Raw genomic sequence first — 72,089 nt, 5'->3', positions numbered from 1 at the left:
CTAACAATCGCTTCGTGAGATCGTCTTATGCTAGATCAACGCTTCTCAATGGCGAATCCGCCATTTTGTCTCTTAGGCTCGCCAACCTCGACGCAGTAAGCTAACGAACCGATTGTGCAACCTTCTCAAAACATACAAAGCGGCCGCCTTTGCATATGTTGAAAAACTTATTTCTTAAGGGACTTGGACGGAAGCGTCAGCCCCGTAGTACGGAGAAACGTGAATACTCAGCAAGAAGGCTAAGTACGGATTCTACGCCTCAAGAACCTTTTTGGGGATTTTTGACAACCTTCGACTAAATGGGTTTAGTGGCTCATGGTTGTGGTAGAAAAGGAAATAAATAAAATAAAAATAAAGATTTTATTGAAAAGAAATATGAAAAGAACAAAAGCCTAGACTTTTGGGGAGAGAGTGTTTACAGAAAAAGAAAAAGATGAGATCCCTTTTGAGTCACTTCATCCCTATTTATAGTGCTAGGGAGATATTCTAATTCTCTTGAAATTCCTAAAAGATAAATACATTTAATTGAAGATAAATAAAGATAAAATAAAATCCTAAAATAATCCTTAATAATTATCTCAATATTAATTATCCTAATATAATTAAAATAGAGTTTAATAAAATAAAATCTCTTCTTTTGCATTTCAACCCTTGTGTCCTCCATGCTTGCACTTTTGGCACCAACTTTTCCTTGTGTCGCACATTGGCCCATTTATCTCTAAATTCACGCTTTTGGCCCTTAATTTCACTTTTGCCTCAAATTTAGTCCCTATGAGATAAAAGATCATAAATAGCTCAAATTAGCAGGATCATACTCGAATAAATACATAATTAATACATAAAATACGTTATTCTAGAGTGTTATCAAGTCCCCTACTTAGCCCATGCTTGCCCTCAAGTATGGTTCCTATCTCTTGTGAAAGTTAGATTACGCCATAAAAGAAATACAACTCCAAAGTTTTATAAAAATCAGTCAAAAATGCATATGAAAAATAAAGAGAACCCTAAGCTTGCTTTAAGTAAAACAGAAAAAGATTTCCAACTAATACACGCAAAAATTAGAATCAACTTGAATTATTTAATGAAAATTAGGTAAATTACCAAACCTACCAAGACACCCTATTTGTTTCCGCCTTTAGTCCCCAAATTATTATTTTTTTCTTTTTTTTCTTTTTTTTTTACTTTAGGAATATACTGAACCTTTTGACGCAAAGAGAGATGACAACCAAGCACCTCACCCCGGTTACTCAACCCAGCAGACTCCTAATTTATTATAATTTTTTTCTTAAGAACACATCGAACCTTTTGACACGAAGAGAGATGACAGCTAAGCACCCCACCCCGGTTACGCAGCCCAACATGTTCTTAAAGATTAATTCTGGTTAGCGGAGTTTTATCTAACACGTCACACAACCTTTTAACGCGAAATAGGATGACAACCCAAGCACCCTACCCCGGTTACTCAGTCAGTCACGTTTTTAAGCTGCACTCATAACCACAGAAACATTAAATGACATTAATAATAACTTTTTTTTTGAGGACTTTAGAGAAAAAATAATAATAATCAAGTGTCAAAATTAAGTTTTAGTAATTACATTAATAGTCATCAACATATTTTAGCATGCAAACATATTAAGTGTCCACTATGTATTTAAACTTGATCAATTTTACGAAAAGCAAGATAAAGTTAACTTTATGAATCACAATTATTTTTACTCTAATAAAAATAAAAGCAGTGGAGATGGCATCAATTATGAAAAATTAAGTAATTTTCTCGGAAAACAAGAATCATGCTTGTAGATCAAGCAAGAGGCAATTCTTGGTAAAAATCTTGGGCATGAAAAGAGGAGGAGATTCCAAAAAATAAATATGGACAAAATAAAGCCTCAAGCAACAACACCACCAAAAATAATCACAAAGAACAAACAACAATAACCAAAATCACAATGAGAAAATGATAGTAATAACGAAGAGTACCTCCCCCTCGAAAGCACATTGTCCTCAATGTGGACGAAAAGAAATAAATAGGTAGAAAAGTTTAGAAAAACTCCCCATTTGATCACAAATGATGGCAATGAGCTTGGTCAGTTGCTGGCCAAAGGTTTCAAGTCAGGCCTTAATGCGCTTTAAGTGTTGCTTAACAGTTTGCTTCATTTTTTTTCTAAGCAAAAGAAGAAAAATTGATTAATATCCAAATAAGTAATAAATAATAAAATAAAGTAATAAATAAAGTAAAGAAAAATAATAATAATAAAATAATAATAAATAAAATAAAAATTGGGTTGCCTCCCAACAAGCGCTTGTTTAACGTCGTTAGCTCGACGTCATTATTGGTTCTATGGTGGTTCCAAATAGATTTTCTTAACCGTGTGGGCTTGAAAATTCTCATAAAATGGCTTCAACCACTGGCCATTGACTACGAACCGCTTTCTAGATTCTTCACTCTCTATTTCAATCGCTCCATGTGTGAACACTTTAGTAACAATAAAATGTCCTTGCCATCGTGATCGAAGCTTACCCGAGAATAACTTTAACACGAAGTTATAAAGTAAAACTTTTTGTCCTACCGAAAAATGCTTCTGAGTTATTCTCTTATCGTGAAACAACTTTGTCTTGTCTTTATAAATGCGAGCATTCTCGTAGGCATCCTTGCGAATTTCTTTTAACTCTTGAATGTCTAATTTCCTTGCCTTTCCTGTGGGTTCTAACTCCAACTCTGGTTCCTGTATAACAGAAGGTAACAGTTTAGTATTTGGAGATAATAACTCATTAACAAATTCAATTTCATCAAGTTCAGAATTATCTCCATAAATTGACTGAAAATTTTCTTCCACCAAAGAGTCAATTATATCGATACAATTTACGCTCAAGATTTCGCTTGGATGGCTAATGGCGTCGTAGACATTAAACTTTACGATCTCCCCATCAAACTCCATCGTGAGAGTTCCACTTCGAACATCAATTTTAGTACTAGCTGTACTAAGGCAGTCGACCAATGAGGAGATCGAAGATCCGAGTACTATCCTCCTCCATTTTGATCACATAAAATCTGCGGGAAAATAAGCTCGTTAACTTTTACCGAACATCCTCAAGGACTCATACGGATGCACAATGCAGACTGTCCGCCAATTGAATGATAACACCTGTTTTTGTCAAAAAACCGCGTTAAGTGATTCATAAATAGAATATGGCATTACATTTATAGAAGCCCCTAGATCACACATAGCTTTCTTAATTCCTAGATGGCCTATTTTGCATGGTATTGCAAACATGCCCCTATCCTTGCATTTTGCCGGCATTTTTTGTTGTAACACTACGGATACATTCTCACCAACATTCACCCTTTCATTACCTATTAATTTTCGCTTGTTGGTGCAAAGCTCTTTAAGAAATTTAGCATACCGTGGTATTTGCTTGATGGCGTCCAACAGCGGAATATTGATCTCGACATTCCTAAATGTTTCAAGGATTTCCTTGTCCTCTTTACCTCTTCGACACTGGTTGAATCGTTCGGGAAATAGAGGTTGAATTTTAGGCAATGGAGGCTTCGGTCGGACCTGTTCGTCTTTCTTGGGTTTTTCCTGGGCAATTTCTTGGGCAAGATTCTTGTCGAATCGATCCCGATACCTTTTAAACCGTAACGTCCTTTGCATTTGCATTTTGTCTAGGGTTTGGTTACATTTTGTGGCGGCTTCCCTTGAGAGTTTAATTTCTTGATCGATGTGGTCAACTCTCTGATAGACGCCTCAGTTTTCTGTTGGAAATCCTTCATCTCCTTTTGGAAATTAAGATTTTGCTTCTGAAAATCAAGAACATTAGCTGCTAACTTATTGACCATGGTTTCTAGAAAATTACCTGAACCTTGCGGCTGTTGCGGAAACTGATTTTGGTATGGCTGGTTATTTCGTAGATTAGCCCCATAACTTAAGTTAGGATGGTCCCTCCACCCTGGGTTGTAGGTATTAGCGTAGGGGTCGTATTGCCTTTGTGGCGGCCTAGGGAAATTTCCCACAGCATCCAGATGGACCGTGGTATCATCATACAAACTGGGACAAGCATCAGTTGCATGATCAGGTGTAGCACATATTCCGCATAACCGAGCTGTCTTTGCTTTTTCTGCAATAAGAGAGTTCATCATATTAGTAAGTCTATCAACTTTCTCCTCTAAGGTTGAATTACTTAGCTGGTGAACCCTTCTAGGAGGTTCAGTATTGGCTCGGAACTGCTGAGAATTTGCAGCAATCGTGGAGATCAAGTCTCTCGCTTGTTGGGGAGTCATGTTGACCAATGCTCCTCCACTAGCAGCCTCTACCATATTCATCTCCATGGGCTTCAAACCTTCGTAAAAGTATTGGAGGAGAGATTGCTCCGTTATACCATGTTGTGGACAGCTTGCACACAACTTCTTAAACCGCTCCCAATAATCATAAAGGGACTCAGCTTCTTTTTGCCTTATTCCAACGATCTCTCTTCTTAGCTCAGCTGCTCGAGATGCTGGAAAAAACTTGTTCAGAAACAAACGAGATAGATCAACCCAAGTTGTAATAGATCCAGGGGGTAAATAAAATAACCATTCCTTAGCAGAATCTGCTAGGGAGAAAGGGAAAGCACGTAATTTAATCTGATCCTTAGTTACCCCCTGAGGTTTCATGCTAAGACAAACCATATGAAATTCTTTCAGATGCTTGTGGGGATTTTCATTTTGTAACCCACGAAAAGTTGGCAATAATTGGATTAAACCTGACTTCAACTCAAAATCAGTATCCATAGTAGGATACGCGATGCACAATGGTGGTTGTTCTGTCGGAGCTTCGGCCAGTTGCCGAATTGTTTGAGCCATTGGTTCGTGTGCTAAATTTGGGTTTTCGTTAACCCTAGCGTTAAGCACTTCTTCTGGTGAGTCGACTTCTACTTTTTCGCTTTCAAGTGTTCGAGTAGGATTTTCGTTAACCCTAGACTCGGCTTCGTAAATCGACTTCAATTTACGGCGATGGATTACTTTGAGTTCCAACCACCCGATCGCTTTTTCGTAACTTTGTCTCCTTGCGATTGGCTCTAGCAGTCTTCTCAATTTCGAATCGGACCCAAGAGTACGGAGCAGATCTGGTCATAAGAAACAAAAACAAGATTAGTCGTTGCGGTCCCAACAGCGGCGCCAAAATTTGATCTGATCGTTGAAAGCACCAAAATATCCTATCCTAATAAATAATGAAAAGAATAGTAAAAGGAAGTAGGGTCAAATCCTCGGGATTGGACTTGCAAAATATCTTGTTAGTGATATCCGAGCGAGTCTTGCCCAAGACAACTGCGTTCTGAAAAAAATAAAAACAATAGCGTAATTAAATTGTTGGATCTAGAAACGAAAAATAAAATAAAAGCAATTAAGAATATTGAATTGAAAATTCGAGAAATTAAAAATAAAGTTAAGAGAAAGAACATTCTTATGGGAGATTCCACCTCCGGTTGTCTCGTTCGCCTTGGGTTCAATCCTCGACTTTTAGATGATCCTTCCCAAACCAAATAAGCCGATTATAGTGGAAGAGGGCGCCTCGACCACCAGCTCAATGATTTAGACTTACGATTTGATGGAACTGACTCTAGCTAACAATCGCTTCGTGAGATCGTCTTATGCTAGATCAACGCTTCTCAATGGCGAATCCCACGCCATTTTGTCTCTTGGGCTCGCCAACCTCTGACGCAGTAAGCTAATGAACCGACTGTGCAACCTTCTCAAAACATACAAAGCGGCCGCCTTTGCATATGTTGAAAAACTTACTTCTTAAGGGACTTGGACGGAAGCGTCAGCCCCGTAGTGCGGAGAAACGATGAATACTCAGCAAGAAGGCTAAGTACGGATTCTAAGCCTCAAGAACCTTTTTGCGGATTTTTGACAACCTTCGGCTAGATGGGTTTAGTGGCTCATGGTTGTGGTAGAAAAGGAAATAAATAAAATAAAAATAAAGATTTTATTGAAAAGAAATATGAAAAGAACAAAAGCCTAGACTTTTGGGGAGAGAGTGTTTACAGAAAAAGAAAAAGATGAGATCCCCTTTTGAGTCACTTCACCCCCTATTTATAGTGCTAGGGGAGATATTCTAATTCTACTTAAATTCCTAAAAGATAAATACATTTAATTGAAGATAAATAAAGATAAAATAAAATCCTAAAATAATCCTTAATAATTATCTCAATATTAATTATCCTAATATAATTAAAATAGAGTTTAATAAAATAAAATCTCTTCTTTTTGCATTTCAACCCTTGTGTCCTCCATGCTTGCACTTTTGGCACCAACTTTTCCTTGTGTCGCACATTGGCCCATTTCATCTCTAAATTCACGCTTTTGGCCCTTAATTTCACTTTTGCCTCAAATTTAGTCCTTATGAGATAAAAGATCATAAATAGCTCAAATTAGCAGGATCATATTCAGAATAAATACATAATTAATACATAAAAATACGGTATTCTAGAGTGTTATCATCGAGTTAAGGTACGAACTCGAGTAAGGGGTTTTAAATATATTCCTTTTTGTACTTTTCCAATTGTAGTGCCATGAAGAGTGGACACTACCTTAGACACTGAATCCTTCCATCTCAAATCATACAACATCTTAAAGCAACATGGTCTTATATGACCAGGGGCACCACATTAGTGGCAAATCACCTTATAGTAACATCAGTTAGAACTTTCACAAACTTCTATTGATCTTGAAGGTTTAAAAAATTGTGGGATTTTCCATTACAACTATGCTTATCAATATAACCTATTCATCTTCTGGCTGGATATCTCTTTCTTGCTGTCAGAATCTCATGAAGTTTATTGTTGCTAGTAGTGAACTTCTTGAGCATAAGCTTGGCTTCTACAAGTTTCTTTTTTTTCTTCACAATATTATTCAATTTCTCTGTAAGTAGATCCTCTTTAGCAACTACCTATTTAATCAAATCATCATTTTCATCTTTCAATTTATTATTTTTTTAAGACAATTGAGTACGGATTTAATAGACTTGTCCCCATTTTCCCTACGTCTCTCTATAAGTCTTCAAGAATTCTTCATCTGAACCAAGATATGAATCATTATCATAATCACCATTATAAATAGTATTGGCAAAAAAAGAAACAAAATTGTGAGGATTCTCATTTTAGTCAAATCCACTAGATGAATCCTAATTACCCTAAGATACATACACTGAATTCTTCTTCTTCTTCTTCTTCTTCAAAGTGTTTGTACACCCAGATTGTATGTAACCATATCCTTCGCACTCAAAACACTGCACCCCTTCTTTTTTGTCCTTTCTAGGTTCCTCTTTGATGATTATTCCTTTTTACTTATTTCTAGGAATTTTAATACTTGCTTTGAACCTCTTCTAGCTTGTTTCTTGAAAGGCTTACTAAAATTCTGAGTAAGCAATGCTATTTGCTCTTGAAAATCTTCAATGGTAATTTTTTGGAGAGTTAGCACTTCCTCATTTACCTAAATAACAATATTTCTATCTTCTTTTGTTCTGCTACGTTTAGCCTCATCGAAATTCATCTTAAAGGTTTTTAAGGAACCTATGAGTTCATCAATGGCCAATAACTCAAGATCCTTGGCCTCCTCAGTGATTGTGATCTTAATGGAAAATATTTCTAAAAGATACCTCATTTCCTTCCTAACCAACTTGGCATTAGAATATTTTTCACCTAAGGCAAAATGTTTGGTTTGATAAATCACACAACTTAGCATAAAATTCTTCAATTGTTTTTTTATTCATGCATCCTTAGACTCTCAAATCTAGAAGTCATCATCCATATATTTGATTGCTTGACATTAGATGTTCCTTCATGTATAGTCTCCAAATGGACCTAATGTACACCTTCATACGTGCTTTCGAGTAAAGCATAATTGCTAAGTGACCTGCCATCAAATGTAGTAGTTATTTTGGTATATTTTCGCACTTAAGGATCTTGTTTTCTAGGCATTTTAATATTAATTAATCTAGTTCCAGTATTTAGTAGCTAAGTACTAAAAGTTAATAAAATAAGTGTTTTTAACACATTTTGTTAGTGCTGATGACCTATTAGGTTGACACGGGCCTTAAGTAGGTTATTTTGTGTATTTGAACGTGCGTTTGTTTGCCAGAAATCATTTTTTAGAAATTATTTTCCCAGCTTCCAGTGTTTGTTTGTCGAAAAACATTTTTCATTTGGAAAATGAATTCCAAAACACGGGTAAAATGGCTTACATTTTGGGAAATTGTCTATCCGTTTCAATTTCTGTAAGACATTTTCCTAAAGCTCTCAAGCAGATCCCCTTTTTCTTTCCTTCATTCTTTCTAAGCCAAATTTCTTTCTCTCTTTCTTAGAAAATTTCCGGTTCCTCTTCGGCTGAAAGCGTCAGAGATTCTACCGCAAATGCAAATGCAATACTGGTAATCTTCCCTTCTCTTCCCCCTTCCTCTCTGTCCATCATCCCTTCTCTTTGTTGGCCTCACTGTCATCAGCAGCCAAAGTCCAAAAGACCCAGAAGGTTCCCTTCTCTTCGTTGAAGATTCTTGAAGTGCTTGTACTGAAATTGTTCGTATTGAACTGTGATTGTAAGTGGGGTTTTTTCAACTTTGTCTTAACCGATCAATTTGAGCTACAATTTTGTGTTATGATGTGGATATTGAGTGTTGGGTTTAAATGATTGCTTGATCTTAGCTTGGACAGATTCAACTGTTAGGATTTTAAGATGATTTTTTTCCTTAATTTTTCTTTCATTTGTTTTCTTGATCGTGGTTAACCTTTGAAGAAATTATTGCTGAATAAACAAGGTTGGCTTAATTCTAAAGCAAAAAAAAAATAAAAGCAATCCTTTTCTTCGCCTTTATTTACTTTTGTTAGGATTTAGCTCTGATTAGAGATTTTGTTTTGGGTTTATTATTGATTCATCTTTTTTCTATTATTTCTTCTTCACCTTTTTTTTTTACTTTGTTAGGATTGAGCTCTGATTAGAGATTTTGTTTTAGGTTAAATTGAGAAGAGAGGCTAGAAAATAAGAGAAGAAAAGAAGGGAATATGAGTTTGTTCATTTACAGTATCTGATAATAATTCCTTAGCTAACAACTGAAAGTAACGGCCAATAAGAAATTTATATGATCCGTGTGGTTACAAAAAAGAATTTATTCATCTTAGCAGGTTGCTATGTCTAATTCTCTCTCCCTTTAGCTCCTTTTGTCAATTTCCTTCTTGTTTATCCCGCTCCTAACGGTTCTAATTTCTTTCTATGCTTGATCTCCAGCTATACAATTCTTGCTGTAGCTTCTTTCCTAGCCTCTACCTCAGCATTCTTACTCTTGATAGTGGCCTTGGTTGATATTTTCATAAGAGGTTGGTGTTGAACGTCTTTGGAATGTCTTCTTTCTTGATTCTGGTCTGCCAATAGCATGGCATTTGTGGTTGTTATATGTTTGTGGTGTGCTTGATATATGATTTGGTATAATATGCATTTGTGGTTGTTATATGTCTTATAAATGAATGTTTTGATGTAAGTTGAGTACATGAAAATGAAACATTTTTATTGATTATTTTAAGAGTTCAAATGCCATGTTATTTAGTTTTATCAACTTTCTCCTGAGTTCATCCATCTCTATCAATTCTCCTTTCTTGCAATGCTTGACCTCCAACTGTACATTTCTTGCTGTAGTTCCTTTATCGTCTAATTCAATTGTTATTTTTTAGCATATATTCCCCAGTAACCAGCCTTTCTTTCTTACTTATTCACTTTTTTTATAATATAATTTTCTTGTCCATAGTTTTGTTTTTATACCCATATATATAGAAATACTAACTGTGTAGATCGATCGTTTTAAGCATTTTGTTACATATGAGTTCGAAGTGTATTTAGATTAGTATTTTTGTTGGTGGCTTATATGAGATTGTATGTATTGTATAGTTTATATTTACTTATTTGCTTCTATATGTAATCATGTATGCATAGCTACATAGTTTATCATGACTAGCGACTTGAATGGTGATTATGATATGCTAACTTTGGGAGGTGTATTGTTTTTTAAGTCATTTTGTATTTGTTTGCTTATTTGGCGACTTTAGTCTAATAGTAGTGTTCTTTATCATAGAATAAACAATTCCTTGAATTCTTTTTCTTGGTACTATGCTTGTCTAGTGAAAATTTATTTTATTTTTATTTTGGTTAAGGGCACTGTAGAAGGAATTTAGGATTTCCTTTTCTTCATTTATGTTAGATTTAAATGTCTCAATTATGATTCGAATACAAAAAAAATTAGTTTATAAATATCAAATTTTTAAAATTTTAATCAAACATTCATTACAACTTAATCGATTCAAATACTGAAATAACTCGAATTAGAATAAGTAGAATTCAAAATTACTCAAATCTAAAACAACTTAAACATATAAAGAAAAACAACCTAATTAAAAAATCCAACCAATAAACAATGATTTGAAATCCAAAATAATATGATTTTAAAGTAGGTAGGGCCTAGGCCCCAAATGGATAATTTGTATTTTAGCTCTTCTAAAATTTAAAAATTATGAATTAATATATATGATAAAATTACATTTTGACTTTATAAAATAATAAACTTATGATTTAATTTTTCTAAAATTATAAAATTTTAAGCTTACAATGAAAAATTATATTTGGGCTCTCATAAAAATTTAATTTAACTTTGATCCTCAAAAAATTTCTTAGTTCAACCGTTCTAAATTAATCTTGTTCCTGATTGAAATCAATTAGAGCCATTAAAATATAAGTATTGTATTAACCAAATCATTTTGTTAGGCTAACTGCCAGATTGGGTGTTAAATGTTAGACATGAAGCATATTTAAAACATATGGACGTATCCAGTTTTAGTCATGATCAATTCAAGGAAGATTTCGTTGTCATAAAGGGGGGATGACACAAAATGTATTGGTTGCCATTACATTTGATTTAAAATTTTCCTATCTTCTAGCTGGTTGGGAAGGTAGTGCACATGATTCACGTATTTTAAGTGATGCACTTTCACACTCAGGAGGTAAGAACAAATGTATCTTCATCTGGAACATCCAAACGTAAAAGAGAAAATGTTCAAGAAAGTGTCGTTGATGAACAAATTAAATTTGTGGGTGAACAACTTGGCAAAATTGCTAATGCTTTGGAACAATTTACTGCGGATAAGACACCACAACTTTATGAACAAGTGATGTCGATGGAGGAAGAAGGATTTGATGATGACTTATTGTGCTCTGTGTTTGATTATCTAGTGAGTTATGAATCCGAGGCCAAAGCTATTTTAGTTAGAAGTAAGAAGCATAAAAAAATTTGGCTTCAAAAATTTTCTCAAGGTTGAAGATATTGATACTTTTATGTGGTGTAATATTAGTTATGCACTTGGACAATGTTGTTACTATGTGGTGTACTACTAATTATGCATTTGGATAATATTATTAATTTTTAGTATTAGTTTATTCAATCCTTGTTTTTTATTCTTTTAACACAATTACAAATAATTTATTTGACTTTGGTTGTTTTCAATTTATGACGGTTAATATTGTAGCTTAATAATTGAGTATTATTATAACAACACTCAATTATTAAGCTACAATATTAAATCATAAATTGAAAACAACCAAAGTCAAATAAATTATTTGTAATTGTGTTAATATGTATATTAATATATGTAAAAAACTTTTCCGGAAAATATTTTCAGAAAATCTGCCAAACAACAGAAAATATTTTACACAGATTCATCCAAACACCAGAAATTGTTTTCAATAAATAATTTTCCAGAAAAGTAAATCATTTTATAGAAATTATTTTCTGGAAAACATTTTACTGGCAAACAAACAGACCCTAAGTGTACAAGAGGCTAAATTTTAGGCCCAATTGACGTAGGATCTTGGGAGAAGTGTTGCACAAGCTTTTTGAACCACGAAATCATGGTAGGAATGTCCAAGCCCACAAAATTAATGTTATGGCCCAACATAGCAAGTCTATGGCACGATACGCACCCTGTGTTGAGCCATAACAGCTCCTGTGTTGAGCCATAGCCTAAAAGTTGGTTACAAGCAATGAAGATGTTACCAACTGTATTTTAGCATATTCTTGTAGATTGTGTTTTGGCATATTATTGTAGATTTTATTTCTTACTTGCACCCAAAGTATCGATGGCATATCGGGCGTAAAGTGCACACATTTTAGCTTACAAATAAGAGGCTTCTGTACATAAGTTAACATAGTTTTAGACGGAGACAAATTTATTTAGTTTTTAGTTTTCTTTTATTTTATGTTCACTTAATCGGAGTTCTTCCTATTCCAATGTGAAGACAATTACGAGCAGAGATTGCTCCGACACCACAATACAATATATATGCATGAGCTTTCTTCTATATCTTATTCTTTTATTTATATATTTGTTAATCTTACCAATTAACGTTTCTATGAATAATCGACTAAATTATTGTGCTTATTTCATATCTCGCATGATTCGAATAATAAACTAGTTTATTTGTTAAGTGATTATTTATCCGAAATTTGTTGCTTATTTAAGAGTACCTAGTATATTAAGGACTAACGCCCCCGATAGAATATCTAGATAGGTGAGACCGAAAGGGTATTTGTATGCCTAGGAAGAGACCAGAAGGATTACTTAGGTAGTAATCCGTAGTGTAGATGAGACCGAAAGGTTATCCTTAACTAAGGATGATAAATAACTCAATCTAGGATAATTAATTATTTTTATTAGATAAATAGGTATTTAATCGATCATAGGCTAAAGGTTTGCATTGTCAACACTAGGAATAGGAATTTCCCTTAAGGTAATTTAGGTTAAGTAATTTAATTAGTTTAATTAATATTTCAATTTGGAATAACACTACTCATTCGTAACTTGATTAGATAAGTAATTATTTTCTGTAATTAATTTAATAATAGTTTCTCTAATCTGAAATCCCTTGTGTACGATCCTCAGAATATTTACCGGTGTTTTGTTGTAACACTTCTATATTACAATTTGACCTGTATACTTGCAGACACCACCGATTTAATTTTATATATTTTTGGTATGATATTTATACTATAAACAATAACACATTTATAGGTGCTCACCAACCTCTAGCATAAGGGGGCCTTGAAGTAGATAAACCTTCCATAGTTTGAGTTTAGCCACACTAAGGATCTCTACTAGTTACTTTTAAGTTGTAGGTTCTAATATCGATTGAGGCTTTAAAATCAATTTTGAGATAAATGCTATAAATAGTGAATGAGTGACAAAAGAGTGAGCACTTGTTCACTGCTATGATAGAAACAATTAACAAACAGAAGAATGACAAACAATAAACACAAGAGTTTTTTACGCAATTTAGTTTTCTTAAGCCTGTGGAGCAAAGCTCAATGAGAAATATTCACTATCTTCAATACTTACAAAAATTGATCCTAATCTATCATACATTCGTGATAATTTCCTCAACCTTGCACCTTGAAGAATGACACTCTCAGCACTAAATTCACTTATTATGAATTCAACAAGTAAAATCATAACACAAAAGGTTTTACTATCAATATGCATTCATAAAATAAAATTCCTCACAAGCATATATTAAGTGTTGAATTCTCTCGGCACAATAACCTATACAATCTCTCAATTATATAAAATATTTTGAGATGTGCTAACAAACCTGACGTCACTTGTAGTAGTTACTTTAGGTCATTTCCGTACTTAACGAGCTTATTTTCTAGGCATTTTATTATTTTATATTACATTTCCTGTATTTAGGTTTTAGGATTAAAAGTTAATAAAAATAGTGTTTTTACACATTTTTTACTATTTCGATGATCCGTAATGATGACTCGAGCTTCGTGAGTGACAAATGAGCTAATTAAGTGTGTAGGATGCCAATTTAGGTCCAAGAATACAGTGAAGGAGGATTGGGCTGTGAGATAAAGAGCCCAATAAGCTAACAATGCTACCAAAGGCCTAGAATGCAATTGAAGTCGTAACGAGGAACTACCTCTCGTCATAACGATGTGATGGAATTTGGAAGATTTGTCACGGTGTTAATGTTGGGACAACAAGCATTCCCACGTCCAAACAATCTGACTTGATGGGAAGGAAAGATTTGATTTCCTTTGATGGCTTATTTGGGAAATTTCCATGATTGGACCCTAACTTTTACTAGAATATTTTATTTACTGGTATCTAAGTGTATCTCAGGATTGAGTGGTCACCAAGTAGGTTGTTGCCTATATAAGAAACCTTAGGGTCACCAGACTTGTAAGTAGACCTAGACAGACAATTTTACTATTCAGTTTTATTTTCCTTTCATGTTCATGTAGTCCGAACTTTTTTATTCCGATGTAAAGACAATCGCGAGCGGAGATTGCTTTAACACCGTACTTCAAAAATATTCATGAGCTTTCTCCTATCTCTTATTCTTCTATTCTTTTATTTATCTTTCGATTAATCGTTGTATAAATATTCAAATAGATTATTGTGCTTATTTTAAATTTTGTATGTTTCAATTATTAAACTAATTTATTTGTTAAGTGATTATTTATCCGGAATTGGTTGTTTATTCAAGAGTAATTAGTATATTAGGGAGTGATACCCCTAATAGAATATCGAGACAGGTGAGACCGAAAAGGTATTCGTATACCTAGGAAAAGACCAAAAGGGTGATTTAGGTGGGAATCCTTATTGAAGATGAACTAGCAGGGTAGTCTTATTTATGGGTGATAAATAACTCGATCTAGGGTAATTAATTATTTAATTAGATAATTAGGGATTTAATTGATCATAGGCAAGAGGCTCACATTGTCAACATTAGGAATAGGAAACTCCATTAGGGTAATTTTAGGTTAATTAATTAAACTAGTTTAATTAATATTTTTCTTTGGATTAACACTACTAATTCGTGACTCGATTAGATTAGTAATTATTTTCTGTAATTGATTTAATATTAATTTCTCCAATCTACAATCCCTTGGGTATGATCCTCGAAATACTTCTAAGTGTTTTGTTGTAACTAAACTATGTCACAATTTGACCCGTACGCTTGCAGACACCGTCGATTTAATTATATGTATTTTTTGTGATATTTAACTATAAACAATAACACGTTTATAGGCGGTCAAGTTGTTGGCGTCATTAATGGGGATTGTAACGGTGAAATTAATATCATTTTGAAGACGAGTATTCTTTGTCGACGGGTTAAATTGCTAAAAAAACTGTGTTGTTAGTGCATCCAAAGAAGTAATTGATCTGACAAGTAGCCCAAAAAACCAAGTACAGGCTCTTCCTTATAAGGAATAAGGAAATAATTGCATCTTCAAGGCATCATCAGGAGCGCCATGTTGACTAAAGGAAGCACAAATCAATAAAAAGGATTTAAGATGTTCTCTTGCATCTTCATGTGGCAGTCCAGCATATTGTCCATTAGAATTCATCATTTGAAACAGTACTGGCTTGAGTTCAAAATTCCCAGCTTGGATTGCTAGCCTACCAACTCCTGGTTGTAAATCATCAAAAATAGGTACTACAAAATTTTGTATAGTCTTATTTTGTATGCGAGCATATTGTGACAACAATAAGTTATTAACATTTTGCTGTTTCATCGAGGGTATGGCTATATTGTTCCCTGGTAGAGCCATATTTATTTGTTCTCGAAGTCTACTCCGAACAACCCTTTCAATTTCTAGATCAAAATCGGTAAAAATATCTGACTTGCCGGGTCATAAAACACCTAAATTGAAGTTAAAGAATTACCAACAAAGAAAAACCAGTTAGTGAATACTAAATATTTTATAAGGAAAATAAAGTGCAAAAACACACAAAACAATAATAAACATCAAACAAACGCCATCCCTAGCAATGGCGCCAAAAACTTGATCGGCTGTTTAACGTCATTGCAATAATGTGCAAGCGTACACTGCTGATGCAAGTATAGTAGACAGATGTGAGTTTGTTGGATATCGATCCCACAGGGATGGTAGCCTTTTGTCTATTAATGTCGGTGCAACAACTAGATAGAAATGAGAGAAATTATGAGAATAGTTGTCGATACAATAACTTGAAAACAATAAAATAAAATATGATAATGATAAAATGGGATCCCCAACATGAATCTTCAGTAGAATACTAAGTGCTCACAAGGTATAAAAAGATAGGTGATTGTCGAGGTAATAAAATTCAATGTATATCTTACCCAGCGTCACTCCTCTATTTAATCTGAGACTTAAACATACATACTAACCCCAACTTCCGATGATGGCAATACGACACTATTAAGAACAAGTGGACTAAATTACTCTAATCCTCACTTAACTTCCATTGTAATGCTTGTTGGCTCAAACTATCACTGCACTTTCCAGTGTCAGTGACTACAATAACACTTCCATGTTAAAAAACATTCAAACCCTAGGATTAAACAATAAAAGAAAGATCGAATAAGATAACATTTCATTAAGAATTCATGTGTACAGGTTGCAACTTCTACGTCTAAAGTGCTGCAAATATTCTTTCGAATACTTGCTTCTATCAATTGATTATAATCCAATCGATTATAACTAAATAGGAACAATTTAACTAATAAGTAAAGGGGAAAACCTATGTTCTTTCTAGTGCTATGCAGTGACAGTTTGAGCCAAAAAGCATTACAACGGAAGTTGAATGAGGATTACAAGAATTTAGTCCACTTGTTCTTAATAGTGTCATATTTCCATCACCGAAAGGTGGGGTTAGTATACATTTTTAAGTCTCAGATTAAATAGAGGAGTGATATTGGGTAAGATATACATTGAATTTTATTTTGTTGACAATCAAATATCTTTTTATACCTTGTGAGCACTCAGTATTCTGCTGAAGATTCATATTGGGGATCCAAGTTTATCATTATCATATTTTATTTTATTGTTTTCAAGTTATTGCATCGAAAACTATTCACGCAATTTATCTCGTTTCTATCTAGTAGTTGCACGGACATTAATGGACAAAAGACTACCATCCCTGTGGGATCAATATCTGATAGACTCACATCTGCCTACTATACTTGCATCAACAGTGTACGCTTGCACATTATTGCTGTGACGTTAAATGCTAAGGCAAAGCATGAGTATAAATGAAATGGCAATTACGAGAATATTTACGTGATTAAAATGCGAGTGAATAAATAAATAACTAATACTACTATGGCAAAGATGTTGTGGCAACAGTTTGAAGGTCTATGATGTTGAGTTGGAAGGTTGGGATTACAAAGAATCTTTCTTTACTTTCAGTAATGCCTCAGCATAATCGTACTCAATCTACTGCTCAGAACAGACTTAAAGTGATCTACTTCTTTCGAAAGCTAGATATTAAGTTACCTGACCTGTGTCTATAGGCCTTAGCATGGTACCCTGCAATGTTTTATCTTCATTCTATACAAACGCTGCTCTATTTTCTATAGTCTACTGCAAGTATTCGATCGAATACCCATTTGCATCATTCAAATTTGATCAAACTAATCCAACCTTTTTAGAATTATATTCAGTTTAGGGGCATAGTGCACACTAATCTATGTCTAGGTAATGTACGCATACAATTCAAAAAGAAAAACAATTGAATGAAATAGTGAATTAAGTCAAATATATGCTTCAACTATTAAAGAAAATAAAATCTTTCATCATGTAATCCCAACCCTATGAGATTTAGCTCATGGGTCGGTGATCAATTCAATTTACGGAGAACAAAATAAGAAATAATGGAAGAACTTAGGAAGATGGCTGTTGCCAAATCAATCCTCAAACCAGCAACATAGTGTTCTGTGATGGTTGAGAGGGACTGCCTTCGGTCTCCTCTTTTTTTCTTTCCTCAGTCGCTACCCTCTATTGTTGTCTCCGGATCTTTACACCTAGGGATTCCTCTTTTGCGTTTTATAAGCATTTCGTCCTAGGGTAACTCCAACAGCCCACGATAACTTTTCTTTTTTAGGCAGATTTTTCTAGTACAAGTAGAGTGAGGCTGATACTGATATGCGCTAAAATGTTGACTCAGTCATCTTCCAAAATTGCCAGGGCATATAAGGTGGCAAACTGTCCAACCTTTCGCCTTTACAAACCTTCACTCCTTTATTTCTTTCTCCATATCCTGCACTTTCCAAACCACCAAACACAACCTTTCCACATGAAAATAAAAGTATAAAAAATGTAAACACCATCTAAGCTCCTAATACAAATGATAAATACTAATAAAATGTCCTAAAATGTCACTAAATGTACCCAAGTACAAGCAATTAGCTAGGTCTAAAGGCATGAAGTATAACTCTTTTCGAGAGTTATCATGCATTTAGACAATGAAGATAAGAAAGATTAGCCTAGAGACAAGCCACAGAAATGAACCTTGAGAATCAAAACGATGTTCAAGGGAATGGAGTAGCTACTGTTCATAATCCAATCCTTATTTTTGATGATAGGGATCAAGCTATAAGACAGTACGCTGTGTCACAATTTAATGAGTAAAACATCAGAATTAAGAGATCGAAGATCGAGGCACCATAGTTTGAATTGAAGCCTATGATGTTTCAGATGCTTCAAACAATAGGTCAATTCAGTGGAATGCCCATAGAAGATCCACATCTTCACCTTCAATTATTTATGAAGGTGAGTGATTCCTTCAAAATAGCCGGCATAACTAAAGACACATTGAGGTTGAAGTTGTTTACATACTCGTTGTGAGATCGAGCATGAGCATGGCTTAATTCGTTGCCATCCAACTCAATTTCTACTTGGCAAGAATTAGTTGAACGATTTCTGGTAAAAAAATTTCCACCTAGAAAAAATGTTAAGTTGCGGAATGAGATCAACACTTTTTAGCAGATGGATGATGAGTCCCTATACAAGGCATGGGAAAGATTCAAAGAGCTACTACATAAATACCCTCGCCACTGGATTCCACATTGCATCCAATTGGAAACATTTTATAATAGTCTCAATGCACACACAAGTTTAGTGGTAGATGCTTCTACAAATGGCGCTATCTTGTCGAAGACTTATAATAAGGCTTACAAGATCATCGAGAGAATAGCAAGTAACAATTATCAGTGGCCGACAAATCAAGCAGCTTTAGGAAAATCAGTAGCCAGAGTACATGAAGTAGATACCCTTATAGCAGTCTTAGCTCAAGTATCTTCTATCTCTTCAATGTTGAAACAGTTTACTACTAATGGTTTAAATTATATTGCTGCTCAACCACCAATCTACTACCAAGAAGCTGGACCGAACAACACTTACATGCAATTGTCGCTTGTGAATGTGTAATGCAGATGTGCAAGTGTACATGTCGAATCAAGTAATACAATGATGAGTGAGTATCATCTCCTTAAGAATCGGAACTGACTAAAATAATTGGTTATGCTAATAATACGAAATTGACTAATTAAACTTGCAAAAGAAACATGTGATTAATTGATAAAGAAATGTAATGAATGGATTAATAAAATCAATTATTAATAAAAATATGCTAGGGCAATTAAAATGTTGTGGCAATTCTAGAAGAATAAGTGGGAAAGAGTTTGTACTGTTGAATGATAAAGGTTGGAATTACTCGAGCTTATTTCTATAACATAATAATGCCATGGAAAAATCTTGACCATTCTACTGCTCAGGGAATCACTAATGCAGTCTGCTTCTTTTAAAAGCCAGACTTTGATCTATCATTCTGAGCTTTTGTATGTCTACAAAACTCGAGAATGATATCCGAATTTGTCTCCTTTTCCCTGTACAGATTGCAACTTCTACGTCTAAAGTGCTGCAAATATTCTTTCGAATACTTGCTTGTATCAATTAATTATAATGCAATCGATATAACTAAACGGGAACAATTTAACCAATAAGTAAGGGGAAAAACCTATGCTCTTTCTAGTGCTATGCAGTGACAGTTTGAGCCAACAATCATTACAACAGAAGTTGCGTGAGGATTAGAGGAATTTATTCCACTTGTTCTTAATAGTGTCGTATTGCCATCACCGAAAGATGGGGTTAGTATGCATGTTTAAGTCTCAAATTAAATAGAGGAGTGACGCTGGATAAGATATACATTGAATTTTATTACCTCGACAATCACCTATCTTTTTATACCTTGTGAGCACTTAGTATTTTGCTGAAGATTCATGTTGGGGATCCCAGTTTATCATTATCATATTTTATTTTCTTGCTATCAAGTTATTGCATCGACAACTATTCTCAAAATTTATCTCATTTCTATCTAGTTGTTGCACCAACATTAATAGACAAAAGACTACCATCCCTGTGGGAGTAATATCCAACAGGCTCATATCTGTCTACTGTACTTGCATCGACAGTGTACGCTTGCACATTATTGCTGTGACATTAAACAGCTGATCATGCATACATATAATTATACACTTTATCGTCATTTTGATATCATTTCAAACGAATTTTAAACCCATACACCTCACTTATTCAATTTCATTAATTAAGATTTCAATAATCATACCAACATATCATTTCCAAGCAATTCATGAAATAAATTTATATATTTTCATTTAAGAATTGGCGTGATGAAATATAGTAACATAATTCGAATACTCAGGTACCCATAACAAACAAGAGAGCATCGAAATAATAACAAAGGCACCGAAGTGCAATTAGGGGCATTGAAGTGGAATCAGAGGCATAGAACTGCAATCAGAGGCACCGAAGTGCAAACAGAGGCACCGAAGTGCAAATCCATACAAGCGTGCATTCTAAACCTATTGGCATGCCATCATATCCTAATCGTTTACTACGTTCAAACGAGCACTTAACAGAATTCTTAACAATATAAATCAAAGGTACTTCCACAATATCCTCAATTCAACCGTAAATCTCACTCACCTTACATTCAACCGTAAACAATTAATATCCTCAATTCAATATTAATAATTCAACCACAAATGAATTAACTAACTCGTAACAACATATAACATGAACATATAAACATATATATATTCTATGAACTTACCTAATACAACCAGCAAGCAAATTTGTTCGTAAGGACTATTCTGTAATTTTCCCCTTTTCCTAGTTTTCCTCCGTACAATTCAATCCTTGATTTATATAATAATTAAATTCAATTTATTAAAATAAAATACATTATCATATTTATTTTTATGTATATGACTTATAATTTATACTTTATCAATTTTCCTAAACTTTTACACTTTGTTCAATTTAATCCCTAAAGCTGAAATTATTAAAAATTTCACATTTAAACCAAAATACAAATAAACGATTCTAATTCCATACATAATAAACCTTCAATGACTAAAAAATCAAAATATTTTCATGCTAAGTTTAACATTTTACATATTAGTCCTTAAATGCAAAACTAACAAAATTCACTTCAAAAATAGTCTTAAAACATTTCCAAGCTTCAAAATATTCCTTTATCATCAAGAAAATCCAAAAATCATCAATGGTAATTTTAAGAAACTTTAATAGTTTTGAAAACAGAGATACGAATTAGCTGGTCCTAATTACAACGATCTAAAAAACATGAAAATTACTAAAGCAGATCAAAGTTACATACAATGCAAGAGTAAAGAAGTTGACCGAAGCTTTATGAATGTTTATCCATGGAGTTTTGATTTCTAAGTTGAAGAAGAAAGATGGGCTTTTCTTTAATTATCATTCTTTTATTTTTACTTTTTTATAATTATAATTTGTAATAACATATAATTAACATATAGAATTAATCAAAATACATCACTAACCGTCCACTATATATACATTAAGGTTTCATTTTCTTATAAGTCCTTCCACTTATATTAATTAAGCCATTTCCTCATTAAAGTTCAATAGCCACTAAATTTTCATCTCTTACGATTTAGTCCTTTTTAAATTAACTAGCTAAACATTAAAATTTCCGAACCAAACTTTAATTCACCTATGTAATAGCTCCATAAATATTTAATAATAATATTTACGAGCTCAATTTATAGAAATGAGGTCCCGAAACCTCGTTTTTCAAAACCACTTAACTTTAAGGACAACCCACTTGAACTTAACTATTCATTCAAAAAAAAATTATCAAATCAAAATTCAATATAATCCATATTTGACTCATCTAAATTAAGTAATAATAATTATGGACTCAATAGTCAGATTTGTGGTCTCAAAACCACTGTTTCCAACACCACTGAAAACAGACTACTACATGAGTAGCCAAGAAATTCTAAGTTGGGAAAATGTTCCACCAGAACCTAATGAGTGCAGAGAAGGAACAATGTTACAGAAGGGTATCCAATGTGAGACAGAGTCAACAGTGGAATTTATGATTGAATGTAAGTCAAGTACTGAATTTTCACTTATTTCAACATCAAGGCCATCATAACGGGAATATTAGCAATAACAAGACATAACTGACGAGGTAAGTGGTGTTAACCGATCTCAAATACCTTGTAAATCTCCAACTCCTATGAAATTAATAAGGAAAGTATTTAAAGAGTATAATAATTTTAAAAATGAGACTCCAATCGACATTAATAATTTTTGCCAAATAATAATCCTTAATTCGACACCTCAAGTTTTTAAAAATCTCCAGACTTTTAGGATATTCACTAGTTTAGGGATCGTACATATTAATGAAGTTTCAAGTGAAGCAAAAGACATACTTAATCAAATAACAACACCAAAGAGGGAGTCAGAGTTAAGGAAACTAGAGGTACCTATCTATTTCTTAAACCCTACAATAAAAGCATTAGACAATTAAAATAAACGTCAAGAGAAAGATTAACCCATTGACTTAGGTATAAGGTGTCTATAACACCCAAAACCCAGCCTAAAAGTTTTGCCCAGATCTCAGAGGTTACATTGATCACCAAAGTGATCAGAAAGCAATTTACAAAAAGAATTATCAAAACTCTTTCGAGCGTAATTTGCTAAAAACAAACTAAATCATTTAGCATTTTATGTTTCGATACACTAATTTATAGGTATTAAAACCATTAGAACCAAATCAAATCGACGTTACTTGAAATTTCAGATTACAACTTTGTGAGGAAAAATACGTTGTTTTCTCAAATAAGTACAATCTTTAATTCAATAACAAAAAACCTAATTAAAAATCGAGCGTGAGATTTCAGAAAGATGGTGTTCAAACCAAAACCACATGAATTAACAAAAAATCTAAATCAAAACCCATACCATAGTTTAAATAACCGATTTACAAACACTTTTAAACGAATCGTATAAACTTATAAAAAAATTATCTAAACCGAATCAAACCAAATGTTCCGAGACCTCTGATGTGCCAAGTCCGTAGCATAGTCTCGTATAGCACATGAAAGAAATTAAAACTAAAGGGGTGAGCTACGCAAGCTCAGTGTGAGTCCGAAACCAAGCAATCAACCAAAAGATAGAGCAACTAAAAGGTTAGTCTAGAAAGTATATGCTCTTGAATAACATGTAAAAAGCTTATAATGATAAACCAGTATAAGATATATCCAAGCATACCATAACACATATCATTTATGCACATTTGTACATTAATCATGTTATCAACACACCAACGCTCATATAGACAAACATATATCCAAATGTGTGATGAATGCAACAAGTCAAAAACAATACCACCCCACCAACCGAACGCCACTCCGACCACCCTGCACACCACTTATAGGCTATGATAAGCCTATCAACCCTACACACCACATAGGACCATGATAGGCCCATCCACCCTACACACCACGCAATGGGTCTCTGCCACTCAAATCGAATATGCAGCTGAGCTGACATATTTATAAAATAATGCGGTAACCCGTTGTACAGAACTAATGCAGTTAAACTGCCAAAACAATTTTCCTTCTCTTCACAACCAAAATCCCAAAAATTTATGCAAATGAATGTGTGCACACAATTCGCAGACAGTCATACAGAAACATATTTTCACATATTCGGTCAACAAATTTCAGAAATAGTTATACCCGTATTCAATTACTAGGAATCATCTCAAATCCAACTAGCACAACACCCTCATACGTTAACAGACCGATAAATTAATTTTATAATTACGAATAGACACACAAGATCGAGCTGAAATAGAGGCCCAATCACCCTTACTAAGGCCTAATCAAGAGTCGGTACACACAAAACATAAGAGGAGTCAAAATTCGACACAAAACAAAAACCTGCGAAACAAGGCCACACGCCCGTGTGGAAGTGCCTAGGCCCTGTGGAAGCCTACACGCCTATGTGAAAGCTACACACGCCCGTTTGAAGGGGACACATGCCCTTGTGAGTTCAGTGTCCCAAATTACCAAAATTAACTGCAGAGTAGACACAACCATGTGGAAATCATACACGCCCGTGTGGCTAAGGGACATGACCGTCTGACCAAGGTACAAGCTCGTATCAAAATTGACAAAATCCCTAAAAAATAGCCACACGGCCATGTGGCTAGGCCGTATGACACCAAAAATTGCCAAAAACCCTAATTTCCTAACTGCACATGACCGCGTGCACCGCCCATGGGCGGCACACACCCGTGTCGCCACTCGTGTGGTCACAAAACCACACCGAAACAAGCTGCAACTCATGCATTTGTTGTCAAAACGATCCCTAACCTTTGGTAACTCAGATTACACCATAATATAATGAATTTCATGTAATTTAATAGCAATGCAACACTTCAATTACTCAATTACCGAAATACACAAGAAGTTACTGAATTCCACAACAATTCGATATCGAGTTACATAATTTAGAACACACACCTTAGAACGCGATCACAAGCACCGAGAACCGCTCGATTCGCTCCACCAAACTATTCAAAAACCTCAATTATACACACAAACTAAACTATAAGAATTCAATCCAACAACGTAAATGAAATTGAATCAATTCTTATTTTAATTCCAAAGACAAAACTTACCCAAATTCAAAACCAATCAAATGGAACACACAAGGACAACCATCCAACAACGTCGATGCTAAAGCCCAAAATTCGGTTGAAGAACAAAAGTACAGTGGTAATTAAATCACCAACAACGAATTACAGGAAGGGAGAAAAACCAAAAAGAATAGAAAGAATGTGGAAAAGAGAGGAAACAAAAAAAATGGGAAAGAAAACGTGTTAAAGAGTTTTAGAAACAACTTCCTTTTTCCAAAATAAAGTAAAATAAATAACATAAAAAATATATAAAAACTTAAAAAAAAACTCAAATAAAATTAATTCCTCAAACACACATGAGGATTCCAACCCAGAACCCAAAGGTAAACTAACACACATCCAACCACCGAACCAGAAGGCTCATTTTGACATTAAAAAGCCAAAATCAACCCAATTGCTCAACCTACTCACTGACTTCAAACACAAACCTCAAAACTTCTAACCTTAAATTTTAGGGTGTTACAACTCACCCTTCCTTAAAGAAATTTTGTCCCCAAAATTTCCACTAACAAAACAAATGTCCAATCACAAAACTCACCACTAAGCTCCCACTGTGCACTCTGACCTTGGCGTACTACCATACCATACCTAACCTTAGAATCCCATACACATTTAAAGCACTTAACCACTGAACTAGATCAATGTTTCATTTTTTTCTATCACACACAAACACTATGCCCACGAATAAATGATCAATATTTTTCTTAACAATAACACACAAAATCACAATAACATATAACCACACCTGTCTCAATCTCACCAAGGACATTCCCTAATCCAATGCTCCATGGACCCGCATCTGAGACACGCTCCCGACTTTTTCCAACATTCGCCTGGATGGCGCTTCTTACAGTGCCCACAAACTAAAACGTTCGCACCACAAATAGAACCTTCAACATTACCTTTGCTAACACTCGATTACGATCTCACATGTTTCGTAGTCCAAGGCTCCAACCTCGAAGGACTACGTTCTCTTTTCTTCCCACAATCTACATACCTACCCTGAACCATTTCTCTAGTTCTTTCTATGCTAGCCTCGAACACTTTCTCAAGAACCTCTCTCACTACATCAGTCAATGCCTTAGTACTAACCTTTGGGTTATCACTACCCGAAGTTGGCGAAACCACATTGACCTCTGACTCCTGAACAGTCACATGTTCCGGAGAAGCTGATGACTCCTCAAGAGTATCACTAGGATGATCTTCACGATCTCGCTTATCACCAGAATCCATATCGAATCTCCTCCTAATCTTAAGGAATCTATAATTTCAAAAATTGAACATAAAGATAAAAGTCTAAACAGTACAATTCTAATATTACAGAACTAATCTTACAATCCCAAAAGTTCCACATGGACCAGCATCGGAGTCTTAAACATTCCATTTTCACAAAATCTTTTTCAAAACATTGTGGTAAAGTTTCTCAATTTTTTTAAAAAATGAACATGCGCACACATGAATACATGAAAACACAGGCCGAGTTTTTGCAAACCTAGCTCTGATACCACTAAATGTAACTCCCTAAAACCCGGCCTAGAAGTTTTTCCTGGATCTCGAAGGTTACATTGATCACCGAAGTGATCAAAAAGCAATTTAAAATAATTTATTAAAACACCTTTGAGCATAGTTTGTTAAAAAAAAAACTAAATTATCTAGAATTTTATGTTTCGATACAGTAACTTACAGGCATTAAAACCATTAGAACCAAATGAAATCGAAATTACTTGAAAATTCAGATTACAACTTTGTACAGAAAAATACTTTGTTTTCTCAAATAAGTACAATCTTTAATTCAATAACAGAAAACCCAATTAAAAACCAAGCACGAGATTTCAAAAAAATAGTGTTCAAACCAAAACCACTTGAATTAACAAAAGAATCTAAATCATTCCATAGTTTAAATAACCACTTTACAAACACTTTTAAACCAACCGTATAAACTTATAAAAAATTTTATCTAAACCGAATCAAACCAAATGTTCTGAGACCTCCGATGTGCCAAGTTCGTATAGCACCTGAAAGAAAGTAAAACTAAAGAGGGTGTGCTACGCAAGCTTAATGTGAGTATGAAACCAAAAGCAATCAGCCAAAAGATAGAGCAACTCAAAGGTTGGTCCAGAAAGTATTTATGCATATTTATACATTAATCAAGTTATCAACACACCAACGCTTACATAGACAAACATATATCCAAACGTGTGATGAATGTAACAAGTCAAAAACAATCCCACCCCACCAACCTAATGCCACTCCAACCACCCTCCACACCACTTATTAGCTATGATTAGCCTATCCACCCTACACACCACATGGGACCATGATAGGCCCATCCGCCCTACACACCATGTAGTGGGTCTCAGCCACTCAAATCGAATACAAAGTTGAGCTAACAAATTTATAAAATAATATGGTAACCTGCTGTACAGAAACAATACAGTTAAACTTCCAAAACAGTTTTCCTTCTCTTCACCACAACAATCCCAAAAGTTTATGCAAATGAATATGTTCACACAATTCACAGACAGTCATACAGAAATAGATTTTCACATATTCGATCGATCAGTTTCAGAAGCAGTTATACCCGTATTCAATTACTATGAATCATCTCAAATCCAACTAACACAACACCCTCATACCTTAATAGAGCGTTAAATTAATTCTATAATTACGAATAAACACATAAGATCAAGCTGAAATAGAGTCCCAATCACCCTTACTAAGGCCTAATCGAGATTCGGTACGCACAAAACATAAAAGGAGTCAAAATCTAACATAGAAAAAAACCTGGAAAATAGGGCCACACGACCTGGGCACCTAGGCCGTGTGGAAGCCTATACGCCCATGTAAAAGCTACACACACACATGTGAAGGGGACACACGCCCGTATGAGTAGCCCGTGTAACTCATGGTCCAAAAGTGCCAAAATTAAATGCAGAGTAGACACGGTCGTGTGGAAATCTCACATGCTAGTGTGGCTAAGGGACACGACCGTGTGACCAAGGTACACATTCTTGTGAAAATTAACAAAATCCATAAACAGTAGCCGCACGGCAGTGTGGCCAGGCCACATGACACAATAATTTTCCAAAAACCCTAATTTTTCAACTACACATGGCCACTTGGCCACCCGTGTGGTCACAAAACCACCTCAAAACAAGCTGCAAATCATGCCTTTGTTGTCGAAACGATCCCAAAGCTTTGGCAACTCAGAATTACACCATAATATACCAAATTTTATTCAATTTAATAGTGATACAACACTTCAATTTCTCAATTACTGAAACACACAAGAAGTTACCGAATTGCATAGCAATTCGTTATCGAGTTACATAGTTCAGAACACACACCTTAAAAATGATAACAAGCATCGAGAACCGCTCGATTCGCTCTACCAAAATGTTTAAAAACCTCAATTATACACGCAAACTAAACTATAGGAATTTAATCTAGCAACGTAAATGAAATCGAAGTAATTCTTCCTTTAATTCCAAAGACAAAACTTACCCAAATTCGAAACCAAACAAACAGATCACACAAGGACAATCAACAAACAATGTCGATGCTAAAACTTAGAATTTGTTTGAAGAACAAAAGTACGGCGGTAATTAAATCACCAACAATGAATGAGAGGAAGGGAGAAGAACCAAAAAGAATAGAAAGAACATAGAAAAGAGAGGAAACAAAAAAAATAGGAAAGAGAACTTGACAATGAGTTTTAGAAACAACTTCCTTTTTTCAAAAATAAACATAAAAATAAAGTAAAATAAATAACATAAAAAACATATAAAAACTTAAAAACATAACTCAAATAAAATTAATTCCTCAAACACACATGAAGATTTGAACCCAGAACCCAGAGGTAAACTAACACACATCCAACCACCAAACCAGTAGGCTCACTCTGACATTAAAACGCAAAAATCAACCCAATTGCTCAACCTACTCACTGACCCTAAACACAAACCTCAAAACTTTTAACCTTAAATTTTAGGGTATTACAGTGTCAATTGAAAATATAAATTTTAAAGTAAACTTTTAAAAATTTCCTAGTGTTAGAAGACTTTCTAGGTCGTCCAAAGATTATTGGGGAGAGAAATAGTAAAAGTAAAGGTAAAATATACCATGAGGATAACATACAGAAACAAGAATACAATAGGTTCAGGGGGTTACTAAGCTATGAAATTCTTATACCTCTAGATAATCATTTCGATTTAAGGAAGGTATTTTTTGTGATCAATGAAGTAAGAAAGAATATAATTAAAGAGCGGGATATACAGAGAAAGACAGAACGACATGATGGATACTGGACAAATACATATAGAAGCAATTCAAGGAAAACATCCTCGTGCACATTACTTGAATTGACGAATGATTCCAATAGTAACACTTGAAAATTATAATTAAAGTTTAATTTTATGTATATTATTGCATATTTAACTAACTGCTTAGCTTAGACTTTAATTTTTATTAACTTAAGACACTTTGGGAGCGAAAATTTGGCTTAAAACAGAGTCGATGTCGTAACACAGAACCCCCGTATGGCGACACTGACTGCCTCCAAACGTACCAACGTCCAGAGAAGAAATCTTGCATAGAAGATATCAAAGACGATATCCACAATTATACGGGTCAAGTTGTAATATAGTTACAACGGAGTAGGTAAGTACTTCGAGGATCGTACCTAAGGGAGGTAAGCACTAAACTAATTCTAACCTAAACATAAAAAGATCTAATTAGTAATTTAAATGGATTATAGTACGATGAATAAATATAAAGGTTTTGGTAATCTATACTAATAAAAATAAGAAACGAAAAACAAGAAAATAAAGAAATAAATGACAAGAAATCAAATAATAAAATATATATCAAATTTGGGCATGAGTGATTAGCTTGCTTAAGTAATCATAACCAACTGTTGTTTAATGTTTTCTTGTTCAATCAACTAGTCAATACCCCAGCAGAATCTTTCGATTTTCCACTGAAATACTGAGTCGGTAAGAAGTCCTTATCTCTCGATCTCACAGTCCAGACTGGTTCAGTGTTAAGGTGTTCACGAATAGGCCATACCAAATTTGAGTTAATTTTCACCTTAATAACTTCTTAGGGTTGTCAATCCTAGGGTTTAGGTTATTTCTCTCTTGAGTAGTTGATCTTTTAAGAAACTCTTACAAAACAGTTAATTAATCATACCTCCACTCACTAATCCCCCATAGGAGGATTAGTTCCTCATGGATCTAATAAACAATATAAACTTGATAGAAAGAATAAACATGAAGAACAATTCAAGATAATAGAGTTTAGAATAAGCCTGATTTGTATTAGATTTTAAGCACAGAATCCTCATAGAGTTTGATAGTATTTCAAAAATCTTATTTCCCCACAAAATCAAATAACAAGAACCGAAATAAAACCTAATTCTAAGTGAAAAGAAACATTGAAGACTAAATTTAAATTATACAATCTGCTAGGTGTGTATAGCATGTGTTAAGTGAGCCTATTTGTTGACTTTAGAGTAACTGTCGTCCTTAACCATAGTTTAACTATCGTCTTCATGTTTAGCATTTAACTATGTGGACCAAAATTCCCCTGGTTCGTAGTTATCTCTCATACAGAGGTGATGTCTCGACACATGAGATCTTATGTCACCACATCGAGGGAAGTATGCTCATCTTCAGAGCATTTTTAGGGGTATTCCGTTACATTTTCGAGCTGTGTCGTAACATCGAAGGCAGCCTTGGACTTCTTCTATTTTGCTCAATATTTTTTGACATCCAATGCTCCGTGTTGCAACATAGTGACCAGTATCGAGTTAGCTCACCCTTAGGCCTCATTCGACCCCTAAGGTCAATAAAAGACTCAAATTATACACTTTATTAAACTTAAGTAAACTTACAAAAATTTGATCAAAACTTAACTAAAATGCTCATGTTCAAGCTCCTAAAGTGCGAAAACTAGTTTAATATGCTACACTGAATTACAGTAAATAAAAAACTGCATCCAGTATCAAAGGATCGAGAAAATCATCTCGATGTCGAGATATAACATCTCTGTGTCATGACACAAAAGACAGTCTACTTAGGATTCCAAAATTTTAGAGTGTGTCGTGACAACAACAAACTGCAAGGGATGTGGTGACATGAAAACATGGTGCCTTGACATCGCTACAATTTTTTGCAAGGTTGACCTAACCCGATTGCGTAACTCGATCACCTAAATCCTATTTTTACATGGTTTTTAACTTCAAAACCTTACTTTAATACTTAAAAACATCTTAACTCAACATTCTAACTATTCTTAACACCCTAACCTCTCAAAACACTTTCAAACTTTAAAACCCCCTTTACATTAAAGCCCTAACAAATTTTAAAGCCTCCTTTACTATTTTGAGTTTTATTTGGCGTAGGATTGTCAACAAACGTTTAGGAAATAAGCAAAAAGGATTCCAAAATTGAGGTTAATGATTTCTAAACTCATTTTTACTATTCCATTAATTATTACTTGATTCTATTAGTTGTTCAAGTGTTAAGTATTGAATATGCCTCATAGGAAAAGTGGAAAAGCTAATGTACAAAAAATTCGGTGGTACCGGACCCTCAGAAATTTCAAAATCTCAAAACTAAGAAGTACTTTTTCAAACTACAAGGGAAAACTTATATCCAAGAGCAAGGATTTGAACCATCAATGGTTTTGTGTCATGAAATTTGGACATTGGCCTGATATCATCGATGGGACAGATTTTGTCACTCCCAAAGAAAATGCAGTAATCTCAGTAGGTTAGGAGTTTTATACATCTTTTAGAGGTCAGGAATCGAAGAGGCCATTTGGTGAAATTTGGGAAACTACATGGGTAAGAGGTAAGGAAGTATGTGTGACTCCTCGAGAAATATGTGAATTTTATAATGTCTCATATTGTGCAAAGGATTTCCTAGATAACACTAATTTAAATGCATATAGGAACATAAAAATGGACGAAATTGTAAAATATTTAACTTAAGGGAGAGGTGTATGGAACCATAGACCGGATACTGAGTTACCGACTTACGCAATTATGTTCCCAATACCTAAGATGTGAATGCAACTAATTTATACTAGAATATCCCCTACACTGAATGTCTCTAATGTAAACGCTTTTTGAGCTATTTTGCTGTACTCTATTTTGCAGAAAACATAGATATGTGTCAAGAGATGGATACATCAAGATATGAAGCGATGCATTAGTAGCCAAAAAGTTGGGATATTCTTTCCTCACCTTGTGACAACTCTATGCAAAAAATTTAAAGTTCCAATGGAAGACCATGAACAATTCATGAATTCAACGAAGAGTTTGATCGAAGATTCCCTATACACTCAATATGTTGAGCTTTAGAGAAAACAAATTACGTATTGGAACCAAAGAACAAAGCATAAAATGGATGTCCCAACATCATTAAAGAAAGAAAAAGCAAAGACTTGGAAATAAATAACGAGTGAGACAGCGAAAATAGAGTGGATGATCTACTGGATGCAAGAAACATGACCAGTAATTTAGGAATTTGCGTGACAAAATATCAAAAAACCAAACTACTCGCAAAACTTGGATATACCCCAATCATTCAACACTAGATTCAAAGAACAAGAAAATGATGAAGGAGGAGAAGAAGAGGATGAGGCTACTGAGTGAGATATTCGAAGAAAAGAGGATGATTACGAGGCGACATTCCAGCCACAATATTCCACGCCAAAGGGTCCTATCATTCATAGCCTGACCCGACGTGCAAATCTGTCGGGTGGTGGCTCTTCCCAAGGATATGTTTCATGGAACGAGAAAGCACCCATGGAAAGGGGTGGTCTATCCATTTTGAGGATTCAAATGATGATTAAACTAAAATTTTATTTTTGAAAAACTGTAATTAATTGTAGGATAACTTTGATGTTTTCATATTACGAGTAAGAATAACAATAAAATATTATTTGTTTTATTATTATTCTATTTTTGAATTTTCTGTGTAGGAACCCCACATGAAAGAAGCACAACCAATTCGAACTTACAACGATCAAAGGAATAAGCATCCACCAATAGCTGACGGAACTACCATAATCAACTGGGTAACTTATTTCCTTATCTTTTTAGGGTCACACATTGAGGACAATGCGTTATCTAAAGTGTGGGGGGTAACATAGAAAATTTGTTTCAATTTTCATTTTTATGTTGTTTATTTAAATTTTGTTGTCAATTGTGTGCTTGAGCTTGTAGAAGTACAAGTGATTGGTTAGGAGCATGTATATAGGTTGATTGTATTTACTATAAATTTGGTATGATGGTAGATGGTTTTAATTTTTTTATTATTAGACACTAAGTTCTATATATTACACTATAATAGGCATTGAACAATTGGATGTACCAGATGATATAAATAATACAGGCAAACGAGCATGCTAGTATGTATGATAAATTGTTGAAATTTTGATTGTTTGGGTGATTAAATTTGTGAATATTGAAATACCTAAGGATGACATAAGGCATTGTTTGGTATACACCCAGAGCCAAAAAACTAACCCTATTTATTCATCCTTAGTACCTATATTTGATCCAAAAAACACTTCTTGATGAACCTTCATGCAACACCCAAGCCAAAAATGTTAATTTGTATTTGACTTTTTCTTTGGTCTTGAACTACACGACTATAATCTTCTGGCCATACATATTAAGAGTTAATTATATACATTACAGTATAATTTTGTAAAAATAAAGTAAAATAGGAAGGATTAGTGTGATAGAGTGATTATAGGTTAGCTAATATGTGCATCAAAAGAAAAAAAATTCAAAAAAAAATCAAAACAAGTAGAAAAAAGTTCTTAAAAATTAAAAAAGCATTTGTGAAAGAAAAATGCATTGAAAAAGAAGAAAGAAAAGTGACAAAGTCACCAAAAATAGAAAGACTCATTCAGTAGTGCATAAAAACTTGTGAGATAGTCGTAGTTACTATATTATGTTGTGATTTCCTATATGGAGAAATAAAGAAGGTGAGAGAATGAGAATTAAGGCAATGAGCAGGTAAGGGTCGCTAAGGAGGGAGAATAGGGAACAATACGATGTGTCAAACTATTTTAGTGCTTGAAACTATTTGATGCTTACTATTCTTGAATTTCATACATGTCTCAAGCCTCAGAACGTTATAAGCCAAAAAGCTCTATGTGATCTAGGTAAACTTATTTATGAATTGACATCATACTACATAGTTGCATTTATGATTGTTTGTATTCTATTAGTATAATCAAATTACTTGTATAATTTATTGATGGACTTATACATTTGAAACCCTTAATGTTTTTATGCTTTGTAATACACTGAACTTAGGTATTTGATATCAAAAGTGGTAAGTGTTGGGAAATGTGTCCATATTGTAGTAAACATGTAATTGTTTTCTATTTATTTGAATGATGAATAAATAAATAGAGTTAATTTAACATTACACTATTATGTCTTATGTATTTTTTACTCCTTCATATTTTTCAACCAAGTATACTTGTAAGACACCTTATGAGTTGTGGCATGGAAAGAAACCCGCTCTAAATCACTTTACAATATGGGGTTTTCCAGCACACGTTCAAGGTAAGAATGCAAAGAAGTTAGATGCACAGACAGAATTGTGCATGTTTGTAGGATATCCGAAAATAATAAATGGAGGATTATTCTACGATCCGAAATACAATACGATTAACGTTTCTACTCATGCTACTTTCTTCGAGGAAAGCTACATGGATAACTTTAAACCTCGAAGGAAAATGGTACTCGAGGAACTTTCGGGAGTGATAGAATAATCACCAAGTTTAATTCTAGAGAAAGTCGTAGAAAAACCTACAAATAATCAACAGCATGGGGAAATCCGTCGTAGTGGGAGAGTTTCTAATAAATCAGACTTTTTCATCTAAGATGGTAGCATTTATAATATAGAAGTCAATCATGAGGATGATGATCCACTCACTTACAAGGAGGCTATCAACACGTTGATTCCAAGCTCTGGAAATAGGTCATAAATGCTGAGATGGATCCTATGAAATCCAATACGGTATGGGAACTTATAGACTTACCGGTTAAAATTAAACTCATAAGGTGTAAGTGGATCTACAAGAAGAAGAGAAAAATGGAAAAGAAAGTGGAAACACACAAAGTTAGACTTGTAGGGAAAGGCTACACACAGAAAGAAGGCATCGATTACGATGAGACCTTCTCTCTGGTAGCCATGCTCAAGTCTATCTGCATACTCTTGCCCATTGCTGCCTCTGGATTATGAGATCTGGAAAATGGATGTCAAGACAGAATTCTTGAATGGTTTTCTTGATGAGACCATTTACATGGCTCAACCTACTAGCTATGTTGTCAAATGAAAGGAGCAGAAAGTTTGCAAATTGAAAAAATCCATTTATGGACTTAAGCAGGCGTCCCGCTCATGAAATAAAAGATTTGATTAAATGATCAAGACTTTTGGATTTGAGAAAAATGTTGATGAACCTTGTGTTTATAAGCATATAAAGGACAAAAAGGTAGTCTTCCTCGTTTTGTACGTCGATGATATCCTACTTATCAGAAATGATGTAGTAGAATTGTCATCAGTTAAACTGTGGTTAACTCAATAGTTTAGCATGAAAGACTTGGGTGAAGCTAGTTATGTTCTTGGAATTCAAATCCTTAGGGATTGAAAGAATAAAACGATAGCTCTCTCTCAAGCTTCATACATTTATAAGGTACTAGAACGTTTTACAATGATCGATGTGAAGCTAGACGTTCAGTCGACTGCATCAAGTTTTCATCTTCCTTTAGATGAATGTCCTAAGACAGCGGAAGAAAGAGAGTATATGAGTAACGGTCCATATGATTCGGTAGTTGGAAGCCTTATGTATGTGATTTTTTACACATGCCTAGATATCTGTTTCGCAGTAGAAATGATTACTCGATATCAGGTGAATCTAGGTCTCAAGCATTGGCAAGCTGTAAAGCATATATTAAGGTATCTTAAAAGAACTAGGGATTATATGCTTATTTATTCCGATGAGAACCTTACTCCTGTCAGATACACAGACTCAGACTTCCAAACCTATAAAGATTTGAGGAAATCGATGTCAGGAAATGTATTCGTTCTAGGTCGTGGAGCCATAATATGGAGAAGTGTAAAAATAACTTGCACTGCTAACTCTACTATGGAGGTTGAGTATGTGGTTGCTTCTGAGGCAACGAAAGAAGCAATATCGCTTCAAAAGTTCTTAACCGATCTTATAGTCATTCCTGGTATGAAAAAAGCTATAACATTGTATTGTGATAACAGTGTTGCAATAGCTAATACCAAGGAAACGAGAAGTCACAGGGGTACGAAACACATTGATCGGAAATATCACTTGATAAGAGAGGCAGTAGTTGAAGGAATTGTAAATGTACTGAAAGTAGCTTCTGAAGATAATAACCTTGCGGATCTATTTACTAAGACTCTTGTAACTAGGAGTTTTAACAAAGACATCGAGGATATGTGAATACGAAACATGACACATTTACTTCACTAGGGCAAGTGGGAGATTTTTGGGAAATGTTCCTATATTGTAGTAAACATGTAACTATATTCTATTTATTTGAACAATGAATAAATAAATAAAGCTAAGTTCACATTTCACTATTATGTATTTTGTATTTTTTGTCTTTCATATTCTGCATGCATAGCGAAATTTGACAAACAAATATTAGCTCACTGATTGTCTAAGTTCAAACTGAAGATAAGTGGCATTGTAAGAACATTTACATTACGAGAAAGACAACTTACTTTAGTAGAAAATCTAAATAAGTCTCTAATCCCGTAAAGGAATCAAAGTGTTCATTTGATTCAAATACTAAGAAGGATTATAATGTCGTCTACAATTCTAATTGGGGAGATGGCTAATCTTGGCTATTAGAACAGTTGACTCCATGAGTACAGACATAGATGTATTCATTGGTAGAATGATAAATTGGACTGGACCCAATATGAATTAATTCTTAATCCATTTATGAATTAATTCACTTGTGACGTTTATGGTGTGAATTACCTAAATCTTGAGTTAGTCACTAACCATGTATATGCAACTCATGTGTTTTGATATAAGTGGAGGCTTATGCTCTAAAGATGATCGAGCCCATATGCATTATGTTGGGTACATGACTTGTGTATGGCATGGTTTTTCTAGCATAGTGGAATTCATAGCTCAATTAAAGAGTTAATGATATCCTCTCATTGGCATTGTGTGGATAGATAAATATCAAACGTGGTCACGGGTTGTTTGTTCTCGAACAAGCAATTTATAATAGTCATTTGTTGACAGTGATCATATTAATCATTAAGAAGACATAATGGTGACAATGAGATAAAATAGGATTGTATTGAGTGAATGGATTTAACTCAAAGGAATCAAGAATATCATATGAGGGTAACACACACATGACGAGGTCATTGGACAAAGCAGTTGGATGAATTACTTTCGTAAAAAGTATAAAATATGGAGTTTTCAATCATGATACTCCTTTTAGACTGACTCCATGATTAAGTAATTGTGAATTATCGTAACGATGCTTCTGGACATAATTGCAATTACTAGAGCCTAAATTTATTTGTCTGATTGATCCCTTCGCTAGCTCAACAAAAGCTCAATTGGACTGCATTTGAATTAGAATAAAATTCTACAATATTAGAAATAATTTAATTGAGTCGATTTATTGAATTTTGAATTAAGTTAGGTGTCATGAGAATTTTTTAACTAGAGAATTTGCATAAAAAATTTTCTTGAAAATTTAATTTAGAAAATCTAAGTGAGTTTTGGAAAAATTAATTTTGATCTAGTAAAATTAAATTAATCAAAATAATTTTCAAGTGATACAATTGGCCCAATAGGTAATTGAACTTGAAAATTTGACCTAAGATCGTAAATATGGCCCGGGAGCCCAAAACTGAGACTAAGACCTAGAAACTGGTCAAACTAGGCCCAATATGTGAAACCGGGCCAACGGTCCAACTGATGGCTAGACCAGACTAGTTGGGTCATCAGTGACCCTGACCGAATCGGATCGGGATGCCGTAATGGTGTTGCACTTACATCACTATACACGGTAGTGCCGGTGACTGCCACGGCGATGTCCCAATAGCTAGTGGCAATTAGTCTTCGATGGTTGAGTATTGGAAGAGTTACACTCCTACTGGGACTCTACCAAAGAAATTGATTTCAAATTAACTATTCCAAAAATATTATTATTTTAATTGTTTAATATTAAATTTAATTTAATACTTATGTTAAGAGTATTTTATTAATTTAATATTAAAGTGATTATCTTAATATTAAATTTAATTTAATGTTTATCTTGTAGATAAATATTATGTTATTTTAATAAGATTTAATCTTAAATTTAATCTAATATTTATCTTGATATATATTAATTTAATATTAAAGTGATTAAGCTCAATTATAGTTGAACTTTCTAAACTATCCCTATATAAAAAGAGCCTTGGGTCATTATCTTTCACACACTTGAATTTAAGAGAGAGTTGTAGAGAGAAAATTCTCTGAAGAAATTATTTCAGAAAATTTCTAGAGATATTTTCTGATTTACAACTTGACGAAAAAGTTTAGAGAAATTACGAAATTACCCCTCTGGTAATTTTTGTGAAAAATTTCTAATTCGAAGCGAGCCTACACTCGGCAGACGTGAGCTTAAGGATAGCGACGAAGACTACTCGATCGAAGCACTCATCCTAGATGAATCGAAAAGGTATTTTTGATTTAAGTGTTTATTACTTTAGATATCCCAACTAAGATCTTGTTTTGGAAAAAAATTAAAACTCTATTTTCCCTAAATTTGTTTTCTGCTGCATTTTCCAAACCCCTTTTTTCTTAGTATAAGTCAACTATATATGATGCCAAGATTATGTGTAAATATGAAATACCTAGTTATGTGCTCGAAAGCTAACATTTGTACCATACTTGCTCAAGGGTCGTCTTTGAATTATTGTTTTTGTTTGCCTTTCTTGAGGACAAACAATGACTTACGTGTGGGGGAGTTTGATCTATTGTAATTCGATGTAGCAGATTAAACTAGTTTTCACATTTAAGGATCTTGAATACAAGCATTTTTATTATATTTTAGTTTAGTCTTTATAATTTCATTTACTTTCAATAGAAAATGTAATTTAAGTCTTTTATTGACCTTAGGGGCCAAATGAGGCCTAACGGTGATCTAATATACTTTTGAGTGTGCAAGAGACCATTAGAGGGCGTATCAACTCAATATTGGCCGCTATGTTGTACCACAAGGAGTTTGATGTCACAACATAGGCAGCAGAGCACAAGAATCCCAAATCTGTCTTCAATGTTACGACACACCCCTAAAGATAGCTTGAGTACGAGCATATTGCCTTCGATGTCACGACACAAGCATTAGGGTGTCGCGACATCAGTCCTGTACAAGAAATACTTATGTTTCAAGGGTGTTTTGGACTGTGGATTCAAATGTTTAATACGAAAGCATCAACTAACCTAGGGTTAAGGACGACGGCAACCCTAAATCTATAAATATGCTCATTTAACACTTGTTATGGACGAATTTCATACTTTATAATTTTATTTGTAATTTTATCTTTTAGTTTTTCCTTTTTCTTAGGCTTAAGTTATTTTCGATTTTGCTATTTGGATTTGTCGAGAGATCTAATTTGTGGAACTTGATCAACTCTTTGTGGATTTTGTGCTTCAATCAATACAATTCAGGATTCTCTTAAACATTCTTTTCTTGATTAGTTATTAATGTTTATCTTTTGCATCAATTTTATTATGTTTTTGAGATTTATGAGGAACTAATCCTCTTATGGGGGATTAACGAGTGGAGGTATGATTAATTGATTGTTGTGCAGGGTTTTCTAAGCGGATCAACTGTTCGGGAGAGGGAGAACTTAAACCCTGGGCTTGATGACCCTAGGAAGTCATCTAGGTGGGAATTAATCAAAATTAGTATGGTCTATCCATGAACACCTTAGCCCCGAACCGGTCTGGACTATAAGGTAGAGAGATAAGTAGTTCTTGCTGACTCGTTATTCTAATGAAAGATCGAGAGATTCTGCTAGCGTAACGACTAGTTGATTGAACAGGAAACCTGAAGCAACAGTTAGTTATGATTACCGAAGCGAGGTAATCACCCATACTCATATCTGATTCAATTTCTATATCAAAATTCCCAAAGTCTTTCCTTTTATATTCTTTTATTCTTTATTTATAAAAAAATTAAAAATCTTTATTTATGCTTATTTGTAATATAATTTATTTAAATTACTAATTAGCTCTACTTGTGCTTAGGTTAGGATTAATTTAGTGATCACCTCCCTTAGGCACAATCCTCGAAGTACTAACCAACTTCGTTGTAACTATGTTACAACCTGACCCGTACACTTGCGGACACCGCCTATTTGATATATTTTGTGCAAGATTCTTAATCTAGACGTTGGCACATCTGGAGGTGGTCAAGGGGCCGGAAAAATTTATTATATTTTTGTGTGTTTTCTTTTTCTGTGTAGGAGCCCCACAAGTTATGAGGCACTAAAAATTCGAGCCAAAACCGCAAGGAAAAGTCAGTATTACCGTTTCTGATGGATCGTTAATGTTAATCGAGTAACATCTTTCTTTTTTTTCATATAGCACATTAGGGACAAAGTGCCGACTAAAGTGTGGGGGTGACATAGGAAAAAAAATTAAATTTTAAATTTTTATGTTAATTTATTCTATTTTAGTCGTTTTTAATTTTGTGTGTTATGTGTGTGCTTGAGCTTGTAGAAATACAACTGATTGGTTAAGAGCATATACCTAGGTTGATGTTTAAATTGTAAATTTAACTTGAAATTAAATAATTTAGGTTGTTTATATTTAGACTAATTAGTTCAGTTAATTAAACTGTATATAGGAAAAAGAAATTAAATATCTCTAGTGATAAAGGTAGATATGAATAGGTACTTATATTTGTAAAAATATAGGATGTTCGAATTAAAAGGAAAATACTCGGTAAAATCCATGGTTATTGAAATGGTGCAATATGACTAGTATAACCCTTATAAAAAGTGCCCGAGCAAAATTTTGATAGTATTGGCACAAAAAATTCATCATCATAAGGGTTATCAGGGAAATATTGCTGCATTAGGGTTCAAAGCATGGATAAAATAAACCGAATAGGAAAAAATATTCGAACTAACTATACCCTACAAAAATGAATACTATATTCGTATATACATTTTGATGGAGATATATATATTTCTTTGACTTGTTTGCTTTGTAATTTATTGAACTAATCTGTTTAAATGTAAATAACTTTGAATTGTTTAAATTTTTAGCTAGAGTTATATATTTAGGCAAACATTTCTAGTGTCGATGCTCCGATCCAATCTCGTGTACCAAGCTAGCTCAAGTGTATTTTATTTTCATTGCTTGTTTATTTCCTGTTTTCAATTTTAGTTTCAGTTTTTGTTTTTATTTTGTTTTATTTGCTTGAGGACAAGCAAAGACTTAAGTATGGGGGTAAATGATCAGACGTCATTTGTAGTAGTTATTTTAGGTCATTTTCGCACTTAACAAGCTTGTTTTTTAGGCATTTTAGTATGTTATATTACATTTCTAATATTTAGGTCTTAGGACTAAAAGTTAATAAAAATAAATATTTTTACACCTTTTCTACTATTTCAATGACCCATAAGGTCGACTTGGGGCTCGTGAGTGACTAATGAGCTAATTAAGTATGTAATATGTCAATTTAGGTCCAAGAATACAAGGAAGGAGGATCGGGTCATGAGATAAGGAGCCCAATAAGCTAACGACGCTACCAAAAGCCTGGAACACAGTCGATGTCGTGATGAAGAACTACCTCTCATCACGACGAAACAATTGAATTTGGAATATTTGGCACGACGTTGATGTCGGGACAAGAAGCATTCCCACGTCCCGACAACACAACTTGGCGTGGAAGAAAAGAGTTGATTTTATTGGATGGCTTCTTTGGAAAAATTTTCATAATTCGGCCCTAGCTTTAAGCAAAATATTTTATTTACTGGTATCTAAGTGTATATTGGGATTGAGTGGTCACCAAGTAGGCCGTTGCCTATATAAGCAACCTTAGGTTCACTAGAATTGTAAGCCAACCTAGATAGATAGTTTTACTATTCAGATTTATTTTCTTTTCATGTTCGTGTAGTCAAAACTTTTTTATTCTGATGTGAAGACAATTGTGAGCGGATATTGCTCTGGCACTACACTTCAAATATATTCATGAGCTTTCTCCTATCTCTTATTCTTTTATTATTATTTTATTTATCTTTTGATTAATCAATATTATATAAGTATTCGAATAGTTTAATGTGCTTATTTTATATTTTGCATGTTTCGATTATGAAAGCAATTTATTTTTTAAGTGATTATTTATCCAAAATTGGTTGATTATTCAAGAGTATTTAGTATATTAGGGAGTGACGCCCTTGATAGAATATCGAGACAGGTGAGACCAAAAGGGTATCCTATTATGTACAACTTGTGTCAAGCGGTGAAACCGGAAGGCTATCCGTATGCCTAGGAAGAGATTGGAATGGTGACGTAGGTGGTAATCGTTATTGAAGATAAATTGGGAGGGTAATCTTAACTAAAGGTGATAAATAACTCGATCTAGGATAATTAATTATTTAATTAAATAATTAGGATTTAACCGATCATAGGCTAGATGCTCGTATTGTCGACACTAGGAATAGGAAAGTCCATTAGGTTAATTTTAGGTTTATTAATTTAATTAGTTTAATCAATATTTTTATTTGGATTAACACTACTAATTTGTGACTCGATTAGGTTAGTAATTATTATTTTATTTGATTTAATATTAATTTCTCCAATCTACAATCCCTTAAGTATGATCCTTGAAAACTTCCAAGTGTTTCATTGTAACTAAACTATATTACAAATTGACTCGTCCGCTTGTGGATACTGTCAATTTAATTATATATATATTTGGTGTGATATTTAACTATAAACGATAACACGTTTATAAACAGTCACTAACATAAGAAGATCTATATCAACCCTATAAAACAACCACCATATAAGCTAAATACAATATTATAATAATGAACAAGGTAAATATAGAGTCTCGATAGCTAAAAATGTAGTGTTTCAATTCAATCTAATATCCATAATCCAAGAGATTAGATAGGAGCGATTCGATTTGATTTGATCTCCAAAATATGTTTCCTAAGTAATATGATATTCATTGATGGACTATATATCATTCACATTTTCAACACAACTCATAAATATCGTTCAATAAATTGCCAACAACTCAAATATGAAAATTGTCTGACTGAATATAATCCAATAAAAACATAAAAAAATAATTTTATTTAGAGTTTGGACTAAGTACGTCTAACTACATCTAATAATGAGAAATTGACAACTAGTAGAACAAACCACCAAGGACACTTTCATTATCTATGTTGAAAATCGAGTATTTTGATGAAAACTGCAAACAAAAATGCGAAAACCACTGCCCATCCAACCATCACAACAGCCACCACGCCCACAAATTCATGCCTGAAACCGAAATAACTCTTTAGAAAGTCTTTTGTTGTTTCTCCTGTATCAAGAACATCCTCTACTTCTCCGAACTGTGATACTGTCAACCCATACAGGGACCAAGCTAAGGGGCAAACCCAATAGTTCCACCTCCACCAAATCGGGATTTTCTGCATATTTTAGATTAAGATATAGATACTGATAAATTGCAACTTGAAAGCAATAATAATATGTAGGTCGGTTTAGTAGGATTTACCGTGCGGGGGACTAAGAACCCTATAAAGAGATTCCAAATTGCATAAAAAGCAGTAGAAATGATTCCAGCAATGTGGTAGTTTGGTGTAATAGCCACACTCATCATGCCAAAGAAGGTGAAGAATAGGAATGTGAAATACGCGAAAAATAAGTACCAAAAGAATCTTGCACCACTCCATTCGAATGCCATTAATGGATACACAATGATGCCGTATGTCACTGTTTGCACCAAGATATATGGGAGCTCAATTGCAACCTGAAAAATATAAGTAAAATAATTTCAGTCACATGTATGCTTTGAAGATTATGTAGTTGTTTGGAAGTGCACAATATGTGCTTTTACCTGTGCAAAAGCATAGGCCATAGGTGAGTACATTCTAGCAGCCTTTTCCCTGTAAAACACGGTTCGCTCAACATTCACTACTGGCTGTATACTTGAAGCATTTTGGACGCCAATGAAGAGAACAGCAGCGTACATAGAACCCATTGCATTGAACAGGTCTTGCCTCCTTCCTCTATTGTTTTCAAATGAAGCAATTAGAATAATGGAAAATAAGAGATCTAAGGGAAGGCTCCAACACTCTTTCTTTTTTACCTTTTGGACCCAACCTTCCAGAACATTGTTCCGAACATTAAGGCTATGATGGTCGTGAAGAAAAATCTTACGGCAGTATATTCTGTATTTCGCCAGTATAAGCATCGTTGTTTCCATAAACAGGCCAAGAATTGGGACAAAAATGACTGCGAGTACTGAGTAGAAAAATGAAGTTCCTTAGCACCAGGTGAAGGCATGTTCAGTTGTTCAATAAGAGCTTTGTTTCTCCTGAAAATATATATCACATGAAATGTTAAGACTTGCCGAGATGCAAAAAACTTGTATCTTTACACTTACTTGTACAGCTCTGAATTTTTGTATACAGCTGCAAAATCGACCCCTAAAGCCATCTCCTGCGCCGCAGTGGAAATTTCTAACATCCAAGTTGATGGGTTATATCCATCTTTTATTTTGCTTACTCCCTCAATTCCCTTGTTGATCCAACCACGATTCAAGTATATGGTCAATCTCAAAAGAGTAACTGATTGATTATAAATAAGGATCAACATTGAAGTTTACCTCAAAGTACTTTATCAATTCACATGAATTGTGACCCAATGGCCCTACATATATCTCTTGTCCTCCTTGCTTCATTAACAATAGCTGCAATGCATGTACGTCAGCATATACAACTGTTGGCCGACACGATATGATGCATTAACATTTCTTACCTCGTCAAAAGCTTCAAATATATCAATCCCTGGCTGATGTATGGTGCACACAACTGTCCTTCCAGTGTCCACTGTTTTCCTAACTATTCGCATAACAATTGCAGCAGCTCTAGCGTCAAGTCCCGATGTTGGTTCATCCATAAAAATAATTGAAGGGTTTGCAACTAGCTCAACTGCAATGGTTAGCCTCTTTCGCTGCTCAAGTGACAAACCATTTACACCTGGCAAGCCAACTAATGCTTGCCCCCAGGCATTCAGTTCAACGAGTTCCATGACTTCCTTCACAAACATCTGCAACCAATTGCACAACCATTTGTTTGTTCCAGTTGATTTATATGAAATGAAGAGTAAATGGAACTGCTCTAAATGACTGTAGGCTTTTCAACACTACCTTTCTGGTTTCTGAATTCACTTCAGGAGCTAAACGAAGCCATGCTGAGTAGAGCACGGACTCATGGACTGTAAGATGAGGGGAATGGATGTCAGCTTGCTCACAGTAACCACTTATTCGAGCAAACGTTTCTTGCGTTTTGGGAAACCCAGAAACTTTGATGCTTCCCTCGATGTACCCTCCAGTTTTCCTACCAGCCAGGACGTCCATCAAAGTGGTTTTACCAGCTCCACTAACACCCATCAGGGCAGTGAGAACACCAGGCCTGAAAGCACCAGTTATACCTCTCAAAAGCAGCAATCTATCTTCAGTCACTCCTTGGGCTTTCATTTCCTGAAACATCACTTCCAAATATTACATTTTTTATTTTTTATTTTTTATTTTTTATTTTTACTTCAGAAAAAGGCTTTTTGACTTCTGATTAATTCTCATTGCATAACATATCTCAAGTTCACCTGTGGCATATCTACTGAATATACCACCTCCTCAAAGGTAATGCAGTGCGGTTCAAATGGAAGGATCATACCCTTTTTTCTATCCAGCTCAGCTTTTGACTTCAATTGTTCTGCTCAAATATTTTAGCAGGTACATTAGATACCGAAATGAGCTGATTCGGCATTTGCTTCCACACACACACACACACACACACACACTATAATCAATGCCATTATCTATCCATGTTGATTACCTGTGTCACTTCCTTTGGGCTGCGGCGGAGCATGTACTCCACTTTTATCATCTTCTTCGTTTCTTTCATCTTCTGATTTTAGACTTCGGGATTCCTTCAAAGCTAAACAAATACAGTAGTCAACATATCATTATATATAAATATATGTGGATGTAGTAAAGTAACTTGGAGTAGACATGTAAAGAAACTCACGGTTGAGAAAAGTTAGAGCCAGAGTATAGAAGAGATTGAAAACTAGTACGAATCCCAACAATGCACCTACTCCTATCCAATACCAGTATGCTTTTGCAAAGCACCCACGAGCCTTCAAAACTAGAACTCCTAGCTTTTCATTTGCTAATGGAATAACCTATGTCAAAAATTTATTTAGGCATTAGCTGTACTTGATAACCTCACAAACAATTTACTTTATCAAATGGAAGAAGAAAAGGGTAAGCAAGAGCAAGAGGCCTTCAGGGAAGTCAAACGTAACCCTGATTCATTTGTCAGCACGAATTGAACCTCTTGACCATCCAGCAGGTCACATGGAGAAACCTCACTAATCCAGTTCAAGAAAGTACCTTATTCCAGCTATCTCCAAGGAATTCATTAGCGGCTATTGCGTTCTGTGCATACATCATAGGTGATGCCCAATAACCCCAGATCCACCATTTCTTAACCTCATCTACGGGGAGATACAACCACAAAGCAACAACCATTAGTGCTTAAAACTTAACTGAACTTGTTATTGTTGAAATATGAAACCCATCTATTTTGGGATATATTTTAAAGTTATTTAAGTAGATAAATCTAAATTTATTTAGTAGATAAATCTTAGAATAAATCATTTGAAATATTCTAAGAATATTTTATTTTATCTTTTAGTAGTTTATTAGAATAAGAGAATTATTTTTCTTATCTTTTTAGTAGTTTATTAGAATAAATGAATTATTTAAATTCAGTTGTATTAAATGCTCTCTTGAAAACTTTCATGGCATCTGAGCTAGGTTATTTCTAGTAGCATCATGGTTAAAACAGCTTTCATTGGAGATAAGAGATCCAGCAATCAAACAGAGGAAGAAAGTTTTACCATTGAAACAACTAACGAAAATTATGAGGGTTAAAGTTCTCTAGAAGGGTCTCCATTCACTAAGGAACAACTAAAGCTTTTTCAATCACCATAATTTCGGATGAATTCTTATCTTTCTAACTCATCCAATAATCCTTCTTCCTCCTTTGCCGAATCAGATACTAATTTTTCTAATTTTTTTAGTGTCAAGCCTTGTAAAACAAACACGTGGATCGTTGATTCTGGAGCTAGTGATCATATGACTAGTAGTCATTTTCTTTTTTCAACTTACACACCTTGTGCAGGAAACAAAAAATTCAAAGTAGCAGATGGGTCATTCTCGGCAATAGCCAGGAAAGGCGTTAAAATTTTGGCTTCCTTGGTTTTACATGATGCTTTACATGTGTCAAATCTAGCTTGTAATCTCATATCAGTCAGTAACTTATCTCAGTCTTCGAATTGTCATGTTATATTTGACTCCACTATGTGTAAATTTCAAGACATAGTCTCGAGTAGGATGATTGCAATGCTAAAGAATCTGGTGGAATTTACTTTCTTGACGACGACCATCTAAGTCAACCAACAACTACTTTATTTTTAAATTCTACTTCTAGTTTTGATAAGGTTATGATTTGGCATTATAGGCTTGGACATCCTAATTTTTACTATTTAAGATATTTGTTACCTGATCTATTTAAAAATAAAAGTGCTTCTTCTTATCATTGTGAATTTTGTGAATTGGCTAAACATCATCGGTCATTCTTCCCACCTCAAAAATATAAAGCTTCCAAACTTTTTTTGTTAATTCATAGTGATGTTTGGGGACCTTCAAGAGTCTCAACTTTTTCAGGAAAATATTGGTTTGTCACATTTATTGATGATCATACTCGCATTTGTTGGATGTTTTTATTAAAAGATAAGTCTGGAGTTAAAAATGAGTTTTATTCTTTTTATGCTATGCTGAAAACACAATTTGGTGTAACAATAGAAGTACTTCGGACTGACAATGGTGGGGAATTTTTTAGTGACCAATTAGGTGTTTTCTTAACCAAATATGGTATAGTCCACCAAAGCTCTTGTACAAATACACCACAACAAAACGGGGTTGCAAAAAGAAAAAACCGACATCTTTTGAAAGTAACTAGAGCATTGATGTTCACTAGTCAAGTACCACATTATCTTTGGGGTGAAGCCTTGTTAACAGCTACATATCTTATTAATAGAATGCCTAGTAAAACTCTAAACTATAGAACTCCTGTCATTCTCTTTAAAGATAACTTTCCTAACTCTAAATTGATCACAGATTTATCTCTCCGAGTTTTTGGGTGTAGTGTTTTTGTTCATCTTCACAACCAAGGTAAACTAGATTCTAGAGCAAAAAAATGCGTCTTTGTTGGCTATGCTTCTAATAAAAAAGGTTACAAAAGTTACGATCCAATTGATAGGAAGATTATTGTTATCATGGATGTCACATTTGTTGAAACACAATCTTACTTTGATTCTAATCTTCAGGGAGGGAATTATAGTAAGGAAGATTCTATAATTGATCAAAAAAATACTAAGAATATACAACATAGGGATTTTAATAATGGGGAAGGTGAATTTATGATTAACACAGAAATTAATGATGTTAATGTTGTTAATGAAAAGGAGTATGAAGGTGTAGAGTCTGATCATGAGAATAAAGAACAAACAAATGAGTTAATTATTTACTCAAGAAGAAATCAAAATCAAGAAAGTGGAATCCACCAGATTCATCACCAAGAATCTAACCCACAAGATCTTGTCAAAATTCCAAGTAAAGCTCATAATCCAACCAATGAATTTTCTAATTTAGATATTCCAATTGCTAAAAGAAAAGGTGTTAGAAATGTTGTCAAATATCACATGTCTAACTTTGTGTCCTATAAAGCCTTGTCTTCGACATTCTCAACCTTTGTTTTGTGTCTTGATACTGTGAAAATACCCAAAAATGTGAATGATGCTTTACAAGTTCCTGAGTGGAAGGAGGCTATTTTAGAGGAGATGCGCGCTCTTGAAAAAACAGGTACATGGGAAACAATGGAATTACCTGTAGGGAAGAAAACTGTGGGCTGTAAATGGGTGTTCACAACCAAATTCAAATCGGATGGATCTTTAGATAGATACAAAACCCGATTGGTGGATAAAGGGTACACTTAAACATACAGGATAGATTATCTTGAAACATTTGCTCCAGTAGCCAAATTAAATTCTGTTAGAGTTCTTTTATCATTTTATTTTAATCTTGATTGGTCCTTACAGTAGCTAGATGTGAAGAATGCTTTCCTAAATGAGAAACTTGAAGAAGAAGTTTACATGGATCCACCTCCAAGTTTTGAAGAAAAATTTAGAAATCAAGTATGTAAGCTCAGGAAATCTTTGTATGGTTTAAAGCAGTCTCCTCGAGATTGGTTTGAACGGTTCACTCAAATTGTTAAAAAACAAGGTTACTCACAAGGGCAAGCTGATCACACAATGTTCTATTAACACTCACAAAGAGGTAGAATAGTAGTTATTATAGTTTATGTCGATAATACCATTCTTACACGAGATGATGTGGATGAAATAAAACGTCTCAATGAACATCTAGCATTGGAGTTTGAGATCAAAGACTTGGGTCCTTTGAAATACTAACTTGGAATGGAAGTTGCTCGATCAAAGAAGGGTTTTGTGGTCTCTCAGAAAAAATATGTGATTGATCTTTTATAAGAGGCTGGGATGAGTGGTTGCCGCCCAGTTGACACACCAATTGATCCAAATGTAAAATTCAGAAATAAAGAAGCTAAATTAGTTGATAAAGGGCAGTACCAAAGATTAGTCGGTAAGTTAATTTACTTATCACATACAAGGCCAAACATAGCTTTTGTAGTGAGCTTAGTGAGTCAATTTATGCACTCCCCAATGGAGGAACATGAAGATGCAGTGTTTCAGATTCTGCGATACTTGAAGAGTTCACCTGGAAAGGGTTTATTCTTCAAGAAATCCGAACAAAGAGAAATTGAAGCTTATATAGATACAGACTGGGCAGGCTCAATAACAAATAGAAGACCTACATCAGGATATTGTACATTTGCTTAGGGAAACCTTGTGACTTGGAAAAGCAAAAAACAAAATGTGGTAGCAAGAAGTAATGCAAAGGCTGAGTTTAGATCAGTGGCTCAAGGAATTTGTGAAATGGTGTGGTTAAAAAGAATTACGGAAGAGCTAAGGAAACCAATAACTTCACCAATGAAGTTGTACTGTGATAGCAAAGCTGCCATTAGTATTGCTCACAACCCAGTCCAGCATGACAGAACTAAACCTGTTGAGATTGATAGACACTTTATCAAGGAGAAGATTGAAGAAGGCCAAGTGTGCATGTTGTTTGTTCCTTCAAAACAACAAATTGCTAACATACTCACCAAAGGGCTCTCTAAGACAAGCTTTGATTTTCTTGTAAACAAGTTGGGATGATTAATATATATGCACCAACTTGAGGGAATGTGTTGAAATATATGAAACCTATATATTTTGGAATATATTTTAAAGTTATTTAAGTAGATAAATCTTATTTAGGTAGATAAATCTTAGAATAAATCATTTGAGATCTTCTAAGAATATTTTATTTTATCTTTTTAGTAATTTATTAGAATAAGTGGATTATTTAAATTCAGTTATTTAGTTAATAAAATATAGAACAGTTTTATTAAATGCTCTCTTGTAAACTTTCAGTTATCATCTAAAAGTAAAAAGTAAGTTTTTTATTATACCTCGTGACAATATATATCCACAGTTCGCAAAAAGAACGAGCAGAAAGAATGCAGATAATGTGCTAGTAACAGTCATCTCCCGACCCATTGCTGCAATTAATCGAAATAACGCAGAGGACATCTGGTTCAATAGCAGCAGCAGAAGCAACTGCTTTAGAAACCTGTAATGAATGAAGTAACATGAGAAAGAAAATACAAATCTTGCATGTCATTAGTATATTTCTTATTTTTCATTTTTTTTTTCAAGTTACCTGATAATACTGGGATCCATGCCCATGGGATAATAGGTCATTACTACCCAGAGGCCGACCTCTAAGAATGATATAGGAATCTTCAAAAGGCATGTAGGGATAGCATATGCCCATGCAGGATAGAATAAGCTGTCTCTTTGCTTGAAGAAGACAGGAAGCTTGAAAACAACCATGCTTATCTCTGCTAATCCATTAAACATGATCATAAACACAGAGAAAAAAGCAGCACCCGTCTGAATTATTCCGTCTGTTGGAGTCCCCTTATGCATCTCAGTTCTCAGAAAGACAGTCGATCCTATCACTGCCATCACTAAAAGCTAGTGGCAAAAATAAAATCTCTAGTCACAAACAATTGCGTCAAATTAAGACACAAAAGAAATGATACGGCACTGCAGAGTAGTACTACCTGCACTAGCTTGAAGATGTACAAAAATGAGTTCCTCTTCATCAACAACATTTCTTTCGAGAAGCAAACTTTGAGAAGCTCCATCTTCCTAACACCATAATTCTTGGTCGTCAAAAGTTGAGTATCTCTTTCATTCTTGATAAAGGGAGTTGCAAGATCATTCTGCAATCCTTTTCCTACATGAAATGATTGGAAAGCCTCCACAAATTGTTCCACCGTCACAAAACTGTAGTCCTTGTCAGCTTGCGTCCAATACTGTCTTTGATCTTTCCTTGATGTAACCTGGAATGCAGAATTATTATTATTATTATTATTATTATTATATTATTATTACTATTATTATTATTATTATTATTATTATTATTATTATTATCAGAATGAAATAAGGTATTTGATAAACATAGTATCTTATGAAGTTTTCAGTGAAAACTTCCATTTACGGTTCCTAATGATGCATGAAAGGTTGGACAGACATGAAGTAGTCTTACTTCTTGCAAGAAGTCTGCAACACCCTTTCTTGTCGGACATTTGAACCCAATGGATTCAAAAAACTCAAGCACATGTTCCCGAGGACCCTGGTACACAATATGGCCATCAGATAGGAGAATGATATCATCAAAGAGATCGTAAGTCTCTGGTGCTGGCTGGAGGAGAGAAATGAAGGCAGTTCCATTCAAGATGTGAACAAACTGCCTCAGCGACTTGACAATTTGGTATGTTGTTGAACTATCCAGACCAGTGGATATCTCATCCATGAGCAGCAGCTTTGCTGGTCCAGCTAGCATTTCACCTATAATTCAATCAATACATAATAAGCTGATTTAGCAATAACCACTCTTCAATATTGTGTGAAATTTGAACAATGTTTACCGGTTGTTACTCGCTTCTTTTGTCCTCCAGAGACACCCCTAATCAGTTCATTACCCACCATGGTATCTGCACAAATTTCTAGGCCCAAAATCTGAAACTCAAAACAAAGGAATTAGGTATGAAGCCAAAGAGGTTTGCTTTCTTCATATTCTTGATGTGTTTTTATAATACCTTTAGAATGTAATCTGTGAGCACACTAGTTTCTTTACCCGCAACGGATGTTGCCTGCAAAATTAAGAATATGGTTAGGAGTCAGAAAAGCCGTAACACTAGCCATCTGCCTTTGACTTCTTGTCTTCAAAGTTAAAAACAACCAAAGCTAAATAGTTTCGCTATAAATTTCTTACCTTCATGAAGACATCAATGTCAGGATCAGGTGTAATATTGGCTGCTTTCTCCCTTTTTGACAGTTCTGCTAGCATCTCTGCAACAAGAAACAAAATTTATTCTCACATGCATGCAGAGATTCACTAAAAACTTAAAAACTGGGGGATTCTTTTAACTAACCAAATCGTGGTCCGACCCCTTGGCATCTAGCAGAGAAGGCTATGGTTTCTCTTACTGTCATTTCTGGGATATGGACATCATGTTGTCCAATATATGCTGCAGTTCTCTGAGGCACAAAATCATCCATTTCATGCCCATTGTATGTCACCCTTCCAGAAAACTGCGAACAAAATTTTCAGTCTCTTTAGATGTTCAACAAAGTAGTATGTTAAAACATATAGCTAAAATCTGAACAAAGAGTTTATAGTTTCAACCTCTAGATCACGGTCAAGTTTTCCTGCCAATGCTAACAACAGAGTGGTTTTTCCAGAACTAGGAGGGCCCAACAGCAATGTCATTCTACATATATAACAAAAATTTAAAATGGATCAAAACCCACAATTACAACTAGGTAATAAATATAATAGGGCAAAGCTTCTCACCTGCATGGCCTGATGATTCCACTTACATCCCGAAGAATAGACAGATGTTTCTTTCTACTAGAAAGCAAATGCAGGCCATACAAAATGCTCTTCAAAACCAAAAGAAGAAAGGTTAAAATTGACAAGAAAATACCTACTTTGAAAAAAGACGAAAATCCTGAGCTTACCTCAAGATAATTGATAAAGAAATTGAAAAATGAAGGCAATGCCCTGCTTCCTATATATGCTTCTGCCTTAACTTTTAGATGCTCAAATCTGACTTCAAGTTTGGGGATTTCAATACCAACCCTGACAAAATTATTAAGAAAAGCAGTGAGAATACTCAATAGCATTTAAAAAAAAAAAAAACAAATCTGCCAAGGAAACAGCAGAAAGAAGAATTTCTTGCCTGTCAAGTCGCTCTCTGACCTTCAACAAGAAACTTTCATTGTCCTTCTCAGCATGCTTGATCAACCTATCCATCAAATGCTTCCTTTGTTCAGGCCCTAATTTAGTTATATCAACATTGGCCATCTTACCATCTGATGTGGTCACTAAACCTTTTCTTACACTCGGCAGTCTTTCTATGGCTGCCCATTTTAGGTCTTCTTCGTCTTCATTCTCTTGTTCTCGTTGAGATTTCGAGAAAACATTGTAACCACCACTGTCCCTCCATCTTGAAGAACTGTTTGCTCGGAAACTATTACTAAATTGATAAAGATCATTTCGCTCCATTGCCAATGATCAATATCAAAACAACTAGTAGCCTATATAACCAGCAAACTCCTTACCAACCAGTAGCATATGCACAACTGAAACAGTTCCTTCAGCTTAAAGAGCTCAATCGCCAAGCTTATAAACTAAACAGCTGATCTGTGTTTCCATTATTTTCGGCATTAAATACATTCCTCGATCAATTCAATCAGTTAATCCATGTAAGATCAACTCCTTCGGTTTTAGGTTTCTACAATAAAACAAGCTAGCCAAGTGTCGTGCTTGTGCTCTCCCCTGTTGTGGGCTACGAACGTGTGATTTACTGCGGCTAAAAAATTTAATTCAAATTAAACTTTGAAATTAATGTTTTAACTCCAACTTAAAATCGAAAGAATTTCTCCATTGAATCTCAGCTTAATTAGGATAGGCATTGTTGCTAATGTAGTAGGATGTGGATTCGAGTGTGCTGAAGGACATTATCCTCTTATTTATAGGTTGGGAATGGGCTATGAGTAATTGTAGACATTGTGTCAAAAAGAGTATATACGATCAGAACCTACAATGAGATTATTTAAAAAAAAATAAAAGTGAAAAAAATAAGTATTTAAAATTTAATTAATTGAACAAAGAATTTGAGAATATACCTATTTATTTTAAATATATTTAAAAAGTTTAGATTAATCTAGTTTATTTTAGCGGGGGTTAGAGAAAATGATATATATATATATATATAATGTTTAGATTATGCTTTTTTCAAAACTATATTATTTATTTTCTTTAAAAATACATAAAAAAGGATTTAAATTAAAGCTAAAATATGAAGTAAAATGTTGGCATTGAAATTTTAGAATTAGATATTCAATAGTAATTAAATTAATTTACAAAACAGAAAGAAAATAAAATTTATTTTATTTAGATTTAATCAAGAAAAAAATTAAATTGGAATGATTATTATATTTTAAAAAAATTAAAATGGAGTTAAAAGAATAAACTAAATAGATAGTTTTAAATGGCTTCAAAAGGAGTTGAAAATATATATTTTATAAATATAGATAGATACAAGCTAATAATTAAATTGCTTTTATTAAGCTCCAATGCCTAAATTATTTTGGTTGATTTTTGATACTTCCTAAAATATTCCTATTGATTTTTTATAATACTTAAAATGACTCTATTAACATCTAAGGCTAACCTAAGCTCCCGATTAACTCAATGAATCGTGTCTACAAGTAGTAACTCCAAAACACTCACCGATTTAGTTTTCGTTTGCTTGTCGAAAGCTTAAACAAGCTTCATCTTACCTTTCGTCTTACTCGTAAAGGGTTCTGATGGATCCGTAACTTTAAAAAAATAATAAACACCACCAGACAACAGTGGTTGGGTGGTGACTAGGGTTGTGACGGAGAAGAAGAAATAAATAGAAAATGAGAAGAAAAGATAAAAAGAATAAAATAAGTAGAGAGAGATACGAAAAGAAATATATATATATATATATATATATATATATATATATATATAAACTCTCTGATCTCGTGTGAAAGAGAAAGGAAAGGATAAGAGGAAACTGACCCTTCGGTCCCTAGAGTCAGATTAGGGTAAGTTGCTTCTTAACTCCAAATTGACGTGGATGACACATAAGTATTTAACACTATAATTAGTGTCATGTTAGACTTCATTAGTACCACTAATGTCGAGTAATGACAAAGTGACTAAAATGTTACAAATCAATAACGTTAATGACCAAAATGTAACAAATTAAAGTTCATTGACCAAAATGCAAATTAAACCACACATAAGTGACTATTTTATAATTTACCATATGTTAAAAATATTAAAATGAGGATAAATTTGTTATGAATATCTTATTAAGTGGATGTCCATCATGATCAAGATAAAGTTTTAATGTAATTTAAATTCTAATAGTTATTAGAATTAGATCTTTACTTCTTTTATACTTCTTATGCCTATAAATAGATACTCGATGAAGCATTGTAATCATCCCTTTTGATCAATAAAGTACATTCTCTATTATTTTCATATTTTCTTTGTTCTTTGTTCTCTCTATCTCTCTTTATTTTATAACACGTTATCAGCACGATGATTCTCTAGTTTTTTCAAAATCTTTCGAAGTTGTCCCCCAAATTTAATTCCTCTTTCATCTTAAACTTTCACCCTTACAGCTTCATCTTTAGGATGTTGAAAGATTCAATCTCATAACGGATCATGGTGATGACGATGATGTTAAAGATCTTCAGGTATATTATATTATATTTTATTTATTATATCATGTTTATTATAATTGGAGACTAATCATGACAATATTAATAGATAGACTTTGATTTGAAATCTCACGCACGTTTGTGATGGTGATTATGAAATAAATAATCTATTGGGATGTTTATAAGTTCGTCCCACTAGATTTGTTGCATTCCCCGAAGTGAATGTAAACATAAAGAAAATAAAAGATATACTCATGGACCACTAAAAGTGGGAACATAGTAATAAATGAGAAAACAATGAGAGTTCTCAAGATAATTTTTCAAAGGGTAAAGATAACTTATGTTATCAATGTGATATGAAAGATTATTGGCCACATATGTAGCGTATGCCCAAATATTTTATTTTGTTAATATTCTTTAAGGAATGATATGAGAATGTATTAATGAATTCTATCATTATAGATAGAAAATATTTATCTTATTTGGTACTAAAACAAACAAATATTATTCCAATATTTGATAGTACAAAATTAGTTGAAAGCTCGAAGAGCTAGTATATTAATATCTAAAAGCACAAAATTTTATATTCCCTGAAGCTAATATTGCATATAATTATTTGGAAATTATATTTATTGACTTAGTGCCATTATAGACTTCACATTGATTTAGGCATTTAGAAATAAGTGTCACAATATTGCTTATATATGAATACAAAATAAAAAGAATGACGATAAAATTATTAATTGTCAAAATTTATATTTACATTATTAGTACAATTGAAAACATGATTAAGTAAACCAAAAGTTTACTAATACAAATACATTTACTATATGACGTGACCAGTTAAACCATCCTGGATCATATATGATGTGAAAATTAATTGATAATTTATATGGACATTCATTAAAGAATCGAAGATTCTTTAATTTTTTAAAAAATTCATTTGTTGTTTGTTCTCAATGAAATTTGATTATTAGAAACTCTCTAGCTAAAGTTGAGATTTAATGTCTTGCATTTCTAAAACGAATATGGGTCCATTCATCCACCATATGGATGGTTTTGACATTATATGATTTTGGTAGATGCATCTACAAAATAATCTCATGCGTTATCAACTCGCAATCAGTCGTTTGCGAGATTGCTTGTTTAAATGATTAATTTCAGATTATGCAATTAAAACAATTCATCTTGCTTATGTTGGTGAGTTTATGTCCCAAGCTTTCAATAATTATTGTATATCAATTGGGATAAAAGTTGAACATCCTGTAACTTATGTTCACACACACAATGATTTAGCTGAATTGTTTATCAAAAGCCTCTAACTAATAGCTAAATCATTACTTATGAGAACAAAACTTTCTATTTCAGAATGAGATTGTATTGATTTACATGTTGTACGCATCAAGCCAATAAGTTATAAATGCTCCCCATTACAATTGGTTTTTTATCAAGAGCTAAATATTTCTCATCTTTGAATTTTTGTATGTGCGTATATGTTCCAATTGATCCACCACAACGCACAAAGATAAGTGAATCCTCAAATAAAGTTGGGAATATATATTAATTACAAGTTTCTTTGTGATTACAATTCTGATTCGATAGTTTTCCCGACATTAGGGGGAGAGAAATAATAACTTGTAATGAGTTAAGGGGAGAATAATTTGAACTAAAATTTCAATAAGGATAACTCATTTCAAGTTAACTATTAGATGTATTTACAAACTTAATGAGAATAACCAAGTGTTATATATCATCTAATATTTTAATTTGAATCAAAGTCCCAGTGGGACAATTAGTTAGAATAAATAATAGATTCATCGATTTTAAAGATGAAAATTCTTCTAGATAGTCATATAGTGGAGGCGGGTGCTCCAAAAGAGACCCAAGACATAACTAATAAGTAAAACTTCATAAGAGATTTAGGTACCTGAAACAGAATATTAAAATGATAAAAATAAGTGATCTCGATAAGTTATGCCAATTCGAGAAAATGTGGAACGAAATAATAAAAGTGGTTGACAATGATTTTGCATGCAATATTATTATTGAAATAATGAAATAAAAGGAAGATCTTGAATAAATCTATTGAGAAATATAGATATGGAATAAATTGATCAAAATAGAAAGACATAACTCAAGTACAATTAAATTCGTGGAGTTTTTGGGCTAATAGTCCAAATATCTAAAGGTATAAAGCCAGTGAGGGTGCAATTGAAGTAGTTTTGCAAAAGCGGAATAAAAATATGAAGTTTTTCGCTAAATCCTAGCATTGATTATGAAAAGATATAATATTTTTTTTGTGGTGGATGCAATAACCTTTAGATATATTATTAAATTGACAATTCATAAAAGATTTAACTTGCATCTAATGGTTATTGTTACAACCTTTATAAATCACTATATAGTAAAGTTTATATTAAAATCCTTGAAGGATTTAGGATGCTAGAAGCATCTTGAAATTCTCGAGAAATTGTCATTTATATGAATTGAAATAATTTAAACATATGTGGTAAATTTGACTTAATGAATAGTAGTTGAAGGAGGATTATAAAATTATCCAAAATACATATTTGTGTTTTTATAAAAGAATCATTATTAAAGTTTGTTATGATTATTGTTGAATCTCCTGAAGAGATCAAAATATATTTCTCCGAATTTCCCTTACTCATGATTTTTAAAATAATGGTAATATAAATACTTAGCAAATACATTCAAATAGTCATTTGAAAAACTAGTATTCAAGATTGAATACGTACAATATGAGAAACTATGATGTTTTCATAAGGGGGAGTAAATACGCGTTGCGCTCTTTTTTCGTTAATCGAGGTTTTGTCCCATTGGGTTTTTCTGGTAAGGCTTTTAATGAGGCAGCATATTATGCGTATTATAAATTGTGTACTCTTTTTCCTTCATTAGGTTTTTATCTCACAGAGTTTTTCCTAATAAGGTTTTAACAAGACACATTATCTACCAATGGACATCCAAGAGGGAGTGTTATGAATATCTTATTAAGTGGATGTCTATCATGATCAATATAAAGTTTTAATATACTTTAAATTCTAATAGTTATTAGAATTAGAATTCTACTTCTTTTATACTTCTTATGCCTATAAATAAAGACTCGATGAAGCATTGTAATCATCTCTTTGGATTAATAAAGTACATTCTCTATTGCTTTCATATTTTCTTTGTTCTTTATTCTCTTCATCTCTCTTTATTTTATAACAAAATTATTATTTAAGGTGTATTGTTTAATTTTAACTTAATATAACATTTGGTACCTGAACTTGACACTTTTTCCTAATTTGGTACCTAAACTTAACACTTTTTCTTAAGTTGGTACTTAAACTTTTGAGGGTTCAATTTGGTACTTGAACTTGACTCTTTTCCTAATTTGGTACTTAATCTTTTTTTGTTGGATTTGGTACTTGTCAAAGTTTTACAAATTACTTCAATATACTAACAATGTTATTTTTTTATGATGTAGCAAAAATAATCAATGTATGACCGGCATGTGAAAAATGATATGATATTTTTTGTATTTTATATGCTCAATTACTTTTATTTTAATTAATTAATTAATTGAAAACAATGAATTTCTTTTAATTTGGTGTTTTAAAAAATATTTGTTCTTGTTTAATATTAATTAGTTAAGCATAGCTCAATACCTATTTTTTAACATGAATTTCCTTTAATCTTGACAATATTTTTGTAACATAACAAAAAAAAAATTAATACCATTAGTGTTTTGCATAATTTTATAATATTTAATAAATTTAGGTACCAAATTAAAAAAAAGTCAAATTCATGTACCAAATATTATATTAAGCCTTTTAAGTTTTATAGAGAAAATGTATAATTTTAAATTAATTTGTATACATCTTCATAATTTTTTAATTATCCATATGTTTACCTTTGGATTTAATCATGTATGTAAAATAAAAATATTTTAAAATAATTCAAAACATGAGCTTTGTGGTGTAAAACCACTAACCATAAATTAACATACAAGACCATTGGGGAATTAAATAAAATTAATAAGCATACCGGATGGTTGTGGCTTGATGATTTGATTTTGGGGTGAGTAAAATTTGAGTTAATGAAGTTGTTCGGATAACTCGAATAAAAAATTAGGTTTTTCGGTTTAATTCGAATATGAATTACACATTTCAAGTTATCCAAAAATCCGAATAAGAAAAGGCAAAACTACGTCGTTTTGATAAATGTTTACCTTTTCAAAATTTAAAAACCAAAATCATTAAGTTAAAAGGCAAAACTATGTCGTTTTGATAAATGTTTACTCATTAAATTAAAAAGCAAAACCATTATATTGTTTATGTAATTAAGTAATATTGTACTTCGTCTCTAGTTAAATAATAGGTTCGTGTAAACACAACATCGAGTAGTTTTCTTGCTTTTTAACTTTTAAAAGTTAACTGCCTTAAATGACAGTGTAATATATTGCAAACGGATGATTATGGCACCTCTCACTTGCACGTAATAGTCACAATACTCTCATATTTAAGCATTAATCTCTCTCTCTCTCTCTGATGTTTACACAAGGAAATAGGTTATGCGATTGTCGTAATTAGTATGCAATATGACATATTTATTTATTCAATGTCTTTTAGTCTTTTATCATCAACGATATAATAAATTTTGTATTTACAATTATGTTCATAATATAGAACATAATTGGTTGGCCTATGAATACAATTGAATAAGACATTATAATGATATCTCATTTTTCTTAAACCTTTCTATTTTAATTCAACTGCTTTCTTCTCTATGTCTCGTTATATCAAATTATATATGATCATTAGTCACGTACTAAAATAACTAACATTGAATTGGTAAAGGTAACTAATAAAGATTTCTAATTGATCTCATATGTCTCATACAACTTAGAAGTAGGGATTAAATCTTCTGTTATCCATATTAGTCATCTACTGCATATGTGCTATGAAACTAGAGTTACTTATGGGCCAATACTCTTTTGTTGAAAATTTTATACGAGTAAAAAGCTAGTATGACTATTAACACGTTTAGAAAATTAAAGGATTAAAATTTTCAATGAAATGAATGAAAATTTTTAATAGTTTATCAAATATCTCCTTAACTTTTATCTAAGTTGAGAGCATGTTTTTCATAAATTTTTATTATCAAATTATTTTTAATGAAATTACTTATTATTTATAATATTTATTGTTGACACCATTTTTTTGATGGAAAACGGGGTCGACTTGGTTTTTTGAAAATGAAAACGAAAACGGGAGTCGCCACCAATCTTTTTTATAAGGTGTGATCGGATCACCTTGAAAAGTGGTTGCTTTTAATAAATGCTTTGATTTTATTAAAACAACGGTTTTGGTCCACGAAATTCAGAAAAACAGGTTCGGGAGTCGCTTACGCACGAGGAAGGATTAGCACCCTCGATACGCCCAAAAATTGGTACCTAGTTGATTATTTAATGTCTTAGTGTCGAAAAACTGAAAACTTTAAAGAATTTCAAAATACGATCCTTAAAAGAAACTTTGAATGGCAGGGATTAAAATTCAAGAGGATATTTAGCAATTTGCCTAAACGTGAAATCGAAACCTAGCACCTTAGGGCACGTTTCTCGAATTTCCAAACGCAAAACATTGCCTTATTTTTGAAAAGTTTTTAAAAGGATATTTAGCTATTTGGTCGAACGAGAAATCGAAACCCAGTACCTTAGGGCACGTTCCTCGAATTTCCAAACGCAAAATATTGCCTTATTTTGAAAATTTTTGAAAAGGATATTAAGTCATTTGGTGGAACGAGAAATCGAAACCCAGTACCTTAGGGCACGTTCCTCGAATTTCCAAACGCAAAACATTGCCTTATTTTTGAAAAGTTTTTAAAGGATATTTAGCTATTTGGTCGAACGAGAAATCAAAACCCAGTACCTTAGGGTACGTTCCTCGAATTTCCAAACGCAAAACATTGCCTTATTTTGGAACAATTTCCTTTTTTGAAATATGGTATTTATATGCATAATGGAATAATAAATAAAATAATATGACTAAAAATAATATGAACAAAAAAACGAATAAATAATAATAATAATAATATATACGTATACTAAACTATAAAGTTTTAAAAGGCAAAAAATAAATAAGAAAATACCAATTCATAAAATATATATATATATATATATATATATATATATATAGATATATGGACATGCAAGTAAATTATAAAGTATAAGAAATATATATATATATGTATAAATGCGTATGTAAGTATATATATGAAAAAAGGAAGTCATGTATATAGATATACGTATACATATGCATGCACGAGTTATAACATAAAATATGTATGTGGACATATATATATATATATTACAAAATAAAACAAAAGATATACATATATGTATATGTGAATTATAAATATATAAAAAATACATAAACGTATATTTTAAAATGAAAGGAAATATATAAATATGACTATAACCAGATTAATCAACAAAATAACAAAGATAACAAAAAGTGGATTAAATCGGGATAAAATGAAATCTAAAGGTACGAATTGCAAATAAAAAAAACTCATTGGAATGCGCTGGGAAAGGACGAGGACCAACTGGGAAATAAAACCCAAATCTAGACACGTGTCAGCTACCCTGCGCACCAGAGGTCGAGGACGAAATCAAAAAACATACGAAAGCTCAGGGCTGAAATGAAAGAAAATAAAATTGAACCAAAAGGAGTTAATTTACAAGAAAATCAACGCAGAAGGATTAAAATCGCAAATAGACCCTCAGTTATGGAAACACGCGGACCTTCATCGGGTCGGGTCAGGTCGGCTTGACCCATATCAAAACGACGCCGTTTTGGGACTATTGAGGCCAATCCTAAACGACGCCGTTTAATACGCTTATTTAAGCCTGTCTTTTTTTTTTTGATTTTTCATTCCTCTGTTTTAAACAAAAAAAAAATTCCAAAATACTCTCCCCACCCCTCCTTTCTCCGGCCAAAGACCCTACCGTGGGCCACCATGCCGGTCGCCGATTGCCGGTGCCGGTGCCGCCGTAGGCGGCGGTCAGAAGGCGAAAGGTTAATTTTTTAAACCCCGTTTCAAAAGCCTTTCGAAGATCGGGTTTTAAAGACCCCAAGGCCGAGAGAGAGAACCACAAAAGTCGCCATCCTCGTCCATTCTCAGTGACTTGGACTCCGGCGACGTCACGACCGCGACGGCTCAGGTACGCTCTTTTTATTATCCTTGAGTTATTAACTGTAAAAAAAACCGAATGGAATCAAAGAGGAAAAAGACTAAAAATATCACCTTTTAAACTGATTTTATTTCTTTGATATTTTTTCAAGAAAATCGGAACCCTTTACATGTTCTTAGTTTCGGCTTTTATAGCCGATTTACATGAAATCCCTAGTCTATGTCTATGCTGTCTTGCTTGCCTTGATTTGCTTGCGGGGATCAACGCACGTGGATGGAGGTGACGATGGCGGTTGGCGGTGGTTCTTGGCGAGTAGGTGAGCGAAGACCAAAGGTCGAAGACCCTAGGAGCGTGCTAGGGCTCCTCTGCTTTTCGCTAGGGTTTTTGTTTTAGGTTTTAATGAGGTAGACTATTGGGCCCATTCGGGTTTGGAAGGTGGGCTGGTTCTGTTGGGTTAGGTCTGTTTTAGGTGGGTGGTTGGGTACCGTGTTATTGGGTTATTAATGGCGATTTTGGGCTTGTTGTTTTGGACATTATGGACTGTAATTTGGACTTTTATTTTGAGTTTAATTGTGCCCCGGGCAAAATGGCCTGCAACAGCTGCTCCTCTTTGCTCGTTGTCGTGTAACGAGAAATAGCAAAGACCAAGAAAGGCCAATTTTGCCCGATCTTGTCGAATCTTGACTTCTTCTAGTGCTTTTTTTTCAAATAGCCTCCTTCCAGTCCACTGTGTCTTATTGCTTTGATCCCCTTCGCAACAACTTCAGGAGGACGATGTTTGTCGTTTTAGTTTGCTCCACTGCTACGTCAGGGAGATAAGACTTAATGTTTCAACCTGCTTCACTGTAATCTCAAGAAGATAAGATCTCCGGCTTCAATCTGCTCCACTGTAACCTCAGGGAGATAATATCTGAATTTCTTCGGTCTGTTCCACTGTAATCTCAGGGAAATAAGACCTGACGCGATCTACTCTGCTGTAACTTCAGAGAGATAAGATCCTTCATTTTAATCCACTCCACTGTAATCTCAGGGAGATAGGATTACTAACTTCAATTTGCTCCGCTGTAATCTCAGGGAGATAAGATCTGAAATTCTTTAGCCAGCTCCACTACAACCGAGAGAGGTAAGGTTCGTCTTCGACCTGCTTCGCTGTCAATGCAAGAAGGCAAGATCTGTTGTCTTCAACCAGATCCATCATAACCGAGGGAGGCAAGGTTTGTGTCTTCGACCTGCTTCGCTGTCAATACAGGAAGGCAAGATCTTTTGTCTTCAACCAGCTCCATCACAACCGAGAGAGGCAAGGTTTGTGTCTTTGACCTGCTTCGCCGTCAATGCAGGAAGGCAAGATCTTTTATCTTTAACCAGCTCCATCACAACCGAGAGAGGCAAGGTTTATGTCTTTGACCTGCTTCGCTGTCAATGCAGGAATGCAAGATCTTTTGTCTTCAACCAGAGGCAAGGTTTGTGTCTTTGACCTGCTTCGCTATCAATGCAGAAAGGCAAGATCTTTTGTCTTCAACCAGCTCCATCACAACCGAGAGGGGCAAGATTTGTGTCTTCGACCTGCTTCGCTGTCAATGCAGGAAGGCAAGATCTATTGTCTTCAACCAGCTCCATCACAACCGAGAGAGGCAAGGTTTGTGTCTTCGACCTGCTTCGCTGTCAATACAAAAAGGCAAGATCTTTTGTCTTCAACCAGCTCCATCACAACCGAGAGAGGCAAGGTTTGTGTCTTCGATCTGCTTCGTTGTTAACGCAGGAAGGCAAGATCTGCTTCTTTAACCAGCTCCACTACAACCAATGAAGGCAAGGCTTTGTTTTCGATCTGCTTCGCTGTTAACGCAGGAAGGCAAGATCTGCTTCTTTAACCACCTCCACTGTAACTAATGAAGGCAAGGCTTTGTTTTCGATCTGCTTCGCTGTTAACGCAGGAAGGCAAAATCTGCTTCTTTAACCAGCTCCACTGCAAACAATGAAGGCAAGGCTTTGTTTTCGATCTGCTTCGCTGTTAACGCAGGAAGGCAAGATCTGCTTCTTTAACCAGCTCCACTGCAACCAATGAAGGCAAGGCTTTGTTTTCGATCTGCTTCGCTGTTAACGCAGAAAGGCAAGATCTGCTTCTTTAACCAGCTCCACTACAACCAATGAAGGTAAGGCTTTGTTTTCGATCTGCTTCGCTGTTAACGCAGGAAGGCAAGATCTGCTTCTTTAACCAGTTCCACTGCAACCAATGAAGGCAAGGCTTTGTTTTCGATCTGCTTCGCTGTTAACGCAGGAAGGCAAGATCTGCTTCTTTAACCAGCTCCACTGCAACTAATGAAGGCAAGGCTTTGTTTTTTATTTTCACTGATCTGTTTTCTGGGAAACATGACATGCATAATGAACCTAATTATGCCTAAAGATTAGGATGGAATGATCAAAATGAATCAAATGCTCCTAACTGGACATGTGTGAATGGTGTTTGTATGGATGCAGGATTTTATTTTTTTCAAGAACGATCCCACCGAGGTTGTCATTACTCGAAGTTTATTAAGGTTTTGTGACTGACGCACTACAACGTCCTCTCACTTGACCGACTTCTTCAAAGAATCACTTTAGTCAGATTGCCCCTACTGTGAAATCCACTAGGACACAAAATTTGTACCATCATTCTCTCACTGTAATACAATCGTAGAAATATGTGATATTTCCTCAATCCTTCCTTATCACAATTCAAGGATACAGGATCTGAGTCGTTCTAGTTCCTTACACCATTCCCAAGGTGTCGTACCAAAGACTTATGCGCAAATGAAGGCTCTCTTCTCTGAGGTAACCTCTTCCTATTGCTTGATGATCATTGCTTGCTTGTTCATTTAAGCTTTGTCATTAACCCGTCATCTTATCATTTTGTTCAATTAATGCATTCGATAATGAAATTCAAAGAGAAAGCCTAAATTCAGACTCTTCCTTCTTAGATTTCCAACCTTTAAAATTGGTGTGTTCTAAACAATAGTCCTGTTTTAGGCTCCTATATTAATTAGAAACTTTTCAGAGTAATATACAAAACTTTCTTTGTGAAAGTTTTATTAGCCCATTAATCATTATTCCAATGCTTGCAAAAATGGTCATAACAATGGATAAGAATAAAGTTGGTTCTGAGCATAGCTCGAAAGAACAAATTATCGAAAATAGTAAAGAAGAACGACAAAAGAATTAATTGGGAATGTATATCTTGGAAAGAAAGAAAAGTATTCCAAGAACAACAAATAATATGAGAATTGGGTGCCCAGATATCGCAGCTTGAACTTCTATACAAACTTTCAAGACCCTTTTGAATTGGACATGTGTTTAGGAGATCTACAGTGCTCTGTCGATGCCCCCAAGATGTCGCCTATCCTTTCCTGTTGATTCAGGCATAGCAAGATCAACACATGTCCCAATATGATCAAAACTTGAGCAGCTTATATCACCTCAAGCCCCATTTCGATCAGTATTTGAGCCGCCTTTTTCGGGTTTTCAGCTCAGATCCCATTTGGCCTAAGGCGCCCTTTGCGGGTTTTCCCCTTAGCCTCTCCATTTTTACTCTTTTTTTTTCATTTTTTATTTTCCATTTTCATTCTTCATCTTTTTCTTTTTTGAACTTCATTGTCTTACAATATAGTGACAAACTGTGATGTCTGATTTTGAACTGATTACAGCCCTCAACTATCGTGTTGTCATTCCAGTTCAATACATTTTTCAATACCATCCTCTCTGGAATTCTATATTGGCATATGATGACATTGACGCATGCAGTAGCCTTTATCCATTTGATGAAGTAATTAATGATATCAATAGTGAAGCAATGCCCATTAGAAGTCTTCGATAATGGTGATGTCCATGCCCCATTTTGCTCAAAATTTAAGTCGCCCTTTTTGGGTTTTCAACTCAAAACCACTTTTGGTCACAAAACGCCCTTTTTGGGTTTTCACCTTGGCCTCTTCTTTTCTTTTCTTTTCTTTTCATATTTTTATTTTGACTTTGATTGATTTCTCTTTTTCTTTTTGTTTTTTTATTTTGATTTTAATTTTTTCTCTCTTTTCATTTTCCTTTTTTTTTTGAATCGGATCTGAACTCTTGGGATTAGGCAAGTCCTCGTTATCCCTTTCAAAGGATCTTCTCTGATATCAGATTTCCTTTATAGAGCCTTTTGGGGAAAAACTACAACTAGAAATTTTTGATCTTCTTCTTCCATCGGGATAAAATCCAACAACATCTTGAAGTGATAGAAACTCGACTTCAAACGGGCAAAGCTATGCTGAATCGACGAGAACAGCATTGCCCCGGCAAAGAATTGTATCATTCATACAAGTTTGGACATCGTGTTGTTGTGCAGATTTCATTATCAGTGCTTAACCCGGCATATCCTGGTATGATCCTACAAAGACCTCTTTGAACAAAGTCTTGCTTCATTTTTGAGGACAAGTCAATTCCAAGCTCAGAATTCCTAGTGATTCATTGTGAGGTAGGATCTGTCTATCCTCCTGCTCAACCATCCTCAATAAGTCCGGAGGTAAGCTACAATCTTTGTCATTTTCAAAGTCCTGAGATCCCTCTGAACACATGCCTTGCTCAAAAGAAAAATCTGGGTTTGTAGTAGAGTCATTCACGTCATTGATATTTGAGGACCCATAATAAGCACCGAGGAATATACAAAACAATGTATAAATTTATGAATGATTATTTACAATATGATTATGAATGAATGATGGTTTGGAAGAAAATCCAAAAGAATGAAAGAATATAGAATTATTCGTAAAGAATGAAAATATCGGCTCAAAAATAATCGTAAAGATGTATTTTATAATAACGTTCAGACATAAGCCTATTTCACAAAGAAATTTCTATCATTTCTAGGCTAAGAACAACAAAAATATTCTGAACATTACTTTAAAAAGCTCTAGAGACTATAGAGTTTTCTTCCGCAGTCGAATTGCTTAGAACACTTCCACGTTTATAAGGCGGATATCTAACAAGGTCCCTTCTTCAGTTGCTTGGGCATTGCATTCACTCCACTCGTCAATTATGATTGGGTAATAGGTTTTAGACCTTTGGAGGAATCATCAAATTTAACGACGCCCATACTGATAAGCCTTTCAATCAGTTTCTTAAAGGCAATACAGTTTTCTATGGAATGCCCTGTATTTCCCGCATGATACTTGCATTGTGCATTCGCATCGTGCCATTTAGGGTACGGAGGCTGTGGAGGTTTCGTGTAGAGAGGGGCAACGATATGCGTGTTGAATAAGCTTTGATACAGCTCCTTATACGACATCGGAATTGGCGTGAACTGGAGGTTCTCAGTGCCTTGTTTCACATAAGATTCTTGTCTTGATGAACCTTGTTGACTAGCGACCCCTTTACCTGGATGACTTACCGACCTTGAGTAACCTGTGTTGCTCACCTTATTTTCTCTTCTCCTTAGGGTTGATCTCTTATCACTCTCTTCCGCCTCAATTTTTCTGGCTCTTATAGCATTCTCAATCATTTCACCATTCATAACTATGTCAGAAAAGCTTTTTGTTGCGCTTCCTAACATATGCGTAATGAACGGGGCCTTCAACTATTGATGAAAAGCATTGTTGTCTCTTTTGAGTGGTGGCTGAACTTGTACGGCAATCTCCCTCCACCTTTGTACGTATTGCCTAAAAATTTCATTAGGCTTTTTCTCCATATTTTGTAGGGTCATTCTGTCAGGGACCATATCAGCTACATGACTGTATTGTTTCATAAAGACTTGTGCTAAATCCCTCCAAGAACTAATCTGGGTACGCATCAATTGATTGTGCCACTTAGGCGTTGCCCCTGTGAGGCTATCTTGAAAGCAGTGTATGAGCAGTTGGTCATTGTTGACGTATCCAGCCATACGCCTACAGAACATAGTAATATGTGTCTCCGGGCAACTAGTCCCATTGTACTTCTCAAATTCTAGCATTTTGAACTTATGGGGCAGTACCAAATCTGGGACCAAGCTTAAGTCTTTAGCATCAATCCCTCGATAATTCTCAATGCTTTCCATGGCCTTGAACCTTTTCTCGAGCCATTTGCATCTTTCCTCTAATCGCTTTGGCAATCCTTCATCGTTTCTCTTTCTCACCACTTCATCGAAATCTGGGACGATAAAATTAACCAGATTATCGCCAGGACTAGAACCAGATCCGACCTGAAGGTTCTTCGGCATTGAAGCATCACCTTGAAGATGTTGAGGCCTAATCGAAACAGAAGGTCTTCGTGGATGTGGTTCAGTTTGAACTTGCGCATGCGGAGGTGTGAATCCTGGAGGAAAAAGTGGTTCATCATTGTTTTCTTCTTCATCACAAATCACAGGACCTTTCCATTTATCCGCTCCCTTGGTTATTAATTGCGTCAATTTAGTCATTAGGTCATCTTGAGACTCCTTTATCTTTTGTACCATGTCTTTCTGGATCTTTTCCACATGTTTTTTCATTTGCACCTGCAACTGGTCTTGCATCTCTTTTTGCGTTTGCTCCAGTTTCTCTAATCTTTGATCTATTTCTTTGGCTTTGCGACAAGTACCGTAAGGATGTTTGGTTGATTGGTTTTCCAGATTAGCTGAAATAAATTTACTCAATTAGACCCTTTAAATGGACTCTAATGCATGTAATGCAAATGCATGAGATGTATGCCTAAACAGACGTTGATTCTGATTCAATTACATTTAGGAAACTTTTCTATAAAGTAAATTCCCTTACATAAAACGGATACATGTATGGCCTCACCCTCATATTCCAAGAAACATCGGTCTTTTTCTTCATCTGCATGTTTGAGGTAATCTCGCCAATAGATGCTATTGCTAGCTCCACTCTTGATCTTGGTTGCAATCTATCACCTACCAGTCCTCATAAGGCTCGTTCGCCTTTTTAAGGGATTGGGATGTTGAAGGCTCTTAGACTGCCTTGAATCCTCAGGCCACGAAGCAAGATCACGAACTCTTCCATCGCCATTCTTGTGTTTCTCGGAATATATTCGGGAAGTCGTATTGTTTTCCACTTTATCAAGGAATCCGTATTCCATGACAAGCTTTCTAATTTAGTAATCGAACTTGAATCAATATCTCTTTCCTAAGATACAAATGCAATGTAATGCAATCATAATCAAAACACAACAAGAAGGGTTAGAACAAAACATAAGCAAGCACGGAAAACAAAAAAAAACCTAATCAGGTAAATACTAGGGATTTGGAGTGGCTCTACCTAGGTTAAATTCCTAAGTCCACTATATGAGGGTTGGTTCTAAAATAAGGTACCGAACCAGTGATTCCTCGATCTTCACCCATTATAGGCTCATACTGCATCGAGTTCGGTTCGGGGAATACATTTCCCTATGGTGCACGGAGATGAAAATCTCATGAAGACATAGGTACGGATGTATCCCGGAAGTGATCCACTATCCTGCACGGAGGTGAAAAGCTCACGAAGGACTAGTTTCTCACTCCCACTTAAAAGGGTGTGACCAACGGTCATGCAATGCAATGTACAGAAAAATACCAAAATTTAAACAAACAGAGCAATTATAAACCACAATAATGAAAATTATAATGAAGAATGAAATGCCATGAAAGGATCGTAAATTTAAACCAAATTTTCAATTTTCGACAAAAAGACAAAAAGTAATCAACTCGTGGCTCGACTCACTTATTTTGAAAAAAGTCCCCAGTGGAGTCGCCAAGCTGTTGACACCATTTTTTGGATGGAAAACGGGGTCGACTTGGTTTTTTGAAAATGAAAACGAAAACGGGAGTCGCCACCAATCTTTTTTTATAAGGTGTGATCGGATCACCTTGAAAAGTGGTTGTTTTTAATAAATGCTTTGATTTTATTAAAACAACGGTTTTGGTCCACGAAATTCAGAAAAATAGGTTCGGGAGTCGGTTACGCACGAGGAAGGATTAGCACCCTCGATACGCCCAAAAATTGGTACCTAGTTGATTATTTAATGTCTTAGTGTCGAAAAACTGAAAACTTTAAAGAATTTCAAAATACGATCCTTAAAAGAAACTTCGAATGGCAGGGATTAAAATTCAAGAGGATATTTAGCAATTTGGCTAAACGTGAAATCGAAACCCAGCACCTTAGGGCACGTTTCTCGAATTTCCAAACGCAAAACATTGCCTTATTTTTGAAAAGTTTTTAAAAGGATATTTAGCTATTTGGTCGAACGAGAAATCGAAACCCAGTACCTTAGGGCACGTTCCTCGAATTTCCAAACGCAAAATATTGCCTTATTTTGAAAATTTTTGAAAAGGATATTAAGTCATTTGGTGGAACGAGAAATCGAAACCCAGTACCTTAGGGCACGTTCCTCGAATTTCGAAACGCAAAACATTGCCTTATTTTTGAAAAGTTTTTAAAGGATATTTAGCTATTTGGTCGAACGAGAAATCAAAACCCAGTACCTTAGGGCACGTTCCTCGAATTTCCAAACGAAAAACATTGTCTTATTTTGGAACAATTTCCTTTTTTGAAATATGGTATTTATATGCATAATGGAATAATAAATAAAATAATATGACTAAAAATAATATGAACAAAAAACGAATAAATAATAATAATAATAATATATATATACTAAACTATAAAGTTTTAAA

General features: G+C 34.2%; 3 protein-coding genes and 2 non-coding genes across 6 annotated transcripts; 2 read left to right on the top strand and 3 right to left on the bottom strand.

The window, feature by feature from the left end:
- Positions 1–3,664: 3,664 nt before the first annotated feature.
- Positions 3,665–4,651, bottom strand: LOC128043042 (uncharacterized). Its single transcript, XM_052634839.1, has one exon. It carries the CDS (start codon positions 4,649–4,651, stop codon positions 3,665–3,667), a length of 987 nt encoding a protein of 328 aa, XP_052490799.1.
- Positions 4,374–4,480, top strand: LOC128032285 (small nucleolar RNA R71). The gene has a single exon (XR_008188413.1). It is a non-coding gene; the product is annotated as a small nucleolar RNA R71 (small nucleolar RNA).
- Positions 4,652–18,801: 14,150 nt separating the features above from the next.
- On the bottom strand, positions 18,802–18,908 carry LOC128032293 (small nucleolar RNA R71). The gene has a single exon (XR_008188421.1). It is a non-coding gene; the product is annotated as a small nucleolar RNA R71 (small nucleolar RNA).
- Positions 18,909–35,649: 16,741 nt separating this feature from the next.
- LOC128043041 (secreted RxLR effector protein 161-like) lies at positions 35,650–36,411 on the top strand. Its single transcript, XM_052634838.1, has one exon. It carries the CDS (start codon positions 35,650–35,652, stop codon positions 36,409–36,411), a length of 762 nt encoding a protein of 253 aa, XP_052490798.1.
- Positions 36,412–43,155: 6,744 nt separating this feature from the next.
- Positions 43,156–54,256, bottom strand: LOC105791393 (pleiotropic drug resistance protein 1). 2 transcript variants are annotated; one of them, XM_012619459.2, is made up of 24 exons: positions 53,745–54,254; positions 53,524–53,644; positions 53,357–53,445; positions 53,189–53,273; positions 52,935–53,094; positions 52,775–52,851; positions 52,599–52,652; positions 52,428–52,518; positions 52,046–52,347; positions 51,558–51,839; positions 51,152–51,468; positions 50,901–51,061; positions 46,643–46,746; positions 46,275–46,431; positions 46,083–46,184; positions 45,850–45,959; positions 45,395–45,727; positions 45,004–45,294; positions 44,852–44,935; positions 44,630–44,763; positions 44,333–44,560; positions 44,081–44,252; positions 43,739–43,993; positions 43,156–43,652 (listed from the first exon to the last, which is right to left on the bottom strand). In XM_012619459.2, exons 1-24 carry the CDS (start codon positions 54,068–54,070, stop codon positions 43,395–43,397), a joined length of 4,293 nt encoding a protein of 1,430 aa, XP_012474913.1. In that variant the 5' UTR covers positions 54,071–54,254; the 3' UTR covers positions 43,156–43,394. The 2 variants fall into 2 exon arrangements, with proteins under 2 accessions (XP_012474913.1, XP_012474912.1); XM_012619458.2 differs by having other exon boundaries at positions 53,357–53,644; positions 53,745–54,256.
- Positions 54,257–72,089: the final 17,833 nt, after the last annotated feature.

This window comes from Gossypium raimondii, chromosome 8, assembly GCF_025698545.1.
Source record: "Gossypium raimondii isolate GPD5lz chromosome 8, ASM2569854v1, whole genome shotgun sequence".
Classification (NCBI taxonomy): domain Eukaryota; kingdom Viridiplantae; phylum Streptophyta; class Magnoliopsida; order Malvales; family Malvaceae; genus Gossypium; species Gossypium raimondii.
This window is presented reverse-complemented; position numbering and strand designations above follow the sequence as displayed.

Excerpts from the sequence above, each read along its gene's own strand:
- LOC128043042 (XM_052634839.1), bottom strand. The coding sequence starts at position 4,651 with ATGAAACCTCAGGGGGTAACTAAGGATCAGATTAAATTACGTGCTTTC.
- LOC105791393 (XM_012619458.2), bottom strand. The coding sequence starts at position 54,070 with ATGGAGCGAAATGATCTTTATCAATTTAGTAATAGTTTCCGAGCAAAC. Across the intron at positions 51,840-52,045 it reads TTGCAGACTTCTTGCAAGAA|GTTACATCAAGGAAAGATCA; the intron begins GTAAGACTACTT and ends TCTGCATTCCAG. Across the intron at positions 44,561-44,629 it reads AAAAATTCAGAGCTGTACAA|GAGAAACAAAGCTCTTATTG; the intron begins GTAAGTGTAAAG and ends ATATATTTTCAG.
- LOC128043041 (XM_052634838.1), top strand. The coding sequence starts at position 35,650 with ATGATCGATGTGAAGCTAGACGTTCAGTCGACTGCATCAAGTTTTCAT.